General features: G+C 59.7%; 2 protein-coding genes across 2 annotated transcripts; both read right to left on the reverse strand.

The window, feature by feature from the left end:
* Positions 1-18029: 18029 nt before the first annotated feature.
* On the reverse strand, positions 18030-28759 carry LOC123822428. Its single transcript, XM_045844340.1, has 4 exons — positions 28690-28759; positions 28495-28554; positions 27324-27457; positions 18030-18861 (listed from the first exon to the last, which is right to left on the reverse strand). The coding sequence occupies exons 1-4, from the start codon at positions 28757-28759 to the stop codon at positions 18352-18354; spliced, it is 774 nt and encodes a 257-aa protein (XP_045700296.1). The 3' UTR covers positions 18030-18351.
* Positions 28760-37975: 9216 nt separating this feature from the next.
* RRM2 (ribonucleotide reductase regulatory subunit M2) lies at positions 37976-43266 on the reverse strand. The gene is made up of 10 exons (XM_045844663.1): positions 43043-43266; positions 42874-42948; positions 42388-42531; positions 42031-42147; positions 41433-41566; positions 41160-41254; positions 40899-41032; positions 39962-40066; positions 39765-39878; positions 37976-39678 (listed from the first exon to the last, which is right to left on the reverse strand). Exons 1-10 carry the CDS (start codon positions 43139-43141, stop codon positions 39526-39528), a joined length of 1170 nt encoding a protein of 389 aa, XP_045700619.1. The 5' UTR covers positions 43142-43266; the 3' UTR covers positions 37976-39525.
* Between the last annotated feature and the right edge of the window lie 25627 nt (positions 43267-68893).

Genomic DNA, 68893 nt, shown 5'->3' on the forward strand with positions numbered 1-68893 from the left:
GGAATGGTGGTGGAGGAGAGGGGAGGAGAGAGAGAGAGAGAGAGAAAGAGAGAGAGAGCGCGCGCACCGCACCTCGACAAGCACCAGAAGAAAGCCTGCGTTTCCTGACGGCCCCGCCAGGGGACCCCACGCCAGGGGACCCCACGCCAGGGGACCCCACCCCCGCCTGCCGTGACGTGAGGCAGCCCACGAGGTCTGTCTGCCCCCTGGGAAACCCCCCCGCGGCCGAGACGCGCGTCGGGCGAACCGCCGCCGCCCCGGGAAGGAAGGAGCCGCGAGCCGAGAAGTGTCAGACCTGCAGGAACGCACCCTCTCCCTCGCAGGGATTTGAGTCATTACAACGTTTCCCATCAACGCACTCTTGGCTGCATCCCAGAGCAAGTACCCGGGTGGAGCGGAACTCGCCGAAAAGCAAAGACGACTCACCAAGACGGTCCCGTTTCTCAACTGCACTTTTCAAGCCCCACGTAGGGGAGCCCCGGCGGCCTCGGGGGGGAGGGGCCCCCCGCCGGTCGCCATGTTGCTCCCAGCACAGCGGGAGCAGACGCGCCCCCGAGCTCCCTGGGCAGAGGCCCCTTGGAGCCGCAGCCCTGCCCCCGTCGCCCTGGCGGTCACGATCACGCCATTGCCGCATTGGCAGAGCGCACCTTGGGGTCGGCCGGTGTCAATCCTTCGGTTTTGCTTTTCCTCTTTAAGGTCGTCTCACTTTTCTGGGCCCATTGCATTCCCATATAAATTTTGGAGTGAGCATGTTTGTTTTCACACACACACAAAGACACACACACACACACACACACCACCACCACCAGCACTGCGTTCTAGACCCGCTCACGTTGCTTTGTGACCTCCCGTCTGTCACCAGCTGCGGCCGTGTGCCAGTCGCTGGCTGGCCAGGAGACCGAAACCCCCCAACTGTTCCAAGCAGAGAGGGATTTAATGCAGGGAGCTGGCGACAAGGTGTGGGGAGGGACAGTGGCCCAGAGGGGAGCGGCCCGGATCCAGGCTGGAGGTGCGGCCAGGGCAGGAGCAAGCGCCCCGCAGAGGTCAGGAGGTTGTCAGCCCCCTGGGGTGGGGCCCCCAAGCCCCCCCCACCGAGAAGCTGCTGCACGCAGGGCCACGGCCGACCCCCAGGAGCACAGGGCTTAGACCTCTGTCCCCCACCAGGGTCGCATTGTGTCTCCGCTGAGCCAGCACGCTGAAACCCTAACCCCCAGCACCTGGGAGGGAGGCCTCGTTTGGAACCGGAGTCATTGCAGGTGTGAGCGGTGCCGGCGAGGCCGCGGTGGGGTAGGGTGGTCCTCAACCAGCCGAGGTGGGACCAGCCCCGGGCAGCGGGGAGTGTGCGGTCTGCAGACCCCCGGCCCCGGCAGTCGGAAGGGAATGAAGAAGGCCGAGGGTGGCACGCTGAACGTCCGCCCTGTGGGCATCCGCTGGCATCACCTGTCCATCCGCCCCTGCGACCGACACCAGCTGGCCGCCACCGCACACTGTGCTGAGCGCCCGCCGACATGGCTCCCTGGGGCCCCTGAGCGGACCGGGGGTTCACCCAGGAGCCGAGTTTCTCTCACGCCACCGCTCTCTATGGCCGAGTCCCGGGGCCTGTGCGACCCGGTCACTCCCTGCTCCTCCCTGGCCTCCTCCGCTCCCACGCTCAGCCCCAGCCGCCCCGGCTGCCGCCCCGGCTGCCGCCCCGGCTCTCAGACGGGCCTCAGGGCCTTTGCACTCGCCGCTCCCTCGCCCACACCACGGTTCCCCATTGTGCACCTCCCCCAGCCCTGCTGCCCCTCCCCCTCCCTCTCCCCCAGCCCTGCCTGTCTGCTCCACGGTGCCCTTCAGTCTCTAAGGTGACCAAAGAGTGTCTTTGACCTTGACCCTGGGACTGTGCATGGCAGACCCTTGCCTGACCGGTTCAACTCTACGTCCTCAGAGCCCACAGCAGGCCCTGGTGCATACAGCAGGCGCTCACCAAACATCTGCTGAGTGAATAAATGTGGTGACTTCCCAGACCACGACGTGGGGTAGGTTCCCCCGGGCACGGGCTGAAGGGGAAAGCCAGCTCCACGCAGGCTTGGCCCGAGGGGCCGGCGGGCTGCCCAGGGCACGCCAGCTGACCCCTGCGCCCTGGTGTCCCATCTCCTGCCCAGGGCAGCTCCGCTCACAGCCCTGCCCTCCTCCCCGGCCGGGGCGTGGGGAGGGGAGGCTGGCAACCCCGCAGGAGGTGAGACAGACCTGGACCGCAGGATACAGGGGGCGGGAGAGGGGGTTTCCGGCTGGAGGGGTGTTGAGTTCGAGTGCACCGGCTCTAGGCTTCACTGGGGGGTGCAGCCCCACCAGGAGGGTGTCCGGGTTTCCGGCTCGGCACGGAGTGGCCGCGAGGTCCCGAGATGGGGACGCGGAGGGACGGGTGGCTGGCTGGGGGAGAGTCTCAGGGGCCCGGGGGGGGGAGACACCCAGCGGGCAGCGGGCATGGGGCCCTGCAGCTCAGGATGGGTCAAGGTCGCAAGCAAATCCACGACAACCCTTACAAAACGTGTGTGCTCGCCAAAATTAAATACGAAAGCAGCTCCTGAAGCAAAGCGTGAATCAACAACCCTTTACGCACCTTAAATTAACAATGACGTCACTCTCCAGTGCGGGACCCCAGTGCGGGACCCCCGGTGCGGGATCCCTCTCCGCACAGGGCTCGGCGAGGCACCCGCAGAAACAGTGCGGCGGTGTCTCAAGTGGCACGCGCAGAGGAAGCGTGTTTCTGCGTGTCTGTTCGTCCACCCGCGTGTGGGGCTCCTGGGTGGTGTCCTGACTCAGGACCGCCTGTTCCCGCCTCCCGGGTCTCACCCAGTCCCAGCGACGTGGAGAGACAGACGTGTTCGGAATGGGACAGGCCCCGGTGAGCTTTGCTTAACCTGCATGCTGCCCCACACGCCCTCCCCGGACACCCCGACTCCCGCGTCCCCGAGAACCGGTGTGTTCCCTCCTCATTGCCCGAGAAGCCGGCACCAGGCCCCACGCCCTCACAGCCTGGCCGCGGGCCACGGGCCGCAGCACGGGATGGGCAGGAGAGAGGACCACGAGGTCCACGCCAGACTGAAGGGCTCGGCTGCGTCTGCCTGGAGCTGGATGTGGCTGAGGACCCGTCTGCACACCCCTGCCCAAACCCCCACCCCGCCCCCCCAGCAGGCAGACTTCCTCCAGGACGGACCCTGAGGCTGGCCCTGGGCCGCGTCCATCCAGGGAGCTCAGGCCGCCGCTCCCCAGGCTGGAGCCCCAGGTTTCCTGCCACTGCCCATCTCTCTCCTCTCGTCCTTTCGGAGACGACTCCCGAGATGCCAGGAGGCGCTTTGGAGTGAACCACGGTGGGACCGAGCAGTTCGAACCCCGCACCCCCCCACGACCCTGCAGTGGCCCTGACGTGTGGATGTTTCCCACTGAGCGTTAAAATGGGCCGAGGGTTCACAGGATTTATCTGAGTCTGTGAAATGCCTCTTTGTTTCACACTCCAGCCCAGGGCCAGCGTGATCTAAATGTCGAGGGACCTCACAACTAGCGCCACGTCCCCGCGAGTTCCCCGCGGGCCTCCCTCCCCCGTCCGCTCACAGCTCCGGTTTTGCTGCTGCGGTGGCGTGGGCGCTCTGACGGAACCCAGCCCTGTCCCTCGGGGGGAGGCGCTGCTTCGAGCCTGGCACCAGCTTTGCTGGGAAGCCCCGAAGTCTGTGGTTGCCACGGCAGGACCGCCCGCCCGGTCAGGGCGTGGGGCCCGTGTCACGTGGTCTGGGGCTGGGAAGGTAGCGGAGGCCGGCTGTGTCACCACTCACAGGAGCCTGCGTGCCAGGTCCCCTGGTGCGTGCGTAGTGGGCCCCTCCTCGGGGACGTTTGCCGCGGCCATGTCCGGAGAAGAGCCCACAGCGAGGGCAGCGGTGGGACGGAGGGCCCGGCAGGGGTGTCGAGGCCCTGGGCATGCAGCCCCGTGGGAGGCTGGTACCGTCCCCAGGCCGACAGGAGAGAGACGCCCCAGTCCCGACGGACGCTGGGGCGGGGAGGAGCACGGAACATTCCAGCCCCTCTCTCCTCCTGCACTTGCATCTCGGGCCAGGGCTTCCCACCTGCCGACCCCGGGGCGTGCTGGGGGCCAGGTGAGTCACGGACAAGTCCACACAGGCCGGCCCCTGGGACCCACGCGGAGCAGAGGGGGAGGGCTGGCAGGAGCCCTGAGGGAGCCCGCCGCCCACAGCGCTGGCTCCTGGCTCGTCACCTAGCCCTTCGGCAGGAGAAAGGTCTCTGCTCGCCCCCAGGCCCTTCGTGGGTCTAGGGCTGTCGGAGCCCAGAGGGGGCGGGGCAGGTCTGTGCGGGGCAGGTCTGTGCGGGGGGGAGGCAGTGTAGCAGGGGGCTGGTGGGAGGGCAGAGGCGAAGAGGCCCTTTCCACCTCCCCCAGGAGGACGGGGAGGGGGGGGAGGATAACACCTGCCGCCTGCCGCCTGTCGGTGGGAGGGGACGCTGAGCGGGCAGCTGAGTCAGGAAGGAGGCCCAGAGCACCAGCTGTGAGGTTGGGCTTCCGAGGTCCAAACGCACCCCCTCCAGGCCCCTCTGCTCCCTCGGGACTGGCCCCAGGCAGGCAGGCACCTCTCGGGCTCCCCCTGCTGGGGGGGGGGGGTGAAAATAAGGTCCCCCCCAGATTCCCAGCCAGAAAACAAGGACCCAGGAGGCCAGCCCCAGGGGCCGGCGGTGGGTTTTTGTCCCTCTCGGCCCCAGCTTCCCGGGGTGGCACCCACGCTGGAGGGCGAGGCTGCGAGCCAGACAAGGACACCTCTGCCCCTGGGGCTCGTGGCCCCCAGAGGGGCAGCACCAGCCCGGCGTCACTCCCGTCGGAGACGCGCTGCCCGCGTGCCACAGAAGTCCCGGTCCCCTGCAGTCCCTGGAAAAGCTCGTTCCCTCCTGGGCGCCGGCATTCAGAGAGGCGAGCCCGCAGCCCCTGGCGCGGGTCCCCCTGCATCACCCCGAAGCCTTAGCCCGGCCCCACAGGACGGGCTACAAGGAGGTCCCCATGCCGAGGGAGGCAGCGGCGCTGCCCAGGCCACGGGGAGGGTGACCGTCAGGGGAAACTCTTGGGGCTGAGACGAGGGCCCGGCTGCCCTTCCCATGGGGACGGCCCCTTCCCCGCGCCCCCACCCCCCCAGAACCCAGGGCTCAGGTGTTACTGCAGCTGAGATCTGGGGCGTGGTCTGGGGCCCCCTGGACAGGCTGCGTGTGGCGCTGCGTCAGTCCAGAGTCCCCCCAAGCCCAGCCCTGGGCGAGAGGCGGGGCGTGGAGAGGGGTCAGACCCCAGGGCGGCTTCAGGGGGCCCATGGGTGCTACCAGGCCTCGGGCCGGGCGTTCTGAACACATCAGCTCACGTCACCCTCACCATGTGAAGTCCGCACCTGTGTTCCCTTGACACAAGCAAGAAATGGGACCCGAGCGAGGTCAAGTGCAGGCCCAGGGTCACGCTGCTGCCTCCGTGGTAAGGGGTGGACCGCAGGGGCTGGGCTGGGCTGGAGACTCCCCCACCCCCCTGTCCCCATCCCCGTTCCTGGGCCTGAGACCCAAGGCTGGCTGTCACCGCCACTGCTCCTCCCCCACAGGGGTCGTCGGCCCCCGCCAAGCTGAGCTGAGGCTCTGGTCCTGGAAGACCATACATTCGGAGTGTGTGCCGTGGCCCGCTCTCGCCCAGGGTGACTCTGCCCCCTTTAGCTGCCAGTGTCCGGTGTGCTCTGGTTTGGTGGCTGTGAGTCACTCTGCTCTGCTCCAGGGAGCCCCTCAAACCCTTTCCCTCTCAGACGGCTTCCCACCTGACCTTCCCAGACTGCGAATCTATCGGTCTGACCGCCCCAGCAGCGGGGCGCTGCCGCAGGAGGGCGGGGGCCGCGGCCCTGCACCCGCCACGGGAGACAGACCCCCCCAGGGCTGCTCTGGAGCCGCTGGGCGCCCGGGCTGGGGCCCCTGCCCCACCTCGCGGGCGCCGGGCGGCCTCGAGGAACGGGGACGCTTCACCCCAGCAGCGCAGGTCTCGCTGGGCAAACACCCAGTGTTCAGAGGGACTGTGTTTCCCGGCATGGCCAGGACGGGGACCCTGCGAGTCTGACTTCTCAGACAGAAGGTTCCAGAAGACACAGGCAGATGCAGCTCCAGGGAGGCCTTCCTGCGGGGGCAGGGAGCTGTGCTCCAGGCGGCCCACCTGCTGTCTGTCCACCTGCCCTCTCTTCAGAGACTTGGCGTGTGTGTGTGTGTGGGGGGGGGGCAGCCCACAGCACCCTCCCCCCCCCCCGCCCTGGCCCTGAGACCCGCTGCCCCCAGGGCCTTCAGGCAGGAAGGTGCCGTGGGCTGGTGGGGCCAAGGGACGGAGGCCAAGTGCGGTGGGTGGGTGTTTGTGACACCCTGACGTTCACGTGTCGAAGCCCTAGCACCCAGCGCGGCTGTACTTGGGGGCGGGGCCTTTAAGGAGGTGAAAACGGTTAAATGAGGTCCTAAGGGTGGCCCTCATTGCTAGGACGGGGGCCCTCATGTGAGGAGGACACAGTGAGGGGGCTGCTATCCGTGAGCCAGCAAGAGCCTTCTCGCCAGAAACTGAGCCTGCTGGCACCGTGACCTTGGACTTCCACCTCCGGAACTGAGACAGTCTGTTTGGCAGCCTCGGCTAAGATACGGAGCCAGCAGGTGTTGTCCTGGCCTCACCCACCTGACCCCGCCCCCGTGCACCCAGAGCCAGGGCGGCAGCTCGGGGTTCAAGCAGACGTGGGGAGTCCACCCCCAGGGGGAGGGGCGCAGAGGGAATCACCCACAGACCACAGACCTGAGGGGGCATCAGGACCCCCTGGAGATGTGTCAAAACACAGAGTGCTGGCTGGGGTCTGTCCTAGAGTTTCCAGCTCAGTAGGTCTGGGGGGAGGGCATCTGAGAAGTTTCATTTCTGGCAAGTTCTCAGGTGCGGAGATGCTGCTTTTCCAGGGACCCCACTTGGAGAACCACCGCACCAGGGAGTATGGAGTCAGAAGGCCAAGGTCAGAGGCAGGGAGCACAGGGTCCCTCCCCCTTCTCCACCCTGAATGCCAGCACAGCCACGAGGTGGGAAGGAGCTGACATTCGTCCGGCCCCAGAGCTGGGACTGGCCCACGCATCAGCCCATTTCATCCTCTGGACAAACTGAGGAGGCGGGTGTCCCCCTCCCCATTCCAGACAGAATCCCAGCTCAGAGAGCGGAACGGACTTGCCTGAGACCCCACAGACACGCACGGGGCCCAAGCCCCTGCCTGTCCCTTTCTCTTGGTGGCCACCACGGTGTCCTGGGACACACCAGGATGGCCCCAGGCCTCGGAGCACCCATATGCCCCCAGAAACAGGGTGGCAGGTGCGGGTCCAGGTGCAGCGAGAGCCCTCCTGCCTGCCCACTGGGCTCTGGTTTCGGAGGACCAGGCTTAGAGGGCTGTCTGAGGGGGCACCGGTCGTCTCCCCCCAGACTCTCCCGGAGGACCACGGAAACCCGGGCCAGGTAGGAAAGAAGGTGGGTCCCCGCTGTGGCCGCCAGGTCGAGGAGCCACAGGCCTGCCTGGTCCCCCAGACAAAGCCACGCACTGCTGGTTCCTATGACAACCCGGCTGCAGCGCCCGGCCTCATAATTAACTTCCGAGTTGATCGCTCTCCCGGACCCTTCTGGTGGGAAGGGAGGGGGCCGTGCTTGGCAGCTGGGGGAGGGGGAGGCTTGATCATCTACGCCTCCGGGTCCCACCTTGTCCGGGGCCGTCGGGGAATGGGGCTGGAGAGGGCGCTCATCCCTGGGCAGGGCAGAGACCTCCCGGAGGCTGGCTGTGCGGGGACACTGTCAGGGGCCCTGCCACCCAGCACCCCACGCACCCCCTCCGAGCTCTCTGGGGCGTCTGGGAGCAGAGAGCAGAGCCATGGGCACCAGAAGACCTGAGAACATAGCCTGAAGAAGACTGGGGTCCCCAAGCCCCCGTGGAGGGTGGGGGCTGGCCCAAGGTGAGGAGGGGGCAGTGGGCAAGGCGCGGCCAGTCCTGGCCTCATCCCGCCCCGGACAGGGCACGGGAGTTCAAGATGCTGGCCGGGTGTATGTATGGGGCACAAACTAGGCTCCCGGGCCGGGCGAAAGCCCCGCTGGTGTGTCCGACCCCAGGAAAGCTCTCAACGCCGGGCAGACCTGCCTGGCAGGTGATGCACTGAGGCCCGGGGCGGGAGGGGTGGGTTTGGGGGAGAAGGGGGCGGTGCATCCAGGCAGCCCGATCTCAGCGCCTGCTCCCCTGGGCCCTGGTCTCGCTTTCAACGGCTGTGCACGCTGGGGGTCACAAGGCTTTGAGGGGAAAACAAAAGCCCTCTGCTCCCCAAAACAGCGTGGAAACAAACCAGTGTCACAGTCCAACTTTCCTACTTTCAGAGAAGGAGGCGGAGGTTCTGGGCGGTGGGCTGGCTGGCCCGGGAGCACACGGCTCTGAGTCCGTGCGTCACAACGCCGATTCAGGCGACACAGTCTGTGAGTCCGTGGGCTCGATCTCCCCTCCCCCCGTCCCCCTCTCTCCCTCTGTCCCCCTCTGTCCCCCTCTCTTGTCCTCAGTCAGGCTCAGCGGCTGCTAACCCTCCTCTGTCTTTCCTCCAAAACGTTTGTGAAAATCCTGGTACGCAGGAAAAATAAAGTCAAACAAAACATCACAGACACCTTCCAAATCCAGCCCATCCTGCACGACTTCCTCTACGTGCTGGAAGTTCGACGATTTGGCCATTTGCCCAGCGGGCTATGGGTGAGCCCCGGGGGCACCCCGGCTGCCCCATGCTGGTTCTCCTGGCAGAGACGGGGTTCACCCGAGCTCCCATCCAAACACCTGGGCTACCCCAGTACCCACAAAGGCTACCAGAGCAAAGGCGAGTTGCCATTACCATCACTTGGGGACGTCTCCTTCCTGCCTGGCTCAGTTTCCCCATCTCTAAAGGAAGTGGGAGGACGAGACGGTCACCGAGCCCTCCCAGCCCCGGGATGTGACGCTGCCCAGTGCTAAGTTTCCTGCTGGAGGTCCGTCCCTGTCGGGTGACGGAAAGGTCTCGGGTGACCCATTGCAGCGCCGCCCCAGCTCGCTGCGCGGGGCCTCGGACGGACCTGGGAGGTCAAGACCAAACACCACTCTCGTCAGCCTTCCGCCCGAGTCCCTCGCACTCCTGTAGGCCAGGGACCCCCGGAGTAGCCGGACATTCCCGAATGGGAGCCTCCCAGCTGGGGCGACCAGCTGTCCTCGCGGTGTTCCAACAATGCGGGGCCTTCCGCAGTAGAGCCCCGGGCAGCTGGCCACCTGACTCCCGGGCAGGCCGGCTGCACCAACTACCAGTCGAGTGTCGGAGGGGAAGGAGGGTTAGGTTTCGTGATGACTGCCCAGCGCGGGGAGGTGAGCAAGGCAGAGTTCGTTTAGAAACTGCAAGTCCTCTGATTAAACCAGCGGAGCTCCAGGCCTCGAGGGGCCGGGCAGCGAGGCCGGACCGCGAGAACGCCCGCCTCCCGGAGTTGCTTGAGTCGGTCCCCCTGAGCCCGCAAAGCAGCAGAGCCAAGACGCGGGATCCGGCTCCTCCGTCCCAGTCAGCCCGCCCGCAGGAGGGGGAACACTGCCCTGTGGCGGGTGCAACGAGAAACTGGACGGAGCCCGGGAGGGGCGTGGCAAGGAGGCCTCTCCCGTCGGCATCCCAGAGGCCGGGCACCCTGTCCGCCCGAGGGCACCTGGTAGGACCGACACCTTCGCCACACGTGGAATGATACGGTGGGTGCCGCCCCCTTCTCTGCCCGAGACACTCAAACCACAACCCCCCCCAAGTTTGATGTGGCATGGGAGGGGGTGTCCCTCGTCACGCAGACCAGTCGTTCCCACAGCCACCCCAGGTCCCCGCACCACGTCCTCTCTTCCCACAACACGGGGGTGCGTGGGTGGCGAGACGCTTGATCTTCTCGGACTGCGTGGGTCCTGGTCAGAACAGCTGACCAGGAGTGGCCGAGCCACCGCAGTGACGACTGGCTCATCGTGGAGGTAAAGCGGAACAGACGCCACTCGGTCCCCGCAGTCACACCGCCCTGGCCCAGAGGGCAGTGTGACTCCCGGGAGAGGAGAAAGTTACGGGGGGCACGGAGGCAGGCAACCGGAGCCCCTCTGACAGTCAAGGCCTCTAACCTGGCCGGCTGGACCTACAGGGGCAGGGCCAGGTGACCGGTGCCGCCCTGCTGGGGGACTGGGAAAACCCGAACCTCCGATCCCGAGGTGGGGGCGGATGTCGGGGAGAGTGTGCTGCTCGGTGCCCAGGAAATAAACCATGAAAAGCAGGCCGGGAGTCCGTCATACGTGCACACGGCCCCGGCTTGAGGTTGTCATGGACGCTAGAAGCTGCTTCAGATGGAATAATACAAACCCCCCGCCCCCCCCAGAGCAGAGTGTGCGGGTGCGACACGGCAGGCTGCGAGGGGAGGCCTCGTCTTTCACGCGAAAGGGAAGAAGGGTGGGGAAGTCACGCTCAGATCCGTCTCGAGAAGTGACAGGAGGAACCGCGCAGTAAACCCAAAGAAAGGAGGGGGAAGGAACGAAAATCTGAACCCAAATGAATGAACCAAGAGGTGAACAGATGCCACGAAACCTACAGCTTCCTGAAAGGAATGAACCGGGGGAACCGCCGGCGAGGAGGCGGAGGAGGAAAAGGGCTCACCCCACCCCCGCCCCCCCGGCCCCCAGCCCTGCGGACGAGTCCCAGCTCCGCCTCTGACCAGCTGTGTGGCCTTGGGCGAGTTAATCAGCCTCTCTGAGCCTGCTCCTTCAGCTTGGAATGGAGAACGAGACCGTCTGCCCCGGTCAGCTAGTAGGAGAGTTCGGCGTGATGAAGCGTGCTCAGTGCCTGGCGGGCACCAGGAACTAAATAAATCACAGTGGTGATTGTTTCGGCCGTGGCAGTGGCTGTAAATACTGGATTAGAGCCCAAGTGGCCAGTGGGGGCTGAGGGGAGGACCACCTCCCGTCCCGGGAGGAGTCGGGGGGGCGGGGGATGAGGAGCACAGTCCAGGCGGGGAGCGTGGGGAGCAGGACCCAGGGGCCCGGGGGCCTGAGGCCTGCCACCCCCCCCCCCCGCGACCGTAGGAGCGCCGAGCCCCCTCCGAGGGCGGAGCGGAGGCTGACACTCGAGGCCCCCCGGCTGACGATACAAATGGGCCTGGCTCTCAGGCTTCATGCATTATGCAGCCGCGGTAAATAATGAATGACTTGGGTAGTTTTTTTTTTTTAACCATTTGGTTACTGATTTCTGCCCCAGATGTTGAAAATACGATGGTCTTGCCCTGGCTGGGGTGGCTGAGTTGGTGGAGCGCCAACCTGCAAACCGAACGGTGACCAGTCCGATTCCCAGTCAGCCCACGTGCCTGGGTCGCAGGTTCGGTCCCAGTCGGGGCATCTGCGAAAAGCAACCAATCAATGTTTCTCTTGCACATCGATGTTTCTCTCTGTCTCTTTCTCCCTCCCTTCCCCTCTCTCTAAATTAAAAAACCTTGGAAGGAAAGAAGGGAGGGAGGGAGGAAACACACACAGTGGTCTCACCCAGCCTGTCTCTGTGGGTGAGGGACTGATGTACTCACAGCCGTCTCCAGGCTGAGACGTTGTTTCCCATTGGAAGCACACGAGCAAGTTTCCAGCAGACCCAGCCCGCACCTCCCAGAGGGCAGCAGGTCTCCCGGGCTCTGTTCACTTCCGCAAAGGCCTCGGTCTCTGCAACGGGCCGCCACACCTGCGTTTCCCCAGGTAAGGGGAGCTGCATGCGTCCACCCGTAAACTCCGTGGATCCGGCCTCTGGGGGGAAAGGGGAAGCAAGCCAGCGTGTCCCCTGCCCATGTCTTCAGGTTCCACCGCTGGCAGGAGGGGGGTCGCTGGGGGGGTGAAGCACCCCCGTCCCCTGGAGAAGTGTCTCTAGACCTGGGTGAGACAGAGTAATGGGGTCTCCCGAGGGATCCTAATACAGACTTCAGGGTCACAGAGAAAGGTGGCGCGGGAATATGTTATGGGCAGGGTGACCTATGACCTTGGGTGCCTATAAAAACAGTTAGGAGGCCATGACCTCCTGCCCCAGGAGCTGAACTCTCGTGCCAATTTACGTTCACACAAGAATCGGTACGCGAATGCTCACGGCAGCTTTACTGGTAACCGGCACGAGCCGGAAACCGCCAGCTGCCCTCTAACCGGTGAACGGGAAACACGCCGCACGCCCATGTCGCCGAACACCTGTCACACCTGTCAGCGGCAAAGAAACAAACTGTTGGTCCCACAAGCCCGGGGTGGGTCTCGGAGAACGCCGTCGAGCGCGCAAAGCGAACCCCGGAAGGTCGCACGCTGTGGAGCCCGTCTGTGCACGGTTCTCGGGGTGACGGAGGCGTGAGGTGGGGGAGCGACTGCTGGTCACGGGTGCGTGGTGCTGGGGGGGGGCGCGTGTTCACAAGAGAACACCTGGCGGTGTGACACTGGCCGGTGTCGGTTTTTATTGGTTTGGGAAAGAGGGAGAGCGGAGTGGGGAGAGGGGGAGAAACATCAGTGTGGTTGCCTCTTGTGCGCCCCCTACTGGGGGCCTGGCCCACAACCCAGGCATGTGCCCTGACTGGGACTCGAACCAATGACCCTTTGATTCGCAGGCCGGTGCTCAGTCCACTGAGCCACACCGGCCAGGGCAGCTCTCCACTGTCTTGACTGTAGTGGTGGAACTACAAAGCTACACAGGTAACAAAGTGCCTGAACTAAACACACACAAATACTCACTCACGAACACGGAGGAAACTGGGGAACCTGAAGGAGGTGGGTGGGTTGCGTGGGTGGGTACACTGATTGTCGTGTTGCCTAGCATTTTGCAAGATGTCACCGTTGGGGAAGACTGGGTAAAAGGTTCACCGGAGCCTGGCTGCTGTGGCTCAGTGGGTTGAGCGCCTGTCCATGAACCAAAAATTTCTGGTTCGCTTCCCAGTCAGGGCGCATGCCTGGTTGCGGGCCAGGTCCCTGGTTGAGGGCGCGCAAGAGGCCACCGATCAACATCTCTCTCTCTCACACTGACGTTTCTCTCCCTCTCTTTCTCCTACCCTTCACCTTTCTCTAAAAAACAAATAAAATCTTTTTTTTAAAAGCTTCACTGTCTCTCTCAGCCTTGTTTCTTGCAACTGCATCTGAAAATGCAATTTTCTCGAAATGAAAGATTTAACCTGAAAAATCCGTGACGAGAATGCCGAGTGGACAGGGCAGGCCACCAAACTGAATGTGTGTGACGATCGTCCTGTACGAAGACCTCGAAATGTGCACCGCCTACTAACACCGAACAGCGGCCCAGCTCACAACACAGAGATCCCACTGCTAATGTGTTCCCAAGACAAATGGGTGCTGTGACCTCCAGGAGACACGGGCAGGGCTCACGGCCGGCCGTCGGGACCAAGCCAGATGCCGTCAATAGTAGAACTAATTGACTGTGTTATGTTCAGCCCAGCAAATCCTTAACGTGGCAGTTAAAACGCGCAGTCCTGCGCTCTGCACAACACCCACGCATCCATCTCCCCGCTAGGATGCCGCCGGCCACAGCCAGCACCTCAGGGTGCCGCCATGCATCCTGTACCACCCAGGGCACCTGCCTGGTGCCCCAGGTGGGGGCCCCTGCGCTCCCACTTTGCAGATGAAGAGACAGTGCAGAGAGTCTAAGTCACTGGATCGGGACCTCACACTGCAAGTGGCAGAGCTGCGTTTGAACCCAGGCAGCGAGGGTGCAGGCGGTATGTGCCCGCCCCCAGGAGGCAGGAAGCAGAGTGGGGAAGGAGTGAGAGGGGTGGACAAGGGGGAGGGGGCGAGGAGGCCTGGGCATTGCTGACCAGGTGTTCCCGAGGGCCTCCCACCCCCCAGGTACCGCGGCAGGCCCCGGCACAGTCAGGACTTGCAACTCGTGCCATCACCTGGGACTCAAGATGCTGCGGTCACCATGTTGAAATTCTTAATTTTTGAACAAGGTGCCCACCTTTTATTGCACAAGTGGTGTCTCCAATCCCAAATGCAGCAATGAAGAAAGGACCCCAAGTTTCCCCCTCCCCGGGATTACGGTCTAGCAGAGGCTGGGGCCTCAGGCCGGGAGGAGCGGGGAGGACTGGGGAGAGGACCTGGTTGTCCTTTGAAGCAGAGGAGGCATAACTCGATTCCTTTTACAATTTCATTCCTGGAACGATCCATTGCCCCCAGGAGCACCCTGCTCGCAAAACTGAACAGAAGGGCACGCGCTGGGTCTTCCTGGGTCTCCGAGCGGAGCTGCAGCCCCGTCGTGCATCGCTGACAGGCGGGGCAGGAGGGGCGCCCAGGGCTGTTCTGGCCACTGGCCCCGGGCCTCCCGCTAGAGAGCAGCAGCGGCCGAGCAGCACCCCCGAGGCCCCATGGATGCCAGCGCAGGGCTGGTCGTGGGCTCTGACCCTCCCCACAATGGTGGGAGGGAGGGAGAGATCGGCCCCCCCATTTAGAGTGAGACGCCTCACCTTATACCCGGTCCTGCAGCGAGCGAGGGGTCAGGGCAGTCCAACCTGGTGTGTCCGGCTCCAAACCCCGGGCCTTATGAACTCACCATGTCCCTTCTCTCAATACATTGGTGCTAAAGTGCAGACTAATCCTCCACAGGAGCCACCTGGCCCCCCACCTTTGGGCCTCGGCGGATGGGGGCCCTCCGCCTGGGGCAGCAGCCTCCCTGCCCCCCAAACCCTCCACTAGGTTTTCTTCCCTGGCCTTTAGCTGCTGCTGAAGCAGAGCGGCCGCCCAGCCCCCTGCCAGGCGGGAGCCCTCACAGCTCCGAGTGCCCTGCGTCCCCTGGAACCCTGCAGGGCCAGGGCTCCTGTTTCATGGGCCCCGAGACCCGGGTCCAGACAGCGCCTGACACACAGCCGCCCCTCCGCGTGTTTACCGAGAAAAACGGCTCTGATGCCGCGGGCCCTGGGCAGGCGTCCAGGGCTGCGCCAGCCTCAGCCCACTGACCTGCTCTGTCCTGACCCGACGCCCAGGGGTGCTCCTCCGGGGCTCCCAGCTGCGCCCTGGCTCGGCCCTTCCAGCGTTTACAGGTCGCATTTCGGGAGCCTGGGCGCTGGCCGGTTTTCTCACCGGCGACAGGCCCCTGCTGATGAGGGCCAGGGAGGCTTGGGGGCTGGGCCGGAAGGCAGACCGAGGCCTGACACCTGCCAGGACAGGCAGGGGCCGCACACGGGTCAAGGCCTGGCTTGGAGGCCGAGGGGCCTGCCAGCCTGCCCCCTCCCCGCCCTGTGGGGCACCCTCCCTGGGGTCCCCTCAGACCAGCAGGGACTTGCTTTTTCTTTTTCCTGAGCTCTCTTCCCTAGTTCCCCATTTAATCCCCTCCCAGCCCTGGGGGCGCTAGGACCAGGGTTACCTAGGATGGGACTGGGTCAGGCTGCCAGCAGGCAGCAGGAGGTCGGGTCTGCATGCCAGGCGCTGCCTTGCTGCGGACTCGCTGCCCGGGGCTCAGTGCTCGCTGCCTGGGGCTCAGTGCTCCCTGCCTGGGGCTCAGTGCTCCCTGCCCGGGCTCAGTGCTCTCTGCCTGGGGCTCAGTGCTCCCTGCCCAGGGGCTCAGTGCTCGCTGCCCGGCCTCAGTGCTCACAGCTCAGGGCTCAGTGCTCCTTGCCTGGGGCTCAGTGCTCCCTGCCCGGCCTCAGTGCTCACAGCTCGGGGCTCAGTGCTCCTAGCCAGGGGCCTGTGCTCACTGCCCGGGCTCAGTGTGGACCCCACAGCCTCCTGGGGCCGCTCAGGACAGCGGGTGCTCCAATCGGCCTCTCTCAGCTGATGAGGCCTGGGCCCCACCTGCTGAAGCAGCCAGAGGCGCAAGGTGCTGGCTTTTGAAACGGCCTTCCCTCTGGCCCCTGGTCTCCACCAGGCACTCATCTCCTGGGCTTGCAGGGGTGGCAGCGGGAGGGACCACAGGCCCACGGCCCAGCTCTCTCTGCTGGTGGAGCCCGCGGGAGCCTCAGAGTCCCTCCCAGCAGGGGGGCGGGGGCGGGCAGCAAGGAGGGAAGAGAGACCCAAGCCTTAAATGGCCCCCTCACAGCTGGGGCCTGTGTCTGTCCCCATTACAGCCCCAAACTGACAGCAGCCACCAAGGGCAGCCGAGCTAATCAGCGAGCCAGACATCTCCTTGGCATCGCCCCCCCCACTGTCTCTCTCTCTCTCTCTCAGACACACATGCCAGACAGGAAAACAAGACTGAACCCACTCCATCCACAGTGCGGGCTGGGGGCTGCCTGGCTCTGTCCCCGCCGAGATCAAAGCCGGCGAAGGGGTCACTCAGCAAACTGGCCAAGTGACCCCTTCCTGGGAGGGAGCACGTCTGTTTCCCTGAGGAGCGGGCCGGCTCCAGAATCGTGACATATTTACGTTCTACGTCTCCTGCCTCCTGCTCAGGCTCAGAAACAAACCCCAGGTTCCAACCGCGGGGGAAACGGGACCGTTAACTGGGCAAACCGCAAACGGGAAGGTGGAAGGTGGGAAGGCTGAGGAGGGGTCCTGAGGAGGCAGGGGCGGGAGTCTGCGGGTCTCCTGAGCACCCAGCCCCGCTTCCTGCCGGAAGGTCCTCCTGAGCCTGGGCCTCGGGGTGCACGCTGAGCTGGCCCGGTGCTGCTCCTGGTCTCCGGGCAGGAGAGAGCTGGGCAGGCGGCCTGCAGGCCGGGCTGGCCCTGGCCTTGCCCCCTTGGGCACCGCAATCTGGAGCCCACCCAATCTCCGTAAGCTGGCTGGCGGCCCGGGCCGCTCGGGCTGGGAAAACCTGGCTTGTTGCTCCCTCCTCTCCTGGTTCAGACCCCCCCCCCCCCGGCCACAGGCCCCCTGGCGGCCTCGGCCTCCGGGCCCTTGCGTCTACCCCTCAGGAACCCAGGTGTGAAACTCCGCTCTCCTTCAAGCTCAGAGATCTTGAACTTGGCGTTCACTCGCATGCAGGTTCCGGGTGTCGAGGGGGCTCAAAGGGGAGTTTGCACGAGGCCGGGCCCGCCAGCCTCCTCGCCCGCTGCCGGGAGCACCTTGGCTTCCAGCCCACCTGCCCGGGCCCAGCCCACCGTCACCACCCTGGCCTTTTCCTCGCTTGCTGTCCCTTCTCTGTTGAGGTGGTGCCAGTGACACCTAGGCCTCCCCAGGACCCAGGAGGCGTGTTTGGAAACAAGGAGAGTCCCCTTCCTAAGAGCAGTTCTGGACCCGGTAGGCAACCCACACGGTCGCGCATCTGTGACTTCAGAGCAGCCTTCAGCTTCAGGATGTACGGAGAGCAGCAAGGGCCCGGGACCCAGGGGCTGACCCCCCGCTAGCGAAGGCCCTGAGGGGCTGCGCTGGGCGCCTGCTCCGTGCCGGGCCCCGTGCCGGCGCTGGAGCCCTTGCCCGAGGAGCCACGTGCCGCTGGAGGTGCTGGCCGAGGGGGGGGAGTGTGGACCGAAGGATGGGGGAGTAGGCGGGTGATCGGGTGGGTGGCTGGGTGGGTGAGGAGCAGGACGGGCGAATAAACAGGGTGGGGCGGGGCAGGGCAGGGCGGGGGTCTCGGAGGTGGGCCCCACAGGCTAGCCGGGAGGTCCACAGCCTTAAGAGCTGTTTGAAGGGAGAAGCAGGGGAGAGTGGGATGGGGACCCGGGGCCGCGCAGACTCCCATGGTTGGTGTGAAAAGTATTTTAAACTAAAAACATTTGGAATTCGACAGAGAAAACAGTGTAACGATTACCGAAGGGGACGGGGGAGGGGGAGGGGAGGCAGGAGAGGGTAAAGGGGGATAAACGGTGACGGCAGGGGACCTGACTTCGGGCGGTGAACACACAATACAATACACAGATGATGTACTATAGATCGTACCCCTGAAACCTGTGTAACTTTATTAACCCAGGTCACCCCGATAAATTCAACGAAAGAAAACCAGGGAAAAAAAAGTGTGAGCAGTAAAACGGCAATAAATACATATCTATCGGCAACTGAATCTAAAAACAAAATAAATGAACCAGCAGGACAAAAACAGACTCATGAACACAGAGAACACTTGGAGGCTGCCTGATGGGCCGGGGCCGGGGTTGGGGGCCGGGGGAAAAGGTGCGGGGGTGAGGAGCACAGTCTGGCGGTCACAGAACCGTCCGGGCCCGGGCCGCGGAGCACTGGGAACAGCGTCCATAAAGTTCTAACAACTGTGCGTGGTGTCAGGTGGGCGCTGCATTTCTCAGGGTGATCGCTCAGCGAGTTATGTAATGTCGAATCACTGGGGCGTACACCTGAAACTAATATCATGCTTTATGTCAACTGTAATTTAAAAATAACAAATAATTTTAACAATCGTTTACCATTCACCAAGTGCCGAAAGGAGCCCGCGGGGAGATCCCGCTGCTGAGCGCAGGCGGGCGCTCTGGAGGGGAGGCGGTTGCAAACCCCCCTCGGGAGCGCCCCCCGCCGGAAAGCGGCGGAAGTGCGCCCGCAGCAGCAAACACCCCGCAGCTGCCTTCCCTCCCGCGGGTGCCATCCAGGCCCGGCCTTGGTCCCTCGGAGCCTCCCCTCTTCCCCTGGCCCTCCGGGTCGGGTGGAGACTCCGCCATCCCCCTCCCGTGCGCATCCCGGAGAGGACCACCCTGCATCTTCCCTCCCGCTCGGCTGCCCCCGCCCGCCGCGTTCCCAGGCCCCACACGTGCTCCGGAATCCGTGGGGACACTCTTCCTCTCCGCAGCTGCGGTGTTGCTATGACAGCTTCTCTCCAAGAAAACCTTGAAGACGGTCCCTCGGGACGAGCAGACGTTCGGCCAAAGGGCTTCTTGAACCCCTGCCGCAGAGGCGGCAGCCAGTGTCGCCTTCGGTTCTGGAAGCAGAAAGGGCAGGCCATAAATATTTGCCGCGAGGGTTTGAGGCGGTCGGCCCACGCCGCCTCTGGGGCTGGGGGTCCGGGACCCGCCTCTCTTCAAGGCCGGAACTTGACCCCCTGCACGGTCGGCAGGGCGGGCCCTGGTCCCCAGCACCACCTTGTGGCGGGCCAGCAGGCCTCAGAGCCTTCAGCTGTAAAATGGGATCACAGTCGTCCACCTCCTGGGTGGCTTGGAGGATTACAGCAGGTCTGGACCCCAAACGCCTCACCCACTTGCTACAGGATACACAGTGGGCAGATGGCATGTCCCTGGCTGCCCCCGGCCCCTCCCCACACGAGGCCCGTTCAGTTACAGGTTACCGCCTGGCATGGGAAGGACGCAGAGCCCCTTAGGGGCCGGTTGGCTGCCAGGACCGCAGGGTGAAGGGAGGCAGGGGTGGGAGCAGTGGGGCCAGGTGGGCCGGGGAGAGGGGGAGGGCAGGGCCCAGGAGGAGCACCGCCCCCCCCCCAGGGTCTCTGACCAGTCCTGGCTGCCTCTCTCCCTTCAAGCCGCCCTGCCCCACCTCCAGGTCTCACGGCCCCCGCCCCCCGGCTCTGCAAGTCCTGGCTAATTCAGAGGAGTAATTTTAATCAATTAGATGAAGTATAAAATAACTGTTCTGCTCTGCTCACAAAGCGGAGCTTGTTGTCCCTAAGGCTTTATTGAAAAGGCATTAAGATGAAATTGCGTGTTCCCAGCAGGTAGGCAGTGCGGGAGGGGCTGCTGGGGAGGCTGGGGTCGGAGACGGGCGGAGGAGCAGGGCCCTGTCTGCCCCGCGCCACCCCCGCCGCTGGGCCCAGCCCCAGCCAGAGGGACCCGCAGGCCCACACACAGGTGCACACAGGTGCACACACACCCACATCTGCCCCGCGCCCCGCCACGGTGCGGTGACCTGGCTCACGGCAGCGGCCACCATTCCTCGTGGGCTGGCCCCAGAGCTCATTGGAAACCACTGTTTCATGGAGGCGCCACAGAGTTTGTGTCCCTGTGTCCAAACCCAGGACCTGCAGTCGGGCACAGCTGGTCGGTTGGCACCGGCAGTTAGCCCCAACCAACTGTCCCCACGGAGCACCGCCCTGGGGGGCGAGCACTGGCCCAGGAGTCGGGGACACAGGATGAGCCCCAGCGCTGAGTGGAACGGTCTCCTTCTGGGCCTCGGCTTCTCCCCGTGGAGCCAAAGCGCCCCTCGCTCCCCAGGAAAAGGACCTGCGGCCGTCTCCTTGGCCCGACCACAGCTGACGCCTGCTCCGCCGAGCGGGGAAAACGGTTTCCTGTCGTTGGCTGCAAGCCCCGACTGCCTTCTGGCCAAGATGACCGCACGTCTTGAAGGAGCCATGCGGTCAGCACGAGGCAGGCACACCTGCCGGAGGCCCTGCCTGGACCTGCTGTGTGACCCCGGGCCCAGCGTCCCGCTGTCTGGCCTCGGGCGCTCCGAGGAGGCACCGGACTCGCTGCTCCGGAGGGGGCGCACCCCCCTGGGCATCAGCGCTGGGCTCCTCCGGCCAGGTGAGCAGCCTGCCGTGGCACCTGGCCAGGCCTGAGCTGGGAGGGGCCTCGGGCGTGGCCCCCCTACCAGGTCCCAAACACAGCCGCCACCCTGGCGGGTGTGGCTCGGTGAACTGAGTGCCAGCCTGAGAACCGATAGGTCGCTGGTTCGATTCCCAGTCAGGGCACCTGCCTGGGGTGTGGGCGGGGTCCCGGATGGGGTGTGTGGGAGACAACCAATTGATTGATTGACGTGTATCTTGAGCATCGATATTTCTGTCCCTCTTTTTCTCCCTCCCTTCCCCTCTCTCTGAAAATAAATAAAATCTTTAATAAAAAAGAACAGCTGCCAGTGGCGTGAGAGATGGGTCTTGGTGGGGGACGGCGGAGGGGGGCTCTCCTGCCGGCAGGGCCCAGGGGCCAGAGCCGAGCAGGTGATTCTGTGCGTGCTTTGTTCCCGCACAAAGGGGCTCTCAGAGAACTTCAGAGATGCTCCACTTCCCGGCCGATTTGATTTCTTTCTTTCTTTCTTTTTTTTTTCTCCAGAACGGGAGTGTGAAAGCCAGGCCGAACCTGCCTAATTGTGCCTGCCTGCGAAGGCTATTCAGAGAGACGGTTCTTGGAAGAAAATCAGGACAATTAGCTCTCGGCTGCGGGTGGAGGGGAAGCGAGCTAATCACGGTGAATGTCAGCCTGTTCCCGGGGGGACCAAAGGGCACAGACTTGGGAGAAGGAAGAGGAAGAAAGAGGGGCGTCTGCGGGGCCTGCCGCTGGGGGCGGGGTGAGTGCACCCCGGGGGAGTGGAGCAGAGCAGAGCGGGGCTGGGACGCGGAGGGCTGGGCAGGGCTCCCCTGCAGCTGCCGGGGCTGGCCGCGTGACCGCGGGCCAGTCACTCAGCCCCTGGGGCCTCAGTTTCCCCGAGCTTGCACCAGGAGCGAGAGCTGTGCACAGTGGGCAGATGGCGTGCGTGCACCGCGGAAAGGAGCAGATGGTGCGGCGCGGGCTGGCGGGGGAGCCCCCGCGGCCCAGCGCAAGCCCGGCCCTCCGGCCCCCTGTGCTCTGCCTGGGCCGCGGGAGCGCTCTCATGCCAATTCCAGCGCCTCGTCAGGCTTCCAAGTCGCGGGGGTGGACACTGCAATCTCGACTTTGCCTCTTCTGAGCTCTGTGACAATGGAAACCTTCCTGGCCTCTCTGAGTCACAGTTTTCTAGCTAAACGCGTTACAGTGCTGCTAACCTAAAAATAAAAGGCCAGAGCGAGAGGCAACGAGCGTTTATCCGAGATCCACACGAGTAGCTGCTCAGGAAGCACCGATTCAGGCAGAAGCCCAAACCGTGTTTGGGCTAGAGGCACAGCACAAAGGGGTTTCTGGGGGCGGGAAGGGGAACAACTGCCTCCACAGAAGGACGGCGCGTCTCCTGGGCAGAGAAGCTAACGGGGCTGCTGATCCTGAGGAACGATTTTAATTTTCGGTCCTCTCTCTGGTCGCCAGCCCTGCAGGCAGGCGTGGTAGCTGCCTGCCCGTTATCTTGGCAAGCAGTTGCTGGGGACACAATGCCGCTCCGGGCCCCGCCCGTCCAAGGGGGTCCTGCCCGGCCCCACATCCCAGAAGCTGGCGGGGGGGGTCAGATTATTCTTCACAAGGACCTTGTGGTCTGACACCCAGTTGGTGACAGGTGCTTGTTGTCACTGCTGCAGCGTCAGGAATACAAGGGACACAGAAGCTCATTTTCTCATAATCCAAGTGTGTCTCTGTGTGTGTGTGGCTATTTGGTCGATAATGTTTCCAAATATAGCATGTGCTGCTGATATTACCTCTTTTTGAATGGAGCCCAAGGTGCATATTCCAGTATTTGTTTCTTTTTTTCTTTTTTTCAAGACTTATTTACTTCCCGAGAGAGGGGGCGGGAGGGAGGAAGAGAGGGAGAGAAATATCCATCGGTTGCTTCTTGCGCGCCCCAAAGGGGGTTGAGGCCCGAAACCCAGGCACCTGCCCTGACGGGAATCAAACCGGCGACCTGTTGGTTCGCAGGCCGCCGCCCAGCCCACGGAGCTGCACCAGCCAGGACCCACACAGGGCTGCCCCGCCCGCCACATCTTCTGCAGCCCAGGGGTCCGGCTGCCGCAGCGGAGAGGAAGCACCCTCATTCTACATGTCCCCCCTTTCTCTTCGCCTGGGTGGAAGGCTGGGCGTGCCGCCCGCTCAGCGGGGCAGCACCACCAGACCCCTAGCCGTCTTCAGCCCCGCCTTTGGAGGGCGCTGTGGGGGTCCTCACACGTTTCCCAGTCAGCGGGTCAAGAAATTCGGGCCACAGGCAGGGCTGACAGCAAACGTGGGCCCCCCCCCCATGGAGCGGCCCCCCCAGGGAGCGGCCCCCCCAGGGAGCGGCCCCTGTGGCCGACACGCCCACTCGGCACTTCCAAGAGAGCCACGCTGTCGGGCAGCCGACACGGGCCCTGGGAGTCCTGTCCTGCAGGGAGGGAGCCTGGCGGCCCGTGGTCCCTAAACCTCGTTCCCGGCCCCGGGCAAGTGTGGAACTGACCCTGAGCAGAGACTTCAGGTGGGGAGGCCTCAGCGTCCTGAAAAAGAGACACAGGGGTGGACTCTAAGCAAACGCCACCAGCCGAGGGGGCTGTTCTCCGGAGGAAACAAGGAATTCAGCGCTCACCCCCGGGGAAGGAGTCGATGGAGGGTGAATTGTAGACGTGCCCCCCTGGGCCCTGAGTAGGGGACGCCCAGGCAGCTCCCCTCACTGATCCGGGCCACGGTTCGAGGTGCTCCAGCCACTCACACGTGAGCCCAGGGTGTCTCCACTCATGAGGAACACGGTTCTTGTCCTTTTTGGGGCCACAGGCCCCTTTGAAGACGGCCCCCACCCCACCTCACCTCTCAGCTCCAGGTGTAAATAAAAACAAGGGCCAGATTTGGTCCCCATCCAAAACCCACACCCCTCTCAGGCCCTGGCCGGGGAGCAGGGGTGGTTAGCGAGTCCTCCCAATAAGCCAAGGCCACAGGTTCGAGCCTTGGTCAGGACACAGACAAGAATCAACCAATGAGTGCGTCAGTAAGTGGAAACCAAATCGATGTTCCTCTCTCTCTCCCTTCCAAAAAAAAAAAAAATACCCGACACCCATCTCTTGGCCCAAGAGTGTGACATACATGACCAATTCGTGGAAGAAGCCAGGAGACTGTCCCATCCAGAGGGCTGCAGCCCCCGCCAGACCCCCGGCCAGGGCCAGGCCCAGGCCCGCACTTGCTGGCTCTCGGAGGTGAAGGTGCCGGGACGCGCTCTCCTGCGCTGCCGGCAGAGGGCGCCCCTGGGAAGCGCAGAGCGTGGCTGTGCTGCAGCAGCCCGCCCTGGCTCAGGGCAGACCCTCAGCCCCAGCTCCAGGGTCACGCGCTAAGCGGGTTATTATCTGAGTTTAAATCAGCCCAAATTGTCAGGAGGCCCCAGTGCTGCAGACAGAGGACGTGAGCTCAGTGGGCCGAGACCACTGCCTCAATGGCGTTCTAACCTCGTCCTGGGTGAGGCAGGCAGAGGGGGGAGGGGGCGTGCCCGGGTCCCAGGGCGGACTCTGCCCGGGTCTGTCTCCTCGCCGCCCAGGGTGCAGGCGGGGAGAGGGCCCGTCCCACCACCCAGGCCCGCGGATGCGCTGGGGTGGGCGAGCTGCGGCCGAGGCCCCTTCCCTCTCCCAGCCTCCCAGAGGCCGGCAGAGCCCTCCGGAGCACGGGTTCCAGTCCTGGCCCGCCCACTCACCTGCTACGTAACCGCACACCACAAAGACGGACAACCGCCCTCTTCTGGGCGGGGAGGATGCCTGCACGTGCCGCCCGCTGGTCCCCGCAGCCGCCCACTGAGGTCCGCGGTTGCCAGGTTGCGGAGGGAAGAACGGAGCCCAGAAGAGTCAAACGACCCGGATGCTCTGAGCCCTGCGTTTCCACCCGTCCACAGAGCCAGCGTCACACCCCCACTTCAACGGGGTAAAGACGGGGACACCACGAAAATGACCGGCACAGAGCAATGATGTTCTTTCCAGAAACGCAGCCACTCACTCGCCACTCTCTTCATTCACTCATTCACTCACACAGGCGTGCACTCACACACGCATCTGTGTGCAACAGAAGGCCGGCCGTGGCGCCTGAGATCCCAACGGCAGGCAGGCGGTCCAACAGGCCAAGGCCTGGCAGGTCCCCTTAGTAGCGCCCCTCACCTTCCCCGCCCCTCCTCACGCCCAGCCCAGTCCCTGCGGGGGGGGGGGGCAGAGCAAGGAGCAGGAGGGAGACATGGGCCCTCGGCCAGGGCTCTTCATAATTCCAACCAGGGAAACCACACGCATGTCGGCCGGGGGGGGGGGAGGGGAGCGAGCAAACTGGGGCGCATCCGCCCAGCGGAACCCTCTCTGCCATGCGTACAACTCCCCTCGGCGAGTCAGTCCCCCACGAACATGACGCTGGGCTGAAGATGTCAGAGTGGACTTCCCGAGACCCCGTATCGTTACGGTACCTGACCAGGTGAGCCCCGTCTCAGGGGACAGTCGGGACACGGCCACGGTCCCGTGCGGGAGGGGCCTCCTCTTGCCCAGGGGCCTCTTTCCTGGTCTGGGAGCTGACGCCCAGGTGCCTCTGCTTTGTGGAAGTATTGAGCGGGGCCCTTACCATGTGCAGTTTTCTGCATTTCTGCAGTTACTGCGTATCTGGGTTAAAAAGCTGTCCGAGAGACTCCCCAGGGAGAGGTAGACGGTGGGACACCTGAGCACAGCCGTCAGGAGGGCCAGGGCTGGACAGTGCCTGGCCGTCAGCAGAGGACTCAGATGGGGAAGGCGAGGGCCGAGCCCTGGGGCCCACTGGGGCTTGGGGGTCAGAAAGGGAAGGGGACCTGGCAGAGGGGAGAGAGAAGCAGGGCGGGGGATGCAGGTGGGAACCCCAGAGGCCACGGAAGCTTCCAGGGGCACGTGCTGCTGGGAATCAGGGAGGACTAGGAGACAGTCTTGGACCCAACCCCATGAAGGTCACTTGGCTTGAGCATTTCAGAGGTGAAAAGGGGACAACAGCCAGGCTGCAGCCAGCTGCAGAGAGGAGAGAGGTGAAGGAGGGGCCAAGACCCGGGGAACCCTGCTCATCTCTCCAGACTCGGCTCAGTGCACGGCCCCCAGGAGCCTTCCCAACGGCCCTCTTCCTTCCAAGACCCCTTCACCGCAGTCACTACGGCGGTCCCCGCCGCGTGCGCCAGGGGCTCCCCAAGGGCAGGGACGGTGTCTCTGCCACCCCGGCCTCCCCGCGCACAGCTGGTGCTTCAGTATTCTTAGCTCCCCTCTCTCCCTTTCCGAGGGCAGAAGGAAAGGCTGAGACGTTCCCAGAATCCTGTTCTCCCGTGGAATGAATCACTCCTCCCCAGACAATAGTTGTTTTTGCGCCGCTCTGAGGTTCTTTGTGTTACATAATGATGAGAGCTAATATTGCATTAATTGGGTTGTGAATTACAGTATTTGTATTGTCACAGTCATTAACTTGGTGATTGCAATTTTGCTTTAATTTAATCTAGCTTCTTGTGCATTCTGTCAAAACTTCCAAAAACAATGTAATGCAGAACTGCATTTCAGAGCAGACTAAATACCTAAACACCAAATTTAAAGAATTTATGGAAACCTGGCTCACAGCCACTGACCTCCACAGTGAGAAAATACATCATCAGGTGCGGACAGCTGAGCCCAGGGCCAGACCCGCACCCCACCCTCCCACATCTAGACCCCAAGGGCCTCAAGGGCAAGAAATGGGGGGCTATGGCTGGAGTGGCTCAGTTGGTTGGGCGTCATCCTGCAAACCGAGAAGTTGCCAGTTCGATTCCTGGTCAGGGCACATGCCCAGGTTGCAGGTTTGGCCCGTAGTCGGGGTGAGTGCAAGAGCCAACCGATCAGTGTTTCTCTCCCTCTCTTTCTCCTTCCCTTCCCTCTCTCTGGAATCAATAAAATAAAATAAAAATTTAAAGAAATGAGGAGGATAGTCTCTGTGTCCTTCAGGCAGGGCTCAGGGCTCAGAGCCATGTCCTGCCCGGAGCGTGGCTGTGCTCAGTGCCCAGAGTGCAGGGGGCCGACCTGGCCCCCACAGCCCACAGGAGGGGCAGCCTCAGAGGCCACGGCGGCATGCCAGGCCCAGCCTCAGCCTCAGCCCAGGCTGCAAGGCTGGTGAGAGCTGGGGGTGGCTAGACCCAGCTGGTTTTCCTTCACTGAGCTTCTCGATCTCTGTGCTTAAACTTGACCTTTTGTTTTCTAAGCTGCCGGTGGCACAAACTGGCTGGTTGTCCTTTGAGAGCCTCCTGAGGCACATGCACCCCTCGGCTGACCCAACTCACTGCTGTGCCAGAGCCAGCACGGAAGACTCACATTGGCCAGACTCCCGAGGCTGATGTATAAACCAGGGCCGTGTTTCCCACCGACAGGAGCAACTGAGCTGTGACAAGAACTGGACTGCTTCCCCCAGAGCAGCGGTCTGCCTTCGCCTGCCGCCCCTGCCCTCTCTCTGGACGGGGTCACATGGCCTGGGAGCCCTGCGGCACCAGGCCCAGTGCCCCCCTCCTCTGGCCTCCACGTGGTTCTCCTGCCCTGCCCTCTGCAATGGCGTGGGCTGCCCGGCCGTCCACGCTGTGGAAGCTCAGGCCCCACATCTTGTCACTGCGGCCCAGTCCACACCGCTTCCCTTCGTGTCTCTTCCCTGGGGCTTCAGGAAAACCCCCGTACAGGCCTCGAATGCAGCTCAGAAACTCCCTTCCCCTCATCGTTGTTTATCTTCGCATCCCAGAGGACAAAACAGTCCCCCCACAGCATGAAGCTCAGCGAATACTTACCATACTTACCGAACGGATGAATGAACGGGCCCAGCTGTGGCCCCTCGGCTCTCCCTTCCCGCAGGTGAGCCCTTCCCCGGGGCACAAACTCACCTGGGGACAGAAGGCTGTCCCCCCACTGTCCAGATGACTCAGGTGCCCGACCCCCAGGGAGCAGGCCCAGGCGGCACTGCCAAGGGCCCCGCCGCCGGGGACTGCCTCTGTCCTCGCTCGCAGCACTCGCTCAGCTCAGCCCCTCCGGTCCCGCGGGCCTCAGAGCTGTTCTGACTATAAGACTGGGAAGATTTCCGTTCCGTTACAAAGTGACTTGCACTTTAGCTCTGAGAGCGGTGAGTTCCAAAGTCTAGACAGGCTCCGGGGGTGCCTTCAGGGCTCCTCCCGCAGACCCAGGCAGAGCCCGGCCAGGAGAACGGGGTCCTGGGGGAGCAGTGTAGGGTGGGGGCTTCGGGGTCTGACAACCAGGTTTGGGAGTTGCCTGTGTGCCTCCGGTCAAGTTCAACATCCTCCCTGGGCTGCGGCCTCCCTAGCCGTACAGCAGAGCCAGCGTTGCTGTGGTGACACTGAAGAGGGAAGGCAGAGACTGGAAACACTACTTCCAACCCACGTGTGTGACGCAGGCCTGGTGGCTCGCGGGCAGAGTGCCCTCCCACCCAGTAACGCGGAGGGTCTGCGCGGGCGATTAACCGAAGAAGATCCGCGCGTGGGAAATAAGGCCCCGAGAAGCAGCGCAGCGTGTCGGTCAGTGGCGAGATGCACGTTAACACCGCGGGGGGCACCCGGGACACCCGCGAGCACGGCTGCCGTGGAACAGACGGGCTGGGCCAGGGTGTGAAGCACCGGATTGGTGCCCCGCACCCCCGTGCTCGCGGGCACGTGGAGGGGACAGTGACTTGGGACACGGTTGGGCAGTTTCCTCCAGAGTTCCGCACACACACCTGCGGTATCAGCCGCCCCCTGCTCCCACGCATGTCCCCGAGCGGGATGAAAGCACCATCCGCCACAGGCCGCCGCGTGAACCGCCACGGCAGACCCCGTGCGCAGCCGCCCGAAAGGGGCAGCGACCCGAACGCCCCCCAGCGGGCGGCGCGTGGATAACCGCGGCGCTGCTCGCTCGGCGGAAGGACACGTGGCACTAAAGGGAAGGCCTGGCCGTGCGCCGCCGGAGGGACTCCAAAATGGTTGTAATGGGAAGAAGTCAGACAAAAAAAGAGATCATACTCCAAAGTTCTATTTATTGAAAAGTCTAGAAAATGCAAAAACCTACCTGTGGTGACAGTGAGCAGATGGGCGGCCGCCTGGGGACAGGGGCACAGTAAGGAACGGCCTGAAGGAGAAGTGACGCAGAGGCACACGGCAGTGGCTGTCACTCAAGCGCTGGCGGGCGGGCGGAGCCTGTGAGGCCACGCCCACTCCACCAAGCCTTCGAGAGCAGGGTCCCTCACTGCACTTTAGGACTTACCAGCCGCTTTTGACACGCCGGGCCCGAGCCCCTTCCCCAACCCGGATGCCTGCCTCTCCGCTTTGGTCATCTAGTTGCAAAGACTAGGAGCCGCAGGGCAGAGGGGACCCAAGACAAAGATCACTACAGGTGGGCGTGGGGGCCGGTCTGGAGTTGGAACCCCAGCTCTGCCCCTCGTCAGCTGCGAGATCTCCCTGCGTCCCAGCATGGTCGGAGTGTACTTAGTGATCCTCCCGGAAGATGGGCGGGGACCCGCGGTAGTAATGTGTGTCACCGTGCAGCTGTGCGCATGTGCCTAGGAGTGTGCCTAAGGGGACTGTCGCAGCCACCCCCTTAGCTGCCTCTGATTCCTGCAGATCGGACGGGGGCTCCAGGACCACCTGCCACCTCTGGGGGCCCGGCTGGGAGCCAGGGGAGGGGCTATAGCTGCCACGCTAGAGCCAGAGGAGGCTCGGGGTGGTCACACAGCGCCCAGGGGACACAGGTCCAGCTCCGCTTCCAGTGCGCAATGCTGGCTCCAGGCTCGATGGGCTTTCTCCCAAAGATGTCATTTCTATTTTGATTCCATGTGACATTTAATGAAATGACTTGCAGTCCCCACGCGGCGTCTGAGTTATGAAAGTACAGCCTCTGGATCCTCCAACACTGTGCACAACAGGCCCCCCCTGTGGCTTCAGGAGCTGCCCACCTTTCCGAGGGACCCGCCCTCGGCATCAACCTGCGCCCACGTCGCTTCCCCACAGGGCAGCGACAGCAGCCTCTGCCTGGGCCCTGCCTCCGGCTGCCGCACTCCAACCCAGCTCCGTTCAGAGCCACTCGGGGAGACAGGAAATCAATGGAGAGGGCTGCAAACAGCATTTTCAGAAAAACAAATGGAACAGAGCAGACTAGCAAACAGGGGAATGCCTTGCACGCGGAGTGCAGCCCCATCGTCACACTGGCTGAGTGTGCACCACGAGGTCTCTGTGAAAGGAATGAAAAGAGAAGGAACGCAGCCCATGTCCACCACCCTCTGCGCCCTTTCTCAGACGCATACGTGGGCACGTCCTCTCCTCGGCCGAGACTCCACGAGACCCCTCAGCCTGGCACCGAGAGCCCCTCAAGACCTGGCTGGCCCCAGTGCACCCTCACCCCGACCCTCCCCACCAGAGAGCAGGGCGGTCCAGGCAGAGACCCCCTTGGGGCTCAGCTTCCTGAGAGTGTGACGGCACTGGGGTCATCGCTGGGTGACCCCACTCCACCTCCTCTGGCCTGCGATGAGTTCCTGGATTCTACAGAAGCAAAGATTTAAATATTTCTGGAAGCTTTCTGTCCAGAAGGAAGCAGAAGCCTTCCAGTTTCTCAACATTCAAAATGGGAACCCCACCCATATACCAGAACAGCTTGTCAGGGCCCCTGAAAGGCCGGAACCCTAAGGCCACCCACATGCTTGGGGACAAGCAAGCTGCCGGCCCCGATGCTGACCGCTGCAAGAAGGCAGGCAGCTGTCTGCAGCTGGAGCCCCAGCCCCCGGCTCCCAGCAGTCCCTGGGGCCACGGGCCGGCCAAACAGCACCCTGCCCACAGCTTCATGAAACTCACTTCCCACCGTACCGTGCGCACATCTGGATAGGCACGGGTTCCAAGGAAAACTGGAAAAGAAATAAAGTGTCCATTCACTGTGGACGTGAGTCTCATCCCTGACCTTGGAGGACCCAAGGGGCTGCCTTGGGTGCAAGCAGCTGTCTCAGTCCTCTCAGAGTCCGAGCGGGGGGAGGGGGGGCAGCCCTGCCCAGAGCTGGGGGACATGTGTGGAAGGAACAGCTAGAGTGCCCCAGGGATCCGCTCTCAGTCCAGGTTCTGGGCCCTCAGTCTGACACCCGGGGTCACAGACAGTCTCCCAAAATCCCTGTGGGGGCGCAGCGTGGCAGCATGGGTGGACTGTCAGCCACCTAGCTAGCACCTGCAGCCACTCACGGCGGGGGGTGGGGGGGAGTGGGACAGGACAGGGCAGGGAGGCACAGGAAGGAGAGGAAGGAGCCCGGTGAGGAAGTGAGCCCCACTACCAGCCACCCCTCAGGGGCCACGTGTCCCCACAATCACCAGCCCGCTTCCTCCCCAGCAGAGTGACCCCGGCAGCAGCGGGGTCCCAGAGAGCAGCCACTCCCTCGCCCACTCAGCCTCTCATCCTCTGGCTCACTGAGTCTCTCATCCCTTCAACAAACACTTTCGGAGAGAACCCCGAGCGCCACGCCCAGGCCAGACGCTGGCTGAACATACTACGGGGACAGCAGAGCCTGTCCCTCAGCGCTGGGGACTTACAACCGGGAGGGAAGGGAGGTCAGAAAAGGGACAGACTTGGCTGAGTCTGGATGATAGTCCCTCGGAGCAGGTACTACTGGAGGCCCCGGGGGCAGAGGGGATCCCTCATCAGTCTTGCTGGGTTTGGGGGAGGTGCCTAAGGAGGTGAGCTGGGGCTGAGACCTGAAAGAGCAGAACTAACTAGGGCGGTGGTAGCCCAGGCGAGACGCCCACTGGACGTCCACGAGGACAGGGCTGCCCTGGAGTGCCGTCTGGGAGCGGGCCGGCGGCTCCCCCTCCTGGCCACATGCGCAATAGCAGATCCCCGCCACGCCGCCGCCGCCGCCTCCTCCTCCTCCTCCGCCCCCGCTTCCCGACTAGTCCCAGGGCTGGGGCTGCCATTCACCGAGCAAGGGAGGACACAGCAGACAGGAAGCACAGCGTCTGGGGCGCGGTTCGGGGCGGTTTCTGTGGGACCCTCGGGTAGAAACATCTCCCTGAAGGTTAGGTCTGGTGCCCAAAATCTGCACTGGGAGACAGGCTCTAGGGGGAATCTCCGCGGGAGCAGGGGGAGGAGAGCGGGCGGCCCAGGACAGAGGGTGCAGAGGAGGCACCAGAGCGCTGGGTGTAAGCCAGGTAGGGTGCGGGATGCGGTGAGAACCAAAGCGGGACCACTGGCTACAAGGGCGCAGCACGATGGACGGACGGGCGGACGTGAAGGTCCAGAGCGACACCTAGGCAACTCTGGGACTGGGCTGCCCCACGTCCTCCCCCTTACCAGCTGTGTGACCTCAGGCAAGTCACTCACCCAGTCGGTGCCCCGGTCCCTTTCCTGTAACGATCTACTGTGGGAGTATTCGGGAGGTGCTCAGGGCAGCGCAGGGTGGAAAGAGAGCAAAGGGCCCTCTTGGGGGCAGCGTCAGGGGCTGGGTCGGGGAGGAAGCCGGACCGCGGGAACTGAGTCCCAGAGGGCTGCTGGGCGGGGCGGGGGAGGGGCGGACTCTAGGGGAACGGAAGTCGCCTTTCGGGAGTCCGAGTCAGGAAGGATAAAGAGAGAAACGAGAGCCGGGCTCTCGGAAACCTCCGCGCATCCCAGCGCACACCCCAGGCCTGCTAGGTGGTCCGGCACCTCTGGCGGACGTGTCCCGCAGGAATCCCGACCCCTTCTCTCTCCTCCCTCTCCTGCCGCCTCCCCACCCCCAAATGAAACCACTCGGGCCCAAACTGAGTTGCTTCCTAGGAAAGTGGACTCTCAGACCTGACCCCACGAGGGTCCCTGGGGAAGGGGAGGGGCGTGACTTCTCCCCAAGTTCCCTCGTGCCCACTGGGCCCCTGCCTGAAATAGGCTTTCCTCTGCTAGCTGTGGGTCTGCCCCCACTTCCCCCTCCAGTGTCCCTCCCCAGAGAGCCACCCTGGACTGGCCCCACGCAAGAGCGCATGCCCTTACACTCTGCGCCCCCCACCCGCCCTGCCACCAGCCGACTTAGCACCAGCACCGCCGCACGTAGCGCAGTCGGCGCGTCTCCGGGTTTGTCTCTCTGTCCAGGAGGGCCTGGGCTGCAGCAGCTTCGTGCTTCCTTTCCCTGGGCACCTGGGCGGGGCAGACGCAGAGGGGCTCTCAGAGCTGCCAGTGCGTTAACGTCCTCCCAGCCCCAGCCCCAGCCCTCCTCCCGGCTGCTGGGTCTGCTCACCTGTGCTCCCCGCCTCCCCGCCCACTCTTCCCTCCCAGCAAGAATAGACTGGGGATTCTTCCTCTGCCCTCCATCCCGCCCTCCCTGGAGCTAACCGCCCTCCTCCCTGCGGCCTTGGGGCGCGAGAACCTTCCCGGACTGCTCCCTCAGCTCCCTCCAGCCAGCAGGTCACGAGGGCTTGTCTGCTGGCTGTGACCAGGGATGAGAAAGGAAAAGACGGCTCCTTCCTACAAGGGGTGGACTGTCTTCCTGGGGAAGCCACGTTAATACAAAAGACTTCATCCTAGCACAGCCCAAGAGGCGTGTCATGGAATGTGACTCCGTGGTACTAACTTTCTGAAGCTCCAAGGAGGACATGATGAATGGTGGGGAGGTGGGGAGCCCACACCCCCAGATGGAGTCCCGGTTCTGCCACCCGCAGACTTGACCCCTCTGCGCCCCTGAGCTCAGCGAAGACTCCAAAGCCCGAGATTCTCCGAAGTGAAAGTGGCTTCAGAACTGCCCCAGCCCACCCTCTAGGCCGGAAATGACCAGCTCTGGATTCCCAGAGCAACTCGGAGCCTCGTAGGCAGCACCCAGAGGCGACTGTGGAGCAGCGGGTGCGCACACACGAGTCACCAACCGGCCCTGCGGCGTGCGGCCCCAAGCCCCCCAGGCGCCTCCCGTCCCAGGCAGCCCCACGGCCCTGACCTCCTCCGGACCGCCCCTCATCTCTCCAACCGCCCTGCAGCATCTGTTACCAGAAAATCAACACAGAGCCGCAGAGCAGAAAGCAAAGCCTGGGCCCTCCCAGCGCCCCGAGACGCTGCCGTGTCTCTCTGTCCCCGACACCTCCCTTCTTTAACCCGATGTGCGCAGGGCACGGCACTGTGACCGCAGCACACCCAGAACCTTGCCGCCCCTGCAGCCCACATCCCGCCCACATCCGGCCCGCAGCCCTCCGAGGTGCCCCATCACCATCACCCTCCTGTTAACCGTTTGTAGGCACTGGGTGCAGGTCCACGGGACAGGTGCCCATAACCTGTCCTACCAACCCTGCCCCTTCGGCTTGACATGTAGGCTATTTCTGGTTCCAACTCCAAGTGGAGACAGGCGGCTGAGTCTCCCGTGAAAGCTTTCACAGCGAGTGGGATGGTTTAGCCAGTCCACACGCACTCACGGAGAGCCTTCCTCCTGCAGAGAGACAGAGAGGGCCAGTCACTCGGAGACCCAAGGAGACCCAACTGCTCACCCCGCTGGCAGCCAGCGACCACCCGCGCCACCCTGCCCCTCCCCCTCGGGCTCTCTAAAGACAATCTTTTGTAAAAAGAGAGGGAGAGCCCTGGCTGGCGTAGCTCAGTGGATTGAGCTTGGGCTGCAAACCAAAGTGTCACAGGTTCAATTCCCAGTCAGGACACATGCCTGGGTTGCAGGCCACGGCCTCCAGCAACTGCCCATTGATGTTTCTCTCTCTCTCTTTCTCCCTCCCTTCCCTCTCTAAAAATAAATAAAATCTTTAAAGTACTAAGGAAAAAGATATTCATAACTTCTATTAAAAAAAAAGGAGGGGGAGAATATTGTAGCTCCAGGTAAAAACACAGCCCCTGTTGCAACAAGTCAACTCCGCCTTGTAGCACCAAAGCAGCCTTGACAATATGTAAATGAGAGACGTGGCCATTTGAAGGAGCGATTTTACGATCTTACCTGCCTATGGGTGCCCTGCCTGGAGAGGAAGCCCAGGAGGCTCCAAGTGGAGTCCCTCGGGCTAAACCCGGAACTTCCCGATCAGGGCTGGCGGGGCGGCCCGCCTGATAAGACTCCGTGTGTTCCCCTGCGGGGAGATGTCCCCGCCCAGCATACCGACTCCCAACTTCCCCGTCCCACCCTTCCCGCCTAGAAACGCCTTTCGTTTTGCACAGCTCCTGGGAGCTCCTTGCTGCCGGCTGTCCCACTCCTGAGTCATCCGATAAGCCCGATTAGATCTGCAGACTGACTCAGTTGCATGTTTTAACCGCCGAAGCGCAGATGTTCATGTCATTTCTGTGTGTCACCAAACATTCTGCTAGGTTTTAAAACATTCGCAGCTTGGAGTCTGGACAGAAACAGGCCGTGGACCAGATCCGACCCCAGGACCAGCTGCCGGACGCTTGGCCGGCTTTCTGCCCTGCCCGCAGCCCAAAGGGAGGGCTGGGTTAATGTTCAATTAACAAAGGTCTGCCAGACACTTCCCCAGCGGCCAGTGGGCAAAGTCCCCTCCCAGGCACCGACGCCTCCCTCAAGGCAAGGTATTTGTCTAACAGGCCAAGAAAAGAAAGCTTTCTCCAACGTAAATCCGATCTGCCAGGCGGACCTACCCCTCGCTGTCTAGTATCCTAAAGACCTTCCTGAGACAAAGCCCAGTGTGGCTTCCGCGAATAGCTTCCACTGAGCGGGGCGCCTGGGAGGGGTGCCAGACCGAACCTGTGGAGACAGCCACTAATCGGGGCGGCCGGGGGCCAGGGGTGAAGGCGGACAGGGAGGGAGGCCAGTGGGTGCGGGGTCCCTCTGGGGAGTGAGAATGTTCTACAACTCTGGAACCTGCTGAAAACCATTGAATTGTGCGTCTTAAGTGGATAAATTGGATGGTATGTGAATCATGTCTCCATGAAGCTGCTTTTAACAAAATGCGTCAGGCACTGGTCACCCAGTTCTCACGGCGGAACCGCAGCTCCGCAGCTGGGAGCCGGGTCGGCCCAAGGGAGGCCGGGCCAGCCCCGGGTGCCTCTTCCCTAGCTTCAGGGCACGTCCCTTCTCAGCCTGGTCCTGGGGCCCTGCCCTGGAGGGTCAGACAGGCAGCCATTATGGCTCCGGCCGCTTTTCTGGAAACCGCTGGAACCCTTACTGCTCCCCACCCCCATTACTAAGCCTGGGGTTCCAAGCAGCAATTTGGGGGCCCAGCTCTCTCCTCAGCCTTCCCAGCGAGTGTGTGTGACATGCCACGGGAACCAGCTGCGGGGTACGGACCAGCATACTGAAAGGCCCAGTGCCTGTCCCCTCATAAAAGGGGTCACCTGGTAAAGGGCTCAGGACTGTGGTCATGGGGCCAGCACCCCGGCCCTGGGCAGCCCATTATTGACATGAGGAGGTCCTCAGCAAGGCACGTGCCCTCCCAGAGCCTGTCCATCCCCCACCTGCACAGCGCAGCGCTGTGGGTTCTGTCCAGGTTTAGCTTCGTTGCAGGTGGCAGAAACATCAGCCTGATTCTGTTGGGAATGTGTGTTGGCTTACAGAAGTGAGAAGTCTGAGGTGTGGAATTCAGGCATGGTTGGATCCAGAGCACAAACTCAGGAGGACCCCATTTCCTTACAGATCCGCTTTCTCCCTGTGTGGACCCTACTCCCAAGAAAGGCCTGCGAGGTGGCTGCTGCAGCGCCACTGTCCCCTGAAGCCCAAGGCCAGGGGAAAACAACCTCCCCCACCCTCAAACCCAAAGCAAGCCCGAAGCCTGGCTCTGGCGTGCAGGGTGTGGGTCCCAGCTGCAGGGTGTCTGGGATCTACAGTAGCTTTCATCTTGCTAGCCTTGAGTTTTGGGACCCTGGGGCCCCTTGCTTCCCATAACTGTGTTCTACAGAGACTGAGCTCTGCCCGTGGGAACCCATGTGGCCAGGCTGGGGGTGTCTCCCAGGGGTTCCTAGGGCACAAATCTGTGGGGTCCAGAGAGATGGACACCTTTATCCTCTTGCTCAGGCGGGCGGGGTTATTTCCTAGCCTGCATTTCACTGGGGAGGGGTGGGCAGGTGGTGTCCGGCTTTTATGCAGAGGTTTGGGTTCCAACCCCCACCCCTGCAGGCCCCTCCCTCTTCCCTCTGGATCCAAGGGGATGTTGGGGTTCCCCCCCCCCACCCCAGGGACTAATAACTGCCCAGGACTTCCCTGGTCTCTGCCCCCAGCCCTGGGATTCCTTTCTTAGGAAGTCACTCCATTTTACTGATCACTGGTAGATGTTTGGAACAAGAAGGTTCTACAGGTCTGACACCTTACAGGAGCCACGGTGGCTGTGGTTACTGAACCTATACGTGCAACGGGCTCAACCCTTCTCATCATTAAACCCCTGATGCAAGGAAGCCAGTCCCGGGACACGAGCCAACATGGGTCATATTTTCTCTAAAGCCTGATGCGCACCCCAAGGGCAGCCCCCTACAGAGGCAGGGGCGGGGTCCTACCCAAGCCACACGGCTCCTCACTGGGAAGGCCGGGGGCTGTCCTGCCATAGGGCAAAGCCATCAGCGGGATCTCAGATACCACAGGCAGGACTCCCGATCCTCAGTGGCAGGCAGACACGGCCCCTGGCCGGCTGGGACTCACAAACCCGAGTCCCAGCCTCAGAACCAGACCTCAGGGTGGCTGTCAGGCCAGGCAGTGCTGGGTGGGCGGGTGGGCAGAGGAAGGCTCTCAGGGCCAGCTGTCACGGGGCTTAGCACCCAACCGACCAAGTGCCGTGTCCCCTTGCAGGAAAATGTGCTTCTGACCTAAGTGGTGGGGGCTCATGGCACCAGGAACACCAATCAGATGCAACAGGAGCAGCTCTGGTTAAAACCCTTGCAGGGCTGCCTTTGTGCAGAGCAGCCCAAGCACTGGTCACTCCTAAAAGCCCCTGGGGGCTGGAGTGAGGGGTGGTGGTAATATTGCATCCCGAGAGCTGAAGACCACAGCAGGAACTACACACGAGTCTGTCCCGCCCAGATGCTAAATGACATGAACCGAGGGGAACTTGTCCCAATTGTCAGCTCCCGGGTTTTGCCCCAGGATGGGCTCAGGAGGCCTGGGAGGAGGCCCCGGCTCCGAGGCAGGTCCTCTGAGAGCCATGTGGAGGTGTGTTCTGGGAAGAGCGCGGGCAGCCACACAGGCAAGAGGGTGTGTGATGGGGCGCTCTCACTGGGAGGCTGTTCTAACATGCTGTGATCCTTGGGGCTTGGCTGCCCTGAACACCCCCCGGGGTGTCACCAGCCCAATATTACATTAAATGACATTCACTGAGTGCCTTTGGGGCGAAAAGGCAAAGCTCTCTGCCAGGTTCCCCCAGGAGACAGAACACGCCTTGACCCAAGACGTGATGCACCTCAATATGCTCGGCTGGAATTCCCTCCCCTGGCCAGCAGCCGCTCGGGGAGGGCCGCTCCTTGCCAGCTGGACCAAACCCAGACCTTCCCGGGGAGCCTTCTCCTTCACTGGGAAACCCGGCGGGACTCCTGGTGGGAACAGGCGGGAAAGCAGGGGCAGCAGCCTGGGCGAGGCCGGTCCCCCGTCCCGCTTCCACCGGAGAAAGTGTCACCTCCTCCACGACTCTCAACACTCCTACCCACTGGAAAGTTTTATTTTAATCATTTAACATGTGTATAAGTACTCAATTTTAAGACCTCCCAGTGCTTCAGACTTAAACCCATGTCCCCGGAAGCTAATTGGAAGGGAACCCTAACTAAAGCACACGGCACAGCGGAGGAGAAGCCAAGTGCTCACACCTGCTCCCGACCCCCCCCTGCACCGACCGCGCACGGCAGTCTTTATTTATTTTCGTGTCGCGCAGGTGTGAGGGCCACATAAACCTGGGTTAGCGTCAGTTAACAATAAGTTCAAAGGTCGAAGTGGGTCGCATGTTACAGGCATCTTTAAATGGACAGTTTGACTATTTATACAATAGATGACAGAGAAATCTGACAACTGTACAGGCCGGGGAGGGTCCGGCCAGGGGTCCGCCGGCACACCTGTGAACAAGCGGGGCCGGAGGGCCGATCTGGGTCTTAGTTTATACCGGCTTCTGAAACCGGTACTTGAGCGGAACATGCGTTAACAGCGCATGTGCCACTGCTCCCCTAAGACACTGCACCAAGGAATATATCCCAGTCAGGGACTGCAAGCTAAGGCTGGGTGATTATTTCAAAGTATAAACCAATATACAAGGACGGAGAGGCGTGTGGCAGAAAGAAATCGAGGTTACCTATTTACACACAAATGAAACAAAATCAGAATAAACGCAATTCCGGCAAAGCCCATCTCGGCCCCGGTTTGACCACCGAACAGGAGCGAGGCCTTGGCTGGGTCATTTCGTTCAAGGATGGTTTGAAAACCAGTTTAGCGCCCTGTCCTGGATCCTAGCTATTCAGAATCTTCAAGGATGTTTCACACTAGCTGAGGTTGGGGAAAACGCAGTCTGAAGCATCAAAAGGCGCCCTCCCAGGTCGCTAGCAGTTGCCACAGACCAGACGTCGTGCTTAAAGATTTCAGCCAGCGTGCCTCCCCGTTCTCTCATCCTGTGACACCTGACCTGGGCTCCCGGATGCAAAACCCCACCTGCCTGCAGGGCAGCCCTGGCCAATACTTAGATGTGCACAGGATTGAACTGAAAGGTGATGAAAAAGCACTTCGGCTCATGAAAGAAAATGAAGTCCAATAACATGCTTCGATGACCCAGTTGAACTTATCTTGCTCACCTGGTAAACTCCGAGGTGGCTCGAGTTAGTGGTTAACTGAACACTTTGCATTTGGTGTGCAAACTACCCAGGTTAGGCCACACGGGGCCCTTGTGTTGGCACCACAGACTAGGAAGCACCAGTTTCATGCACGAGTAAACTCTCAGGAGTGCTCTGGAGCAGGGAGGCCGCTGTTTCCCAACAGCCTCGAGGGGGCCAAACTGGGACAAGATCTTTCACGAGAGTCCGAGTAGCTTTTGGCTACACGTTCACGCCAGGGGGCACCACTAGCACCACGAACACGGGGGACTCAGGGTGTGGCAGAAGCCATTAACAAACATTATGGAAAACTTGCCGTGTAGCTGGCAGAGACACTGCAAGCAGCTAACTTCGCTTTTGTGAAGCACAAGAGGCATCAGCAAGAGCAGACCTTCGGTGCGTTCAGAAGTCGGCGTCCAGGGTGAACGAGTTCTCCGTGGGGCTGGACATCACTCCCATCCTCTGGTACTCGCCGACTCGCTTCTCGAAGAAGTTGGTCTTCCCCTCCAGCGAAATGTTCTCCATGAAGTCAAACGGGTTTTCTGCTCGGAAAACCTGGAAGGCGCACAGCAACACGTGAACACGGAACACCGGTTGCAAAAAAAAAGAACCCGCAGGGCCCCGGACAAGCCTGTGTTTACCTTGCTGAAACCCAGCTCCAGCAGGAGCCTGTCGGCCACAAATTCGATGTACTGCTTCATCAACATGCAGTTCATCCCAATGAGCTTCACCGGCAAGGCCTCCGTGAGGAACTCCTAGGGACCGGAACACGGGCTCAGCACACGCTGGGCGGGAGCGCGGCTTCCGCGGGCGAGCCCAGGCCTCACAAGCCACCCACCTGCTCTATCTTGACGGCGTTGATGATGATCTCCTTCACTCTCTGCTCCGAAGGTTTGTGTACCAGGTGCTTGAACATCAGGCAGGCGAAGTCACAGTGCAGACCCTAGAAGGAAAGGTGAAGGTCACTCTCAAACCAGAAGGCACCCACCATTAAGGTGCCGTTGGAAATGGCTTTGTCTTTTTTTGCATTTTATCTCTTTATACATCCTGCTCGGCCATACTAAAAGCACTTACTAAAACTCAAAAGGAAGACGGTTTCACTGCCGTCTACTCTGCGTGTGCCACCGACACGGGCTCAGCCCCAACCAAGGCTCTCAGTGCTGCCACCTAGACACGCCAAGAGTGAGGTGTGGTCCTCGCTGCGCTGTGATGTGGCAAGGGATGGTGCAGCACTTCCGCTGCAAGCATCCTCCCGCTGCAAGCATCCTTCCTGTTTGGCAGCCGCACGCCCTCCTTTTGCCCAGAGCCCCAGCGAGAGGCAAGACTCTGACCAGATTACTTTTAGATTTACACTCGAATGGGCAGGAACTTGCTCATGCAATCTCAAGTGAAGCAACTCTGCAAGTCTTAGTAGTGCATGAGACTCCAAGTAATGCTGCTACGGCCTAAACCAGAATGCCCGGTACCACCCCTGCGCCTCTCCACGGCTCAGTCCAAGCACTCAAAGGCACCTGCCGCACCAGAGTCCCTGTAAAAATCCCATTACCCACAGAGGAACACCTATGTGCAGATGGACTGTGGTATATTGAGAATACAAGTAAAATAACTCCAGGAGGTTATTCAAAGGGTTTCATTCCCTGCCCAGACTATGTGGTTGAATTTCACATGTGAAATGTGGAATTAAGGCAACCCGCTATCTCGGGTTCCCTTCCATGAACACGCCCATGAGCCGCTGGCTGGGGTGCAGGCTGGCCTGCTACTTGAACTAGACTCACCTCATCTCTGCTAATGAGTTCGTTGGAAAACGTGAGGCCAGGCATCAGCCCTCGCTTCTTGAGCCAGAAGATCGATGCGAAAGACCCGGAGAAGAAGATCCCCTCCACTGCGGCAAAAGCCACGACACGCTCTCCTAGGTGAGCGGCAACACCAAAAGGTTGCCGGTGAGTCAAGGTTCGCGGCCACAGGAAGGGCCAACGGCCCAGTCACATCACTTAGAAAACCAAATGCAGGGCTGAGGCGGCCCCGGGCGCCCTTACCATAGGTGGCCTCCTTGTCCCCGATCCAGCGCAGGGCCCAGTCTGCCTTCTTCTTGACACAAGGCATCGTCTCGATGGCGTTGAAGAGGAACTCCCTGCGGACACACTGAGCGTCAGCCACCCCCACAGACACCTTCTGTCACCAGCTTCTAGACTAGAGCCCGGGGACCCAAAGCCACACAGGGTCACCGTTCTTTCCCTACGTGAATTCAGATGCTGGGAATAAACAGTTAGTGCGTCCTCAACACGCCGGCACGCCACCCGGACACGCACCTCTCCTGGGGCTCTTTAATGTAAGTGTCGATGAGCAGGCTGTACATCTCCGAGTGTATGTTTTCCATGGCGATCTGGAAGCCGTAGAAGCAGCGGGCTTCCGTGATCTGAACCTCTTGGCTAAAGCGCTCCACCTAGCGGTGAACACGTGCAAGGTCAGCGTGGTGCGCGCTGGCTGCAGCACTCAACCTCTTGGGGACGGGCGTGGTTTAAGGTTTGCTTCCCTGTACGATTCCTCACTGCTCTGCGATAAAGCTGCACATTCTACGCCGCATGCTCCGTGTACGTTATCAGGAGACAGATCGACCTCTCTTCTGCGAACACTTGGCTAAGACTTGTTACCACTTAACACTGTCTTTGAGCTTTTCCAGCCAGGGACAAAAATGCCGTAGGGAAGAAATAACTGCGGAGCTCGTCACAAATCAGGGAACGTCACAGGAATGCTGGCTTACAGACCTATGTGTGGATGTGATATATACGGGTATGTACATGTGCACACTCAGAATGCGAGAGTTTGGAAGACGAGGAAGAGATTCGTCCTCCCTCCAATCGTGAGTAGGTCGAAGCAGACCGTGGGGGGGGGGGGGGGGCAACTCACCAAGTTTTCATTCACGATGCCATCGCTCGCTGCAAAGAACGCCAGGACGTGCGAGATGAAGTACTTCTCCTCCTGCTTCAGGGTCTCCCAGTGCAGCAGGTCCTTGGAGAGGTCCACCTGAGCCGGGAGGTTCACAGCTGTCAGTCAAGCCCGCAGCTCCTCACCCAGGGGAGCAACCCACCTTTCCGCCCCGCTGGGTTCACTGCCCCTCCCCAGGGGCCCCAGCCCCAGGGGGGCTGAGAGGACAGCCAAGTGCACTCCACACGGGTTGCCACCGCTCCCCGAGGGGCCTGGGTCTCCAGCCCGGCGCAGTGCCTACACTTTCTCTGAGGCGTCCCAGTGCCCGACTCCCATCACCTCCTCCGCGGTCCAAAAGGAAGCCTCAGCCTTCTTGTACATCTGCCAGATGTCATGGTACTCGATGGGGAAGATGACAAAGCGGCGGGGGTTCTCTCTCAGCAGTGGTTCGTCCTGAGCGCTGGGGGCTGGGGTCTTTGTTTTCTATGGGGGGGAACAAGAAGATGTGGGGAAAAAAAAAATTGTCCGGCGCACCGCATGAAATTGCCGTCATCCCCGGCCGAGACTGGGCCGGGGTCGGTGATTTCATGTGGGTCGGAGCCTCCGCGCTCGCTGCCGCCCCCGGGGCACCGCATCCAGACCCCAGACTCAGTGGGGCCCGCGGGCCCGTGGGAATCAGCCGGAAGTGAGTTCACAGCTTGGCGGGAAAGTGCGGGCAGGAAGGACGGGGTTGGGCGGTGGAGCAGACAATGAACCCTCTCGGCGCAGCGCCTCCTACCAAGCGGCCGCGTCTGCGCCGCATCCGCGCACCCCGACCCCGCTCACCCGCTCGCCCGGCTCCTGGAAGATCCTGCGGGCGGTCTTGCTGGCCAGCACGCGGGTGCCATTGAGGGTCGGCGGCTGCGGGGAGGGAGACGTGCGGTGAGGGGCGGCCCCGCCAGCAGTCCCCGCCCGCCCCGGCCCGCCCCGGCCCGGCCCCCGAGCGCGCTCCCACCGTGTTCTCCTTGTCTGCCACGCTGAGCGCCTTGAGGGGCGAGAGCTGCAGCTGCTGCGGGTCCGGGATAGTGGCGAGCGGGCGGCGGACGGAGAGCATGGCTGCGGCGGCGGGTGGGTCCTCAGGTGAGGCTGTGGCAGCGGGGGGGTCAACCAGGTGAGGCTGCGCGCGGATCCAGGAAGCTCCGGCACTTTCCCGCCGGGGGTTTTTATTCTCACTGGAAGGGCGGGAGCCCACCGAAAACCCCACCTACCCATGATGGCGTCCGGGGTCCCTACACAAGTTTCTGCGAATGAGGTGCAAGGACGTTGGAAAAACCGCCCGCCTGATCTAGAAACGTACGTCCCTTCCTCCCTCCCCTCACCCCACCCCCCGCCCATTGCAGACTCATGACCCTCCCAGAGAGTGGATGCATTGAATCCCTGAGAACGGGCGAGTGTGTGGGGTGCGGCCTTTGGGTGAGGCCTGCAGGCCCCTGGGTCCCACCGGGCAGCTGTTCTGTCTCTTGGACACGTCAGAAGATCTGAAGACTCGGTAACGGGGGGCTTGTGACCATACCTAACCTGTGGGGTTAATGGCGAGTTTATGCCTGTAAAATCCTCAGTCCTTTGTGGACCTTCCAGTTAAACAAAGGACCGAGGGGGCTTTTCCCACACTAAAGTGTCCCACCTAAAGTGTGGCTGCTGTCAGGCCACTGTCCCTGTGTCAACAGTGGCTGAAACATTGCAAACTGAGCAGAGTCCTGGGAGAATCGTTTGGGAAATTGCAAACTGAGCAAAAAAGCCCTGAGGAAGTTCAGAGGAGGGTGGAAGAACCAGGAGCTCAGGGGCTGCTGGGCAGACACCAAGTAGCCTGGAGAGGAGTCGAAAATCTCCAGTGGGGTGTGGGTGCAGACACGAACTTAGTGAGTTTTCATTTTACTTTGCCTTTGCTTTCTTTAATTTGCCATGCACATGGCGAAAAGCCAGAGACCAATAAAGAGCAGCTCTCCTGTTACACTCTGTGTGCAGAAATCATCAAGGACAGTTGTGAGCCAGCCAGAAATTGTGGCAACGTTTTTAGTGGAAGGTTTTTCTCCCGGTCAGCGAGAGAGCACATGGGCATTGGGAGGATGAGTAGTGCCATGCGGCAGGCAGAGGCCGCCATCCCCCTGCCCTGCAGCCTCCCAGCTTTGAGTCACGGGGACTGCCCCGGCCTCCCGCCTACAGTGTTATGTTTTAAACATTCCTTACTTGGTGAGAAAGCAGCAGGCCCAGGCAGTTAGTTGGTTCTGCCCCACGGTGGCGCCCGAAGACGGCCGGAGCGGTGCCCGGATCCTGGGGACCGAGCAAGGAGGGTCCGCGGGGCCGGGCGCCCCCCGCACAGCGGCCGAGAACTAGGTGCGGGAGTCCTCTGGGTGTTCCAATTACGCGCGCTTTTTCCTTCCCGTTCCGCTCCGTCCATTCAGAGCGAAACTGGAAGGTTGCGTTTTGACAGCCGGTCCCCCAAGATTGGTCCGCCGGAGGCTCCGCCCACGCCGACTGGCGGCACTCGGAGCGGAGGAGGACCTGGGCTGGGGCTCCCAGACCCCACTTCCGGTGGGGCGGGCAGGCCGGGGCCAGACGCGCTCCGTCTCGTCCGGCGCCTGGGGCGGCGGATAAGCGGATCTGGGGAGGTTTTTCCCGGACCCGGCGCCTGGGGCGGTGGATAAGCGGATCTGGGGAGGTTTTACCCGGACCCGCGCATCCCTCCCTATACCTGACACCGCGCTCCGGATTGTCACAGTAACACTAGTGACAGTGACCCCGCAGCCCCTGGGCGCCCGGACGGGTCACTTCCACTTTTAATCCAGACCACGGTGTCAGGCAGGTATTCCGGGCTCGGTTCCGAAGACCCGAGTGTCCAGCCAGAGAGTCAAGGACACTGCCCAAGGTCACACAGCTCCTTAACCTGCACAGCGAGCACTCTGCTCTTGTGAGCGTCTTCTTAGGAATGTCTCAGCAAACAAAAGTGGGAAGGGTTCCGCCCCGGCTGTTACGGCTCAGTGGACAGAGTGCCGGCGGGGAACAAAAGGGTTGCTGGTTCGAGTCCCAGTCAGGGCACACGCCTGGGCTGCCGGCCAGGTCTCCAATAGGGGGCGCGCGACCGCCAACCACGCATTGATGTCTCCCTCTCTCCCTCCTTTCCCCTCTCTCTAAAAATGAATAAAATGCTTTTTTAGTGGGAAGGAGTCTACAGTGTTCACCATTCCGCCCCAGATTCAACAGTCGTCTCCGCGTGGCTGGATTTGCTCGGTCCCCCTCTGGCGGTGTGAGGGTTTCACTGCACCACTTGAACGGGCGCGGCAGATAGGACACCTCACGCCCACCTAGCTGGACGTGGAGCTCCTAACAATAAGGACGTTCTTTCCCTCCCTGACCGGGCGGGGAGGGACTGGGCAGTTGGCGGGAGGGTCCTCAGGTCACAAAAAGGGTGTGGGTTCGATTCCAGTGAGGGCACACACTTAGGTCTCGGTTCGATCCCGGGTCGGGGCACCTACTGACGGCAACAGAATGGTGTCTCTCCCCCTTCCTCGCTGTAAAATCAATAAACGTATCCTTGGGTGACGATTAAGTAAATAAAAATAAGGGCCTGCTCTAACAAGACCACACCACCATATCCGGAGCTAAGAGAACTAACATCAATTCTCTGATATCACCCCGTGTCTAGTCCATAATCAAATGTCCCCAACCGTTTCAAATGTCTGTGAAATGTGTTCGTGTTTGACACAGGACCCAGCCCAGTGCATGCATTACATGGGGTTTTTGGACTTCTTTTAGTCGCCGTTAATTAGAGCGGCTCTTCCACTTCCCCCCGCATGACATTCACTTTTTGGCGTTTAGGCCAATTTTCCATAGAACGCCCCACGTGCCCCAAATCTACATTTGCCAGATTGTGACTTTATAGGGAGGTTTAACTTGTTTTTCTAACCCCTGTATTTACTGTAAACTGGAAGTTAGATCTAAAGGCTTTTTTGTAGTCCTCGCCTGAGGACGTGGTTATTGATTTTAGAGTGGGGGAGGGAGAGAGAGGGAGAGAAACATGGTTGTGACAGAGAAACATCGATCGGAGGCTCTTGTTCGTACCCCAGCCGGGGACCAGACCTACAACCTAGGCATGTGCCCTCACCGGGAATTGAACCTGTGACCTTTGGATTCACAGGACAACACTTCAACCAACTGAACTACCAGGCCAGGACTAAAGGCTTTTTTAAAGATTTGGCTTATCCTTTTACTGTGCTAAAGCTGAAATTCACCTTTGAGCCACTTCCAGATGTGCACTTCAGTGGCGTTGAGTACACGTACGGGACCGCACAGCCATCACTGCCTTGGTCTCCAGAACTGGCAGCGTCCCCACCTGAAACCCCGCCCTCATCCACCACCAGCTCCCCATCAGCTGCTCCCCCAGCCTCCCTTTCCCACCGTCCATTCCCCTTTCCGTCTGTGAACCGGACTGTTCTAAGTACCACGGAAGTGGGATGTCGCAAAGTTTGTCCTTTTGCGTCTGGCTTCTTTCGCTTTGCGTAATGCCTTCAGCGTTCACGCGTTTTGTAGTGAGGACCAGGATTCCGTTCCTTCCCGAGGCAGAGCAACATTTCATTGTACGGCTATGCTGCGTTTCGTTTCTGGGGTTTCCTGTCTGAGACCCATCTGCCCCTTCCCTCCGGGAGGCTCATTCGTTTCCCAACCGCGAGGAAGCAAGGTCAACCCTCCTCCAAACTGTGGTTTCCTCCCCGTGCAGCTCCAGCGAACCTCCTTCCTCTTTCTGACTGTGACCACCCCATTCAGACCTGCAGGCTGCTCGGCAACCTCTGTTGAGGAAAACGTGTCCAAGCGGAGCCGGAAAACGAAACACTTCGCCCCAAGCGTGACTAGTTAGCTGTGGAATTTCAAGAGCAAAAGCGTGGGCTCTGGGTAGAGCCCACTCTGCCCTCCAGTCCCTCCGCCATCCCCCACGACCTGCCAAGGGACCTCCCCCTTCATACCACTGTTCCTGCAGAAACACCCCCATTCACACACACCCCAGCTCACCCCGGAACCGACTCGTGTTCCTCCCAGAAAGGGCGGAGGCGTTTTGAGCTCGGATCCCAAAGGGGAAAAACGCAGGACGCAGAATCAGCTTCACCCACCCTGAGGCCGGGCCGGGCAGGCAGCTGCGTGCAGGCTGGAATCTGACTTTCCTTTTGCTCAAGTGGCCCCTAAAGTGGTGTTGAAAAGTAGTGTGCCCTTTGCACACATTTAAGTTGACCTTTAAACCTTTTCATCGAGAGATTAAGTAGTTGCAAGGGATGAAATTTCTACCAAGTTGTAAACGCTGGCGTTTCTTAAAAGCATGAGGTCGTCATTCCTAGAACCTCAGCTCCTTAGACTTCTGTATATTTGCTACATTTATTTTAAATTCTTGGTCTGTCCCCTCTCAGCTCCAGTTGTTGGTGTTTGTAACCCAGTTCGTGGGTTCTCTTTCGAAATAGTTTTACTTTGGCCAGTGACCTCATGTTCCCCTGAGGGGGTATCAGCTGCTGGGGGAAAGGCCAGCCCTGGAGAGTTCTGGAAAGGGTGGCCCACCACCCTCCCCAAGTCGACACCTACAGGCTCCTGCAGGGGGTTCCCCCCTCCAAGAAGGAGCCTGGGAGGAGGGCCCCTCCCTGGAAGGGAGGTCAGCCCCTGGTGGGCATGGCGAGGGGGTGGGAAGTGAGTACCCCGGACTGTTCAGTATCTGTAAGAGGTATATTTTCCTTTTCTTTGTTTTAAAATGTTTGGCCTATTACCTTTAAGGGTCCTTATTGTATACACGCGATACATTTTATTGTAAAAAAAAATGCAAACAGTATAAATACACATAAACAACTGGGCAAATGTTTTCCGTAACACCATGCCCCAAAGCCAACCTGTCAGGCCTTTGTTGTTACGTACACACCAGATACATAAAGCTCTATGCTCCCGCTTTGCGGCTCACCTTTCTCACAGAACGTGCCTGCGGGGCCCTCGGGTTCAGCACCCGGGGTAAGGCCAGTGCTGGGGTTCTAGACCCAGGCCGCCCACGTGCAAGTCCCCGCTCCCCCGCTCACTAACGAGTGTCAGCGACCCTTCGTAGTAACGGGGCGTAGACCCTGCTTCACAGGGCTGTCGCGAGGATGGCATGAGTCGCTGCATGCCAAGCACTTAGGAAAGTCCTGGAACCTGGGTAAATATTAGCCGCCACTATCGTTTGCCTGGCTGGTCCTCTAGTTGGGGGCAAGGGCATCCTCAGCCCCGGGACAAGTCTAAACCGGAAAAGGTGTCCGCCCAAGAGGATAGGCAGGTCGCTGTCGTCCTTCAAACACGCAGGGGTTCCCGGAGTGGGGGGACGCAGAGGCAGTGTAACAAAGGTCTTGTCCCGTCCCTGGGTCTTCCTGCGTTTTCCGGGGACAGTGGGAAGAGGACGAGGACTCCTGGAGTCAGCTTTTCACTGAGGATTCTCGGGGCCAGCGGGTCAGCGCCCGCAGTGCTCGGGCTCCTCTCCGAGGGGTGGTGGACAACCAGAGTCAGGGCTCAGGGACTTTCCTCCCAGCTCCAGGGGGGGTGCTCCGCGCCGGGAGAGGCCCCCTCGGTTGGGTCTGCAGCCTGATTCGCTCTCTGCCCGGGACCCCAGAGGCAATCAAGCAATCAGGCACCGAGTCCCCATGCCTTTCAGGGTGTGGTTTTAAAAAGACCTTGAAATGACAGATGGAGGAAAGCATTTTGTTTTTTCTATACAGATTTAGGTCCTGTCCAATCTTTTGGCTACTATAAACAGTGCGGCAGTGAACATCTTGTATTCCTAGCATTAGAATTACCGGGTCAATGGTGTGAACATTTAAAATTTGGACAGGCACCGTCCAGAAGCCCGTGAGAATGATGGCCGGTTCACGCTCTCACTTAGCGGTGCGTCGGAGAGCCACTTTTACGGCCAGCGGTCTTTTTGTACTGGCCAGCGGTCTCTTATGAGTGGAAACTAATATTTCCATGTTGCCTGATTCTGAATTTATTTGATTATTAGTGAAATTGAATATGAACCGTTATATTCTCTGAATTTCCTGATATGTGTCCATTTATTGGTTGGGTTATTTAGCATTTTCATATTGATTTATGGGTGTTCTATATCTTTTGGATGGTATCTCATTTTCTATTGTATGTTTCTGTTACGTTGCCTGGTCTTTCCCTTATGTCTTCTTTTCTCTCTTTTTTTAAAAAAAATATAGCTTTGTCTTTGGAAATAGCTTAAGACACAGAAGTTGCAAAATTAGCACCGAGAGTTCCCGTGTACCCTTCACCCGGGTCCCCTCCGCGCCCTACCTAGCCGCAGTCCACCGTCAAAACCAGGAAGCTGACCCTGTTGCAACCGTGTTAGGTAAACTGTGAACCTTACTGGGATTTCACCAGTTCCCACAGGCGCGTGCGGTTCTGCTCGTGCTCCTTGGAGACGTCATCGGACGTGTAGCTCTGAGTGGTCCCCACCGAGTCGGGGACTCAGAACTGCTGCAGTGACACCGAGAAAATGCCTGTGTGGTTCCTCCGCAGGCGCGGCCTCCCGCCGCCCCAGCTCCTGGCAACCGCCAACTGGTCTGCGGCACCGAAATGGTGTCTCTCTCACGCCGTGGCCTCACAGGCTGTGTAGCACTCAGAGAATTTTAGAATTGTAACTGCATTTATTTTATAGATAACTTGGGGAGGAAGTACTACCTTACACAGAGTCTTCCCACTCTGAGCATAAAATACTCCTTCATTAAGGTTTTGTTCAGTGACCACCAGTAAAGTTTTAGAACACTATCGTAGATTTCGCGCATTACAGGTGGGATTTAATACTCAGTGTCTTTACAGTGCCTGGTCCTTCTTTCTGTTCTGTCGCCACCCCGAGAGGACGCCCAGGCGCAGCTGTTACTGTGGTCGGGGCCTGAGCCGCCCTTTCTCCCGGCCTGCTCCGTGGCTGGCCGGTTCTTCTCTCTCGGGACCCCAGCACAGTGTCCGCCCCCTCTCTCACACACTACCCGTTTCCTTGGTTTGCAGAGCACTTACCGATCTGTTGGCTTTGTTTATCATTTAGAACCAAACTCCGGAGAGCCGGACCCAGTGAGCTGTGTTTCCTGCCGACATGCCCAGTGCGTTCTGGACAAACAATCACTGAATGGAGGACAGACAGGAGAGAGAATCCCTGATCCGGCTTCTCACCCAGAAGCACCTGCTGATGTTTCATGCACCTTCTTTATTATGTTCAATGAGTCCGTTACAGCCCAGATCACAGAGTTTTTATGAGGAATGTTGAGTTTAATCAAACACTCTTTGGCAGCTCCCAATGAAACCGGATGACTTTTTCCTTCAATCTGCAGATATAAGGGTAACAGCCAACTCTCATACACACTTAGGATGTACCAGGACTGTCCCAAGCACTTGTTGTATTTACTTTTTATTTTTTTAATTCTGACACAGGCGTCTGTGTACTGGCCTTAGAGAGGGAGGGAGGGAGACAGAGACAGAGAGAAGCACTGATACGACGGACATGAGCCGGGTGCCTCCTGTGCACGCCCCGACCAGGGACCGGACCCACAGCCCAGGCGCGTGTCCTGACCGGGAATCAAACCGCAGCCTTTCGGTGGATGGGATGACCTCCAACCAACCAGGCAACCAGGCCAGGCCTTGCTTGTCCTCATTGTAACATATAACCCGTGAGGCAGGCACAGCGTCACCCCCGTTCATGCCTGAAGAAGGTGGGAGTAAGTCATTGACCCAAAATGAAACAGATGGATCCGGGGTTTGACTCTCCACAGTCCTGTTCCTGAGTCTGCGCCTTCGGCCGCAGCGTGAGCCCGTCTGCCACAGTGTGTTCTGGTATCGCTGCCCCACTGGGGCGGCCGGGTTCTGCAGATTCCCGTCATTCGTGAATAGAATTGTTGCTAATCACGTACCAGGTTCTCTATTCTCACATTTTTTGGAACACAAGCCGTCCCTTAGACTAAAATTAAGAATGTTTACATTTTTTTCTTCGCTCTGATATAAATAATCCGTCTCGTGTACGTTTGGTGCAATTTGCCTGTAAAAACTGTCAAGCATGAGTGCCTTCTTTGTGTGGAGGGAGGTAAACATTTGACAAGTTTTTTACTTCCTTCTTTTTTATGTATGTGTGTATTTATTTATTTTTAGAGAGAGGGAAAGGGAGGGAGGAAGAGAGGGAGAGAAACATCCATGTGTGGTTGCCCCTCACGTACCCACAGTGGGGGACCTGGCCCGCGACCCAGGCAGGTGCCCAAGCTGGGACTCAAACCAGCGACCCTTTGCTTCGCAGGCGGCGCTCAGCCCACTGAGCCTCACCAGCCGGGGTCACTTCCTTCTATGGTGTGAATGTATTTGGTGTTTCTACCTGCATGGGAGTCAGGGGTCATTTGAGAGTCACACACTACAGTAGCCAATTTCAGCAGAAAGGGTTTACAGAGGAGAGTTGGTGCTTAGGAAATGGTTGGAAGGCCTAGAGGGGTGGGCACCGAGTGGGGGTTCCAGGAGCAACTCCCGGAACACTGGAGCCGGCCCCCAAAGGGGCTGCGGCCAGACTGCTGGTGGGCACGGTCAGTGCCCCGCTGCCGGGCACAGGCGCACAGTCCCCGGCCAGCACCCTGGACCCCAAGTGCGTGCTGTGCCTTTCCCCAAGTGCACGCAGGGTGTCCTCTGGACACCCAAATGGCTATAAACTTCTATCTTTTTCTTCAGGCTTATGTCGGCATGGTTTACTTTGATTGGCAGAAAAATTACAAAGACATTGCAGAAAGTTCCCATAGAGCCTTCATCTATCTTTCCCTAGTACTGACACCTTACATTCCTTTCAAAGCATCTGAAGAAGTTAACATGGGTACCAAACTCCTAACTACAGACTTTATTCAGATTCCGCCCGATTTTTCACTAATGTCCCTCTTCTGTTCCATGGTCCGCCCCCCCACCCCATCCCACATTGCTTCACTGTAAATAAAGCTTTTTTAAAGCTTTACTTACAAGTGGAATCATTCGACAAAAAAAGCAAAAGCAAATGAGCCTGAAAAAACTTGCTGAGTTCTGGTCTAAAATGTCCTCAGAACATTCGATGCCTCAGTAGCTAAGCTGCCTTTGCACCTGGCTGGCGCGGCGTTTTTCTTAAGTGGAATCGTGAATGCCCTTGCATGTTCTTCTGAGTACGATTTGGCCAAACCCCACAGGTAGTGATAGGTAGTGATCTCGTTTCTGCATTCTTTAAAAAATGGTCTGAATTTTTGGTTTTGATTTCTCCCTTGATCTGGGTTACTTGGAATGTCAAAAATGTTAATTATCCACGTGGTTTGACTTCAGTGTCTGGCGTCGTTTAATTCCGACTCTGCTGCTAGTGCACTGTGACCAGAAAAGGGGTGGTGCGTACTCTTTCTCTTCTTCCTCGTTTTTTGAAAGTTAAAAAACTACGGAGAATCATTTTCTGAGGAACGGCTGTATTATTTTCCATAGTGGCTGCGCTGTTTTACATTCCCCAGAGTGCACAGAGGTTCCAATTTCTCTGCATGCTCGCCAACACATTCTTTTCTGCTTCCCTTTAAAAACAATAACCCTTTTTTTGACTTGCATTTCCAGCACTAACTTTTACAGGACTATTTCAATGGGCCGACAGTGCAGTTGGAAACTAAAGCGATACTGTTACCTGCTACCTGCCTCATAACCCTGCTCGGTGACAAAGGCCGGAACGTGGGACGCCCCCTGGCTCTGTAGCTCCCGGAGCTCTCCCTCCCTTCTCTCGGGGGTGGGGGTGACTACTTCGGGGGGGGGGGTGCTGTGCGGCTTACACAAAGCTCCTGGCAGACCGAGCATGGTGCCTGGTGTGCGGTGACCCTCAGTGAATGCAGCTGGTACGATGGTTGTGGGCTTCTGGGCTTTGAGAGTTTCCCCACCATCCCAAAGCCCCACCCTCCCCGTGTTGCCCGACGGGACCCAGGATGGGTGCCCTATTCCATCTCTGCCTGGGCCGGATGGGCTGGCCCAGGAGCCTTATCTCCGAGCTGCCCAGGGCTGTGCGGGGACTCTGGAGAGCTGAGATGCTCCTTATCAAAAACCTGCAGAACCTCACAGAGGATGAGTGGACTCAATCCAAAGTGGCAAGGAAGTGTTCCAGGAAGGGGAGGGGCTGGGTGGAGCGGCGGGCAGAGCGAGGGAGGGCCAGGCGGCCTGGATTGGATCCCACACTCAGCCCCTCCTGGTGCACTGACTCATCTCACACGAAGCAGAAGCCCAAGGCCCTGCGAGGCCCCAGGGCCCTCGAGGTTTGAGTGGGTTAACTCCCCATCGGCACCGCTTGTGCCTGAGGGCCTAGGGGCCAGCTGTGAGCCCTGTGAGGTACAGTGGAGAGTAAACGGGGTCAGTCTGGCTCCCTCGCCCAGATGCCTGGGTCACTAAGGGAAGCGGGGTCCCCATCACCTTGAGACGGGTCCAGGAAAGGGTTCCCGTAGCCTTGAGTGGGCTCCATGTGCAGAGTGGGGCTCTGTCATATAATCTGTTGGCTACCTGCCAGCTGTGTCTGTATCCAGTGCATTCGGGTGGGGGGTAGGGACTTCCCAGTGGGAGAGAGGGGGCAGGGACACGCAGGGACACACGCAGGCACAGGCAGCCTGCAGCAGGTGTGGCTCACCCACCCTTGAATAAAGGCACATCAAGCATCCCCGCGGCTCTGCAATTTCTTCTTTCTGCTCGAATCCCGTGAACTTTAGCGTAGGTGGCAGGATTCATTGCAGAACCGTATTAAGGAGCCTCGGGGTCCTCCGAGGACAGCTGGATGGGCAGCAGACACCAGGATGTGACACCTTGTGGCCATCCTCCTGGCGTTGTGGGCCCCACCCCAGTGGTGGCCCGGTGTCCACTCACCACAATAGAGAGAGCCCCGCAGGTGGTTGGGAAGACCCTGGAGCAGCCCAGTCCCCCCGCGCTGTGGGGGCCCCGGGCTGGCTGTTTCCTTCAGCTTTGCGAGCTGAGACGAGCATTGTGCTTCCAGAAACACCAAAGCTCTGAGAGCCGGGAGAGGGACAGGGAGCCCTGAAAGCTCAGGAAGGAAAGACTGCACTTCCCAGCGCCGGGAAAGTATTTAACGCGCGGGCAGGAAGCAAGCCTGAAGGTTTAAATCTGCGCGCCCTGGAGAAACGCCTCGGAGAGGCAGAGCTGCAGCAGCCCCGCTCCCCATTGGCACAGAGCGATTCAGGGCACAGGGTGGGAGAAAGAACTGAGGTCCGTGCACGTGTGCCCAGTATCAACACAGAAAATGAAACCACTGCCGCCTACGGCGCCTGGGGGTAGACTGCATCGGGGTGGCCGGGGTCGCCTCCCTCGCCCCACAGGGACAGGGGACAAAGTTGCCTGCTGGAGCTGGCGGCGTGACAGGGGCGGCTGCGAGGGAGCCTGCGGCAGCAAGCGGCACAAAAAGCGCGAGCCGGCAGAAAGCGCGCGAGTAGAAAGGGGCGCGCCGACGGCAGAACCAGCTGTCTTCCCTTACGGATGTCTGCCTAGCCACGTCCGGAGCCGCGCCCACGGCCAGGGAGACCGCGGAGGCTGGAGTCGAGGCCGGGACGCTGGCGGCCCGGGCAGACCCAGCTCCTGGGGTCTGAACCCCCTGGAGGAGGACGCAGTGCAGCCGCGGGAGGAGGCAGACCTGCGGCCAGCGCGGGTGGGTCTCCAGGCTCCGGTCCTGCTCCAGTGGGAGCTCCTGGGGCCGGGGCACGGGCGTGCGGTGCAGCCTTAAATGATCTGTCAGAAAAGCCGGGGCTGTAACGCCAGAGGCCAGTCCTGTGCGTCCAAAGGGCCCTGTATGACTGTGCCAGCCTTCCAAGGAGAGGGAGGGAGGTACCCTCTGAAAGTCTGAATGGGGAAAGGGCCAAGAAACCCGTCTACTGGGGACGGACGGCAGGGACCAGAAAAGGTCAAGGCCTGTGCTTTTTCCTGAATATTGGACAGCTGCCTCCCCCCACCCGCCACTGTGAGTATCATGCTTAGGTGCCCCCATTATTCAGTGTATCCTGGGCCCCAGGTGGGGGCCTGTTGAGGCTCTTTGCGGGAATATGCTAAGCACTGCCCTTCTGGTTCAGTTGCTGTCCCCACGAAGGGTGACCACAGTTAATGACGGGCTAAGCAGACACTATCTCTCTAGTTTAATACGAAAACAGTCTGGAGTGACCAGTAGACGGAACTGCACGCCCTGAGGCTCGTGGGGGCCAATGAGGCACCCCCCCCACTATTTGCACAGACGGTTGGGTGGTGTACCGAGGGCTAACACTGAGAATCTCTACGTCGCATGTAAATAAATGGACAGTTATGCACAGGCCATCACGGGGACAGGCCGTATGGCAAGACCTCTGAGAACCAGGCCACCAGAAGCACATTCCTGTATATCCTGCCAGCTGAGGCGGCCACCTCTGTGCTGAGGGTTGGACAGAACACTGATGGACTGTCCTCTGCACCCTAAATGGGTGGAGTGGGGCAGGGCCAGGTTCCATGGAATCACTGCTCTTCCGGACTTCAGCCCCAGATGCAGACTAAGGGTGCTTTGCTGCAACCAGGCATAGAAAACAGGGGAGTATTCTCTTGCCTGTTCCTGAGAACCCAGAGCGAGAGCACACAGCCACTTGGACATGGCCTTGGGACATCAAAGCCCGCCTCCATTGCCACCCAAGGGCTGGGCAGCTCTTGGACCTGCTGCTGTGTCTAGGGGTGACCCTATTGGTTGCTTCTTGCTGTAGCCCATTCTGCTGGGCTGGCAGCTGGATGCAGGGCTCCGCCCTCCTCACCAAGGGGTCTCTGAGGAAGACATCCTCACGTAGACTGTGTGGTGAACAGCCCAGAACGGGTGGACTGCAGGGTGAACGGGGTCAGTCTGGCTCCCTCGCCCAGATGCCTGGGTCACTAAGGGAAGTGGTGTCCCCATCACCTTGAGACAGGTCCAGGAAAGGGTTCCCGTAGCCTTGAGTGGGCTCCATGTGCAGAGTGGGGCTCTGTCGTATAATCTGCTGGCTCCCTGCCGGCTTTGTCTGTATCCAGTGCATTGGGGTGGGGGGGTGGGGACTTCCCATTGGGAGAGAGGGGACAGGGACACGCAGGGACACATGCAGGCACAGGCAGCCTGCAGCAGGTGGGGCTCACCCACGCTAGAATAAAGGCCCGTCAAGCATCCCCACGGCTCGACGGTTAAAGACGGGCTAAGCGGACTCTATCTAGTTAAATACATGTTGTGGAAAATCCACCCACACTCTGGGAGATAACGAAGCACAAACTTTATTACCCAGGGGGGCTCAGAGGGGAATTCCAAATTCTGAGTCCAAAAACCTGGGTTTGGAGTCCTATTTACATACCAGGTACACAGGCAGAGAGGGAGGGGGGACCAGCTGCTGAAAGCAAGCATTCAGAAGCAGGAGCAAGGTCAGTGGCCTTGAGACTCCCGGCAAGATGGAGGCACAGGTGGACGCACCGTACCTCCACGCACATCCAAGATTACAACAACAACAATTTAGAGCCACACTAACACCCAGAACTGAGAGAAGATTTACCTGAATGGAAGTCGGACAGCCAAGAAGTTGAAGTAGACCCGTACATCCAGACGGGTAGGAGGGGCCAAAAGGACTAGGTCGGCCCTTGTGGGCGGCGGGCGGAGGTTCGGGAAAAATTGGCACAAACTCGGCGCGTAAGCCATCCGGGGCGCGCAGGAACGCAGCGGTGGACCCAGTGAGGCGGTGATTGTGGACCAGGGCAGAGCTCGCAGCCCAGGACCCCAGAGAAGGGTCTGAGCCCAGGAGAACCGAACTACCGCCATTGTTCCCTCCCGTCCCTGCTCCCGCCCCCGCCCCCACATAAAACATCCCAATCTAGCAACTGGGGTGCCCAGCCCCGGTGAACACACCTAAGGCTCTGCCCCGCACTGTAACACAAGCCACCAGACTGGAAAAAAAAAAAAATAAAGGAGAGACAGGGAGGGACAGGTTTCCAACAGAAGAACAGATCAGTAACCCAGGACTCATCCTTTTGAGTGACCAAGAAATAGCCAATCTATCAGACACACAGTTTAAAATACTGGTGATCAGGAAGCTCATGGAATTGGTTCATTTTGGGCGCAAATTAGATGAAAAGATGCAGCTTACCATAGAAGAGATGAAGGAAGATACACGGAGGAGAGCCAATAGGAACGGAAGGAATCTGAGTCTCAAACCAATACAGTGGACCAGAAGGAAGATAGAATCAACCACGCAGGAAAGCATGAGGAAATAAGAATTCAAACAAATGAGGAGAAGCTTAAGAGCATCCAAGACATCTTTAAATGTTCCAACATCCGAATTATAGGGGCACCAGAAGGGAAAGAGGAAAAGCAACAGATGGAGCACGTATTTGAACAAACAATAAAGGAGAACTTCCCCAATCTGGCAAAGGAAATAGTCTTCCAAGAAATCCAGGAAGCTCAGAGAGCCCCAAAGAAGTTGGACCCAAGAAGAAACACACCAAAGCACATCATCATTACAGTAGCCAAGGTAAAAACGAAGGAGAGAATCCTAGAAGCAGCAAGAGATAAGGGGACAGTCACCTACAAAGGAGTTCCCATCAGACTGTCAGCTGATTTCTCAAAACAGATCTTGCAGGCAAGAAGGGGCTGGAAAGAACTATTCCAAGTCATGAAAGACAAGGACCCACATCCCAGATTGCTGTATCCAGCAAAGCTCTCATTGAGAAGGGCAGGGCAGATAAAGTGCTTCTCAGATAAGGTCAAGTTAAAGGAGTTCATCATCACCAAGCCCTTATTTTATGAAATGCTAAAGGGACTTATCTAAGAAAAGAAGATAAAGAAAAAACATGTATAGTAAAAGGACAGCAAACTCACAATTATGAACAACCACACCTAAAGCAAAACCGAAAGAAACTAAGCAAAGAACTAGAACAGGAACAGAACCACAGAAATGGAGGTCACATGGAGGGTTAGCAACAGGGGGTGGGAGGAGGAGAGAGGGGGAAAAGGTACAGAGAATAAGTAGCATAGAATGTAGTTGAAAATAGGCAGGGGGAGGACAAGAACAGTACGGGAAATGTAGAAGCTAAAGAACTCATAAGTATGACCCATGGACAAGAACTAAAAAGGGGGGGAATGTGGGTGGGAGAGGGTGTGCAGGGTGGAGGGGAGTGAAGGGGGGAAATGAGACAACTGTAATAGCATAATCAATAAAATATATATTTTTTTTTAAAAAGTCAGTGGCCTTGAGATAGCCAGCTGTTACCTTGGTTACAACTGGTCAGCTTCTACAGTCTTGTGTGAAATTTTGCAAGCAATACGGTTACAGAGGAACTTTTGGAGTTTTTCTTTTCTTGCCACAATGAAAACAGGTCGGAGTGACCAGTAGACAGAACTTCCCACCCTGAGGCCCTTGGGGGCCAATGAGGCACCCCCGGCCATTTGCCAGGTGGTTGGGTGGTGTACCGAGGGCTAACACTGTGAATCTCTACATCTATTGCAAGTAAATGGACTATCATACACAGGCCATTATGGGGACAGGCCGTATAGCAAAACCTATGAGAACCAGGCCACCAGAAGCACATTCCAGTATATCCTGCCAGCTGTGGCTGTCACCTCTGTGCTGAGGGTTGGACAGAACACTGATGGACTGTCCTCTGGACCCTAAATGGGAGGAGTTGGGGTGGGGGCTGCTCCAACTCAGCTGCAGGTGCAGACTAAGGGTGCTTTGCTGCAACCAGGCCGAGAAAACAGGGGAGTATTCTCTTGCCTGTTCCTGAGAACCCAGAGCGAGAGCACACAGCCACTTGGACATGGCCTTGGGAAATCAAAGCCCCCCCCCTTTGCCACCCAAGCGCTGGGCAGCTCTTGGACCCGCTGCTGTGTCAAGGGCGACCCTATTGGTTGCTTCTTGCTGTAGCCCATTCTGCTGCACTGGCAGCTGGATGCAGGGCTCTGCCCTCCTCACCAAGGGGCCTCTGAGGAAGAGATCCTGGAGTAGACTGTGTGGTGAGCAGCCCAGAACGGGTGGACTGCAGGGTGAACAAAGGCAGTCTGGCTCCCTCACCCACATGCCTGGGTCACTAAGGGAAGCAGGGTCCCCATCACCTTGAGACGGGTCCAGGAAAGGGTTCCCGTAGCCTTGAGTGGGCTCCATGTGCAGAGTGGGGCTCTGTCGTATAATCTGCTGGCTCCCTGCCGGCTGCGTCTGTATCCAGTGCATTGGGGGGGGGGGTAGGGACTTCCCAGTGGCAGAGAGGGGACAGGGACACGCAGGGACACACGCAGGCACAGGCAGCCTGCAGCAGGTGTGGCTCACCCACCCTTGAATAAAGGCACATCAAGCATCCCCACGGCTCTGCAATTTCTTCTTCCTGCCCGAATACCCTGAACCTTAGCGTAGGTGGCAGGATTCATTGCAGAACCGTATTAAGGAGCCTCGGGGTCCTCTGAGGACAGCTGGATGGGCAGCTGACACCAGGATGTGACACCCTGTTGCAAGCCTCCTGGCACCGTGGACCCCACCCTGGTGGTGGCCCGGTGTCCCCTCACCACAATAGAGAGAGCCCCGCAGGTGGTTGGGAAGACCCTGGAGCAGCCCAGTCCCCCCGCGCTGTGGGGGCCCTGGGCTGGCTGTTTCCTTCAGCTTTGCGAGCTGAGACGAACGTTGTGCTTCCAGAAACACCAAAGCTCTGAGAGCCAGGAGAGGGACAGGGAGCCCTGAAAGCTCAGGAAGGAAAGATTGCACTTCCCAGCGCAGGGAAGGTACTTAAATACCGGGGCAGGAAGCAAGCCTGAGGCTTAAATCTGCGCGCCCTGGAGAAACGCCTCGGATTGGCGGAGCTGCAGCAGCCCCGCTCCCCATTGGCACAGAGCGATTCAGGGCATTGGGGGGGGGGGGCGGGATAGGGAACTGAGGTCCCTACTGGACCGCGCCGTATCAACACAGAAAATGAAATCAATGCCGCCTACGGCGCCTGGGGGTAGCCTGCCTCGGGGTGGCCCAGGGTCGCCTCCCTCGCCCCACACGGACAGGGGACAAAGTTGCCTGCTGGAGTGGCGGCTTGACAGGGGCGGCTGCGAGGGAGCCTGCGGCAGCAAGTGGCAGAAAAAGCGCGAGCCGGCAGAAAGCGCGCGGGTAGGAAGGAGCGCCGGGGGCAGAACCAGCTGTCTTCCCGCGAGGATGTCTGCTAGACAATTCCGAGGATGTCTGCTAGACAATTCCGGGGCCAGGCCCAGGAGCAGGGAGACCGCGGGGGCTGGAGTTGCGGTCTCCAGCAACTTTGGGGGAGTATGCTAAGCACCGCCCTTCTGGGACACTTGCTGTCCCCAGGAAGGGTGACCACAGTTAATGACGGGCTAAGCAGACTCTATCTCTCTAGTATAATACCAAAACAGTCTAGAGTGACCAGTAGACAGAACTGCGCGCCCTGAGGATCGTGTGGGCCCATGAGGCACTCCCCCCCCTACTATTTGCACAGATGGTTGGGTGGTGTACCGGGAGTAACATTGTGAATCTCTATGTCGCATGCAAATGAATGGACAGTTATGCACAGGCCATCACGGGGACAGGCCGTATGGCAACACCTATGAGAACCAGGCCACCAGAACCACATTCCTGTATATCCTGCCAGCTGCGGCTGCCACCTCTGTGCTGAGGGTTGGACAGAACACTGATGGACTGTCCTCTGGACCCTAAATGGGAGGAGTCGGGGCCGGGCCAGCTTCCGTGGAAGTGCTACTCCACCGGACTTCAGCCGCAGGTGCAGACTAAGGGTGCTTTGCTGCAACCAGGCATAGAAAACAGGGGAGTATTCTCTTGCCTGTTCCTGAGAACCCAGAGCGAGAGCACACAGCCACTTGGACATGGCCTTGGGAAATCAAAGCCCCCCCCCCCTTTGCCACCCAAGCACTGGGCAGCTCTTGGACCTGCTGATGTGTCAAGGGTGACCCTATTGGTTGCTTCTTGCTGTAGCCCATTCTGCTGCGCTGGCAGCTGGATGCAGGGCTCTGCCCTCCTCACCAAGGGGCCTCTGAGGAAGACATCCTCACGTAGACTGGGTGGTGAGGAGCCCAGAACGGGTGGACTGCAGGGTGAACGGGGTCAATCTGGCTCCCTCACCCAGATGCCTGGGCCACTAAGGGAAGCGGGGTCCCCATCACCTTGAGACGGGTCCAGGAAAGGGTTCCCGTAGCCTTGAGTGGGCTCCATGTGCAGAGTGGGGCTCTGTCGTATAATCTGCTGGCTCCCTGCCGGCTGCGTCTGTATCCAGTGCATTGGGGTGGGGGGGGTGGGGACTTCCCAGTGGGAGAGAGGGGACAGGGGACACGCAGGGACACACGCAGGCACAGGCAGCCTGCAGCAGGTGTGGCTCACCCACCCTTGAAAAAAGGCACATCAAGCATCCCCACGGCTCTGCATTTTCTTCTTCCTGCCCGAATACCGAATACCCTGAACCTTAGCGTAGGTGGCAGGATTCATTGCAGAACCGTATTAAGGAGCCTCGGGGTCCTCTGAGGACAGCTGGATGGGCAGCTGACACCAGGATGTGACACCCTGTTGCAAACCTCCTGGCACCGTGGACCCCACCCTGGTGGTGGCCCGGTGTCCCCTCACCACAATAGAGAGAGCCCCGCAAGTGGTTGGGAAGACCCTGGAGCAGCCCAGTCCCCCCCGCGCTGTGGGGACCCCGGGCTGGCTGTTTCCTTCAGCTTTGGGAGCTGAGACGAACATTGTGCTTCCAGAAACACCAAAGCTCTGAGAGCCAGAAGAGGGACAGGGAGCCCTGAAAGCTCAGGAAGGAAAGATTGCACTTCCCAGCGCTGGGAAGGTACTTAAATACCGGGGCAGGAAGCAACCCTGAGGCTTAAATCTGCGCGCCCTGGAGAAACGTCTCGGATTGGCGGAGCTGCAGCAGCCCCGTTCCCCATTGGCACAGAGCGATTCAGGGCACGGGGTGGGGGTGGGGGGTGGATAGGGAACTGAGGTCCCTACTGGTCCGCGCTGTATCAACACAGAAAATGAAATCAATGCCGCCTACGGCGCCTGGGGGTAGACTGGATCTGGGTGGCCCGGGGTCGCCTCCCTCGCCCCACACGGACATGGGACAAAGTTGCCTGCTAGAGCTGGCGGCTTGACAGGGGCGGCTGCGAGGGAGCCTGCGGCAGCAAGCGGCACAAAAAGCGCAAGTCGGCAGAAAGCGCGCGGGTAGGAAGGGGCGCGCCGGGGGCAGAACCAGCTGTCTTCCCGTACGGATGTCTGCCTAGCCACGTCCGAGGCCGCGCCCAGAGCAGCGCCCAGGGCCACGGAGACCGCGGGGGCTGGAGTCGGGCCAGGACGCCGGCCGCCCGCGCAGATCCTGCTCCTGGGGTCTGAACGCCCTGGAGGAAGACGCAGTGCAGCCGCGGGAGGAGGCAGACCTGCTCCAAGTGGGAGCTCCTGGGGCCGGGGCACGGGCGTGCGGTGCAGCCTTAAATGATCTGTCAGAAAAGCCGGGGGTGTAACGCGAGAGGCCAGTCCTGTGCGTCCAAAGGGCCCTGTATGACTGTGCCAGCCTTCCAAGGAGACGGAGGGAGGTACCCTCTGAAAGTCTGAATGGGGGAAAGGGCCAAGAAACCCGTCTGCGGGGACGGACGGCAGGGACCAGAAAAGGTCAAGGCCTGTGCTTTTTCCTGAATATTGGACAGTTGCCTCCCCCCACCCGCCACTGTGAGTATCATGCTTAGGTGCACCCATTCCTCAGTGTATCCTGGGCCCCAGGTGGGGGCCTGTTGAGGCTCTTTGCGGGAATATGCTAAGCACCGCCCTTCCAGCTCAGTTGCTGTCCCCACGAAGGGTGACCACAGTTAATGACGGGCCAAGCAGACACTATCTCTCTAGTTTAATACAAAAACGGGTTGGAGTGACCAGTAGACCGAACTGCGCCCCCTGAGGCTTGTGGGGGCCAATGAGGCACCCCCCCCATTTGCACAGATGGTTGGGTGGTGTATCGGGGGTAACACTGAGAATCTCTACGTCGCATGCAAATAAATGGACAGTTATGCACAGGCCATCACGGGGACAGGCCGTATGGCAAGACCTCTGAGAACCAGGCCACCAGAAGCACATTCCTGTATATCCTGCCAGCTGCGGCTGCCACCTCTGTGCTGAGGGTTGGACAGAACACTGATGGACTGTCCTCTGGACCCTAAATGGGAGGAGTGGGGGCCAGGCCAGCTTCCGTGGAAGCGCTACTCCACCGGAGTTCAACCGCAGGTGCAGACTAAGGATGCTTTGCTGCAACCAGGCATAGAAAACAGGGGAGTATTCTCTTGCCTGTTCCTGAGAACCCAGAGCGAGAGCACACAGCCACTTGGACATGGCCTTGGGAAATCAAAGCCCCCCCCCCTTTGCCACCCAAGGGCTGGGCAGCTCTTGGACCTGCTGCTGTGTCTAGGGGCGACCCTATTGGTTGCTTCTTGCTGTAGCCCATTCTGCTGCGCTGGCAGCTGGATGCAGGGCTCTGCCCTACTCACCAAGGGGTCTCTGAGGAAGACATCCTGGAGTAGACTGTGGGGTGAGGAGCCCAGAACGGGTGGACTGCAGGGTGAACGGGGTCAGTCTGGCTCCCTCGCCCAGATGCCTGGGTCACTAAGGGAAGTGGTGTCCCCATCACCTTGACATGGGTCCAGGAAAGGGTTCCCGTAGCCTTGAGTGGGCTCCATGTGCAGAGTGGAGCTCTGTCGTATAATCTGTTGGCTCCCTGCCGGCTGCGTCTGTATCTAGTGCATTGGGGGGTAGGGACTTCCCAGTGGGAGAGAGGGGACAGGGACACGCAGGGACACATGCAGGCACAGGCAGCCTGCAGCAGGTGGGGCTCACCCACGCTAGAATAAAGGCCCGTCAAGCATCCCCACGGCTCGACGGTTAAAGACGGGCTAAGCGGACTCTATCTATCTAGTTAAATACCTGTTGTGGAGAATCAACCCACACTCGGGGAGATAACGAAGCACAAACTTTATTACCCAGGGGGGCTCAGAGGGGAATTCCAAATTCTGAGCCGAAAAAGCTGGGTTTGGAGTCCTTTTTACATACCAGTTACACAGGCAGAGAGGGAGGGGGGACCAGCTGCTGAAAGCAAGCATTCAGAAGCAGGAGCAAGGTCAGTGGCCTTGAGACTCCCGGCAAGATGGAGGCAAAGGTGGATGCACCGTACCTCCGTGCACATCCAAGATTAGAACAACAACAATTTAGAGCTAGAATAACACCTAGAACTGATAGAGGATTTACCTGAATGGAAGTCGGACAGCCAAGAAGTTGAAGTAGACCCGTACATCCAGACTGGTAGGAGGGGCCGAAAGGACTAGGCGGGGGTGGGTGGGAGGCTCGAGGAGGTCGGGCAAACTTGGCACAAATTCGGCGTGTAAGCCATCCGGGGCGTGCAGGAACGCAGCGGTGGACCCAGTGAAGCGGCGATTGTAGAACAGGGCAGAGCGCGAAGCCCAGGACCCCAGAGAAGGGTCTGAGCCCAGGAGAACCGAACTACCGCCATTGTTCCCTCCCGTCCCTGCTCCCACCCCCACCCCCACATAAAACATCACAACCCAGCGACTGGGGTGCCCAGCCCCGGTGAACACACCTAAGGCTCCGCTCCCCACCATAACAGGAGCGACCAGACTGGAAAAAAAAGAAAAAATAAAGGAGAGACAGGGAGGGACAGGTGTCCAACAGAAGAACAGATCAGTAACCCAGGACTCATCTTCTTGAGTGACCAAGAAATAGCCAATCTATCAGATGCACAGTTCAAAACACTGGTGATCAGGAAGCTCACGGAATTGGTTGATTTTGGGCGCAAATTAGATGAAAAGATGCAGCTTACCATAGAAGAGATGAAGGAAGATACACGGAGGAGAGCCAATAGGAAGGGAAGCAATCTGAGTCTCAAAACAATACAGTGGACCAGAAGGAAGATAGAATCAACCACGCAGGAAAGCATGAGGAAATAAGAATTCAAACAAATGAGGAGAAGCTTAAGAGCATCCAAGACATCTTTAAATGTTCCAACATCCAAATTATAGGGGCACCAGAAGGGGAAGAGGAAAAGCAACAGATTGAGCACGTATTTGAACAAACAATAAAGGAGAACTTCCCCAATCTGGCAAAGGAAATAGTCTTCCAAGAAATCCAGGAAGCTCAGAGAGCCCCAAAGAAGTTGGACCCAAGAAGAAACACACCAAAGCACATCATAATTACAGTAGCCAAGGTAAAAACGAAGGAGAGAATCCTAGAAGCAGCAAGAGATAAGGGGACAGTCACCTACAAAGGAGTTCCCATCAGACTGTCAGCTGATTTCTCAAAACAGACCTTGCAGGCAAGAAGGGGCTGGAAAGAAATATTCCAAGTCATGAAAGACAAGGACCTACATCCCAGATTGCTGTATCCAGCAAAGCTCTCATTGAGAAGGGCAGGGCAGATAAAGTGCTCCTCAGATAAGGTCAAGTTAAAGGAGTTCATCATCACCAAGCCCTTATTTTATGAAATGCTAAAGGGACTTATCTAAGAAAAGAAGATAAAGAAAAAACATGTATAGTAAAAGGACAGCAAACTCACAATTATGAACAACCACACCTAAAGCAAAACCGAAAGTAACTAAGCAAAGAACTAGAACAGGAACAGAACCACAGAAATGGAGGTCACATGGAGGGTTAGCAACAGGGGGTGGGAGGAGGAGAGAGGGGGAAAAGGTACAGAGAATAAGTAGCATAGAATGTAGGTTGAAAATAGACAGGGGGAGGACAAGAATACTACGGGAAATGTAGAAGCTAAAGAACTCATAAGTATGACCCATGGACATGAACTAAAGAGGGGGAATGTGGGTGGGAGAGGGTGTGCAGGGTGGAGGGGAGTGAAGGGGGGAAATGAGACAACTGTAATAGCATAATCAATAAAATATATTTTTTTAAAAAAAAGTCAGTGGCCTTGAGATAGCCAGCTGTTACCTTGGTTACAACTGGTCAGCTTCTACAGTCCTGTGTGAAATTTTGCAAGCAATACAGTTACAGAGGAACTTTTGGAGTTTTTCTTTTCTTGCCACAATGAAAACAGGTCGGAGTGACCAGTAGACAGAACTTCCCACCCTGAGGCCCTTGGGGGCCAATGAGGCACCCCCGGCCATTTGCCAGGTGGTTGGGTGGTGTACGGGGGGCTAACACTGTGAATCTCTACATCTATTGCAAGTAAATGGACAATCATACACAGGCCATTATGGGGACAGGCCGTATGGCAAAACCTATGAGAACCAGGCCACCAGAAGCACATTCCAGTATATCCTGCCAGCTGCGGCTGCCACCTCTGTGCTGAGGGTTGGACAGAACACTGATGGACTGTCCTCTGGACCCTAAATGGGAGGAGTTGGGGTGGGGGCTGCTCCAACTCAGCCACAGGTGCTGACTAAGGCTGCTTTGCTGCAACCAGGCCTAGAAAACAGGGGAGTATTCTCTTGCCTGTTCCTGAGAACCCAGAGCGAGAGTAAACAGCCACTTGGACATGGCCTTGGGAAATCAAAGTCTCCCTACTGCCCCCAGTGCTGGGCAGCTCTTGGACCTGCTGCTGTGTCTATGGACGACCCTATTGGTTGCTTCTTGCTGTAGCCCATTCTGCTGCACTGGCAGCTGGATGCAGGGCCCTGCCCTCCTCACCAAGGGGCCTCTGAGGAAGGCATCCTCACGTAGACTGGGTGGTGAGGAGCCCAGAACGGGTGGACTGCAGGGTGAACGGGGTCAGTCTGGCTCCCTCACCCAGATGCCTGGGCCACTAAGGGAAGCGGGGTCCCCATCACCTTGAGACGGGTCCAGGAAAGGGTTCCCGTAGCCTTGAGTAGGCTCCATGTGCAGAGTGGGGCTCTGTCGTATAATCTGTTGGCTCCCTGCCGGCTGCGTCTGTATCCAGTGCATTGGAGGGGGGGAGGTACTTCCCAGTGGGAGAAAGGGGACAGGGGACACGCAGGGACAGACACAGGCACAGGCAGCCTGCAGCAGGTGTGGCTCACCCACCCTTGAATAAAGGCACATCAAGCATCCCCACGGCTCTGCATTTTCTTCTTCCTGCCCGAATCCCGTGAACCTTAGAGTAGTTGGCAGGATTCATTGCAGAACCGTATTAAGGAGCCTCGGGGTCCTCCGAGGACAGCTGGATGGGCAGCAGACAGCAGGATGTGACACCCTGTGGCGAGCCTCCTGGCACCGTGGACCCCACCCCGGTGGAGCCCCGATGCTCCCTTAGAATAGAGAGAGCCCGCAGGTGGTTGGGAAGACCCTGGAGCAGCCCAGTCCCCCCGCGCTGTGGGGGCCCCGGGCTGGCTGTTTCCTTCAGCTTTGCGAGCTGAGACGAACATTGTGCTTCCAGAAACAGCAAAGCGCTGAGAGCCGGGAGAGAGACAGGGAGCCCTGAAAGCTCAGGAAGGAAAGACTGCACTTCCCAGCGCCGGGAAAGTATTTAACGCGCGGGCAGGAAGCAAGCCTGAAGGTTTAAATCGCGCGCCCCGGAGAAACGCCTCAGAGAGGCGGAGCTGCAGCAGCCCCGCTCCCCATTGGCACAGAGCGATTCAGGGCACAGTGTGGGGGAAAGAACTGAGGTCCCTGCGCGTGTGCCCAGTATCAACACAGAAAATGAAACCACTGCCGCCTATGGCGCCTGGGGGTAGACTGCATCGGGGTGGCCCGGGGTCGCCTCCCTCGCCCCACAGGGACAGGGGACACAGTTGCCTGCTGGAGCTGGCGGCGTGACAGGGGCGGCTGCGAGGGAGCCTGCGGCAGCAAGTGGCACAAAAAGCGCGAGTCGGCAGAAAGCGCGCGGGTAGGAAGGGGCGCGCCGACGGCAGAACCAGCTGTCTTCCCTTACGGATGTCTGCCTAGCCAAGTCCGGAGCCGCGCCCAGAGCAGCGCCCAGGGCCACGGAGACCGCGGGGGCTGGTGTCGCGGCCAGGACGCCGGCCGCCCGGGCAGACCCAGCTCCTGGGGTCTGAACGCCCTGGAGGAAGACGCAGTGCAGCCGCGGGAGGAGGCAGACCTGCGGCCAGCGCGGGTCTCCAGGCTCCGGTCCTGCTGCAAGAGCGAGCTCCTGGGGCCAGGGCACGGGCGTGCAGTGCAGCCTTAAATGATCTGTCAGAAAAGCCGGGGGTGTAACTCCAGAGGCCAGTCCTGTGCGTCCAAAGGGCCCTGTATGATTGTCCCAGCGTTCCAAGGAGTCGGAGGGAGGTACCCTCTGAAAGTCTGAATGGGGGAAAGGGCCAAGAAACCGGTCTGCTGGGGACGGCCGGCAGGGACCAGAAAAGGTCAAGGCCTGTGCTTTTTCCTGAATATTGGACAATTGCCTCCCCCCACCCGCCACTGTGAGTATCATGCTGAGGTGCCCCCATCCCTCAGTGTATCCTGGGCCCCAGGTGGGGGCCTGTTGAGGCTCTTTGCGGGAATATGCTAAGCACTGCCCTTCTGGTTCAGTTGCTGTCCCCAGGAAGGGTGACCACAGTTAATGACGGGCCAAGCAGACACTATCTCTCTAGTTTAATACGAAAACAGTCTAGAGTGACCAGTAGACAGAACTGTGCGCCCTGAGGCTCGTGGGGGCCCATGAGGCACCCCCCCCACTATTTGCACAGATGGTTGGGTGGTGTACTGGGGCTAACACTGTGAATCTCTACATCACATGCAAATAAATGGACATTTATGCACAGGCCATCACGGGGACAGGCCGTATGGGAAGACCTATGAGAACCAGGCCACCAGAACCACATTCCTGTATATCCTGCCAGCTGCGGCTGCCACCTCTGTGCTGAGGGTTGGACAGAACACTCATGGATTGTCCTC

The sequence above is a fragment of the Phyllostomus hastatus genome, unplaced genomic scaffold (assembly GCF_019186645.2).
Source record: "Phyllostomus hastatus isolate PE091 unplaced genomic scaffold, TTU_PhHast_1.1 phas_contig_402, whole genome shotgun sequence".
NCBI classification, from domain to species: Eukaryota; Metazoa; Chordata; class Mammalia; order Chiroptera; family Phyllostomidae; genus Phyllostomus; species Phyllostomus hastatus.

Excerpts from the sequence above, each read along its gene's own strand:
- RRM2 (XM_045844663.1), bottom strand. The coding sequence starts at position 43,141 with ATGCTCTCCGTCCGCCGCCCGCTCGCCACTATCCCGGACCCGCAGCAG. Across the intron at positions 42,148-42,387 it reads CCTTTTGGACCGCGGAGGAG|GTGGACCTCTCCAAGGACCT; the intron begins GTGATGGGAGTC and ends CTCCCGGCTCAG. Across the intron at positions 40,067-40,898 it reads AACTCATTAGCAGAGATGAG|GGTCTGCACTGTGACTTCGC; the intron begins GTGAGTCTAGTT and ends CTTTCCTTCTAG.
- LOC123822428 (XM_045844340.1), bottom strand. The coding sequence starts at position 28,759 with ATGACCAAAGCGGAGAGGCAGGCATCCGGGTTGGGGAAGGGGCTCGGG. Across the intron at positions 28,555-28,689 it reads CGGCGTGTCAAAAGCGGCTG|GCCGTTCCTTACTGTGCCCC; the intron begins GTAAGTCCTAAA and ends CTTCTCCTTCAG. Across the intron at positions 27,458-28,494 it reads TCTGCTCACTGTCACCACAG|CTGAGCGAGTGCTGCGAGCG; the intron begins GTAGGTTTTTGC and ends GGAGGGGCTGAG.